Raw genomic sequence first — 59,230 nt, 5'->3', positions numbered from 1 at the left:
CTTAAACTGTAGTTAAAATGTAATTCAATACAACCATATTGCTAATATATACAATCCGTAACACTGTATTCATCTTAATGAAGAAAGTTCAAAGTTCTGATAAAATTGAATATATTTAAAATGAAAATTGTTTATTCTTTAAAAAACATGCTCGGTGCAATTCTCGTTTCCAACCACATGAGGGCGGCAATAGTATACACATTTCTTCAAAGGATTATAAAACAATAGACAGAGAGGACATACTATCGAAGCTTTTCAGACCGTCCTGGACCGTTTTTGTGTCGTGGTTTGAACTGTCCGACTGTTTTTTCGTGTTCCGAGCAAAAATCTAACAGGGACAGGAAGGGTGAGAATAGTCACAAAACCCTAATTCCGTCAGTATGAGGAATGCTATGCAAATTACGTACCTAATTAACATAACCGCCGTGCAAAAATCAAAAGGGTTGATGTGGTCGAGTAAAATGATTCTCCGTCTAAAATGGTTCCACCTGCTTCAGAGAGTTCTAATGAAGGTGGGAACCTCAATAAAACGGGTCTGCTGTGGGTGGGGTGGCGCTGTGACTATACTAGTGATGGAGCCCAATGTGCTGCTAGAGATTGCTGCGATTTTAGAGAATGAAAGGGATAATGTAGCTGCAGTGTTTAATTTTATGATGGAAACAACGTTCGGGATAAGAAATACTTAAGATACTCAGGTCAGAATGCGGGGTATTTTGTAATTGTGTTAAGAGCAGTTTAAGTAAACTTGCTTTCTAATAAATAAATAAATAAATAAATAAAGCAATACAAATCAGTCTGTAACTGCGTTTTGGCCGAATATGTAACTTATATTGTTTTAATTAATTTTGCGCAATATGTGATTTGACAGTAAAATCGTTTTTAGAACTTAATTCTGTAAATGATCCAGCGCTGTATTGCAGGTCAGTCCGTGGGAGAGAGCTAGCGAGGAATCGGGGTATTGTCATGGAAATGAAGGTTTTGAAAAGCTGACGGAAAAATAAATACAATCCTATTTACTGAATGTCAAGCTGAACCCTGCGGGGTTAATGTCATGTTTGAAAGTCACGACCTTTTAAACCCCAGCGACGCGCCGTGGTCTCAGGAGAATTCCCCGAGAGGATTACACACCGTGAACACTTTCCATCACCCACGGACACGGGCTTGTGGGGCCGCGGGCGAGCGGTTCATTAATAATACATCACAATGAGAATGTGCAAAGGGCTTTCGTTATTTCTTAAAATGTTTTGCTGGGGAGAGCACAGAGCAGAGAGAAAATGGGGAAGAGGGAGAGAGAGGGAGAGAGAGAGAGAGAGCATGAGAAGGAGGGAGAGAACGGCAGACAGAGGGAGGGGGTGAGGCTGTCCCTTGTACAAATAATGGATTTCCTATAGGAAAAAAAAAAAAAAGAATTTCCTTTGGTTAAAGAAATATCCAGTCTCAGATTTTTGAGAGAGAGAGAGAGAGAAGGGAGGACTACAGAGAGAAGGAGAGAGTGGGGAGAGAGAGGGAGATGGGAGGGGGAGAAAGGGTGCTTGAGGAGTGTAAAGAAAATCCCAATTTCTTTAGGATTTACTTCTCTGGTGGTCGGAAGGGCGGTCGGTCGACGTTACTTTGCTAAACTCTGCTCTTAGTAGTTTAGTCAGAGACAAAGCAGACACTCGTGAAAACTTTTTTTTTTTTTTAATAGAAATAACAATTATAACAATAATAATTTATTTTAAGTTTTATTATTACGTCGCCCAAGACAGCTCCGTGCCGGGTTTTTATTTATTTATTTTTTTGTTTTAATTGAAATTGTTCGTTCGTTTATCATTGAGATTAAATTTACTGTAATTTTTTATAGCTGTTAAAAAAACCCGATTATAATTAATTATTTAATTAGTTAAAAAAATAAAATAAAATAAAAAATAAACACAACCAGCTAAATACAATAAAGTTCGTTTATCATTGAGATTAAATTTACTGTAACTTTTATAGCATTTAAAAAAACCCGATTATAATTAATTATTAAAATAAAAATATAAAATAAACACAACCAGCTAAATACAATAAAGTTCTGTGAGGCACAAAAAAGACGTGAGGATTGTGAACTTATTATTATTATTATTATTATTATTATTATTATTATTATTATTATTATTATTATTATTATTATTATTATTATCGTAGTTGTTGTTTATGAAGTTAAATATAATATTTTGAAGAGGATACATTTTTGAACCATTGAAAACGTTTGTCAATTAATTTATTTTTATAGTTTCTTTTAGTATTTGTAAGAATAAAGAGTGGTTTTTTCATGATTTTTTGAAGCTGCGGGTGTCCTTCTGAACACCGTCACTGCAGAAGCACCTCCGCGTGTCCTCGTTTGGAAGTACTGCCGGTATCGCTTACTTCAGAAAGGTAAGACCGCTGCCCTGTGGGGTTGACATGTCCAGTCGACCCTGTCTCTATATCGGTTAATATATCCAGCGGATTCTGTCTCATATCAGTTAATCTGTTCCGCTGACTCTCTTATATGACGGTCATACCGATCGACAGAGAGACTGACACAGAGACAGACATAGATATGCACAAATTCCAAACGGAGACAGACACAAAACAGACTGAAATACACACAGTATAATATAGATATATACAGACAGATAGACACGTAGATAGATAGACAGACGGACAATAGATACGCTCAATATAATCCTACTTGACCATGTGGCTGTGCTGCACAAGTCTCCCTGTAAGCAAGAACAAGCAAACAATCATAAGGGAAAGATCCCTCTTTTCTTCCCAAAGGCTGTATTATATCAGTGGTAATACAGCCAACACTCAGAAGGGTGTCTGTCTGTTTGACTCAGTTTCTTCTAGTTTCTGTAACACTGATGGAGGCTCTAGCTGAAACGCTTGTCTGCTTGACTCAGTTTCTTCTAGTTTCAGTCACACTGATGAAGGCACTAGCTGAAACGCTTGTCTGTTTGACTCAGTTTCTTCTAGTTTCAGTCACACTGATGAAGGCTCTAGCTGAAACGCTTGTCTGCTTGACTCAGTTTCTTCTAGTTTCAGTCACACTGATGATGGCACTAGCTGAAACGCTTGTCTGCTTGACTCAGTTTCTTCTAGTTTCAGTCACACTGATGAAGGCACTAGCTGAAACGCTTGTCTGCTTGACTCAGTTTCTTCTAGTTTCAGTCACACTGATGAAGGCACTAGCTGAAACGCTTGTCTGCTTGACTCAGTTTCTTGTATGTTTGAGTTCAGCACTACAGCAAGCCAATGTATAATATTTTTGTTTTGTTATTTCAGAGAGAGCCTGTACTGTCGGACAGGCGCACAGACAGACAGTCAGACAGACGAACCTACTTTTCCATTTTAGCCGAGCAATGCTAAGCCTCTTGGGAGTATTTCTGTGGGCACCCCTTTGTGTAAGCCTCGGGGTCAAAGGTCATCTGCCTAAAACAGGAAGGTAAGTTTAACCAGGGTTACTAAAGGTTGTTGTTTTTTTCCAAAAAAAACAAAATGGTGCTATGGCAAGTGAATCAGTCCCGTGGTGTACAGTCTATTGACACTGCTATGGCAGGTGAATCAGTCCCATGGTGTACACCCTATTGGCAGTACTATGGCAGGTGAATCAGTCCTGCGGTGTACAGTCTATAGACAGTGCTATGGCAGGTGAATCAGTCCTGTGGTGTACAGTCTATTGACACTGCTATGGCAGGTGAATCAGTCCTGTGGTGTACAGTCTATAGACAGTGCTATGGCAGGTGAATCAGTCCCGTGGTGTACAGTCTATTGACACTGCTATGGCAGGTGAATCAGTCCCATGGTGTACACCCTATTGGCAGTACTATGGCAGGTGAATCAGTCCTGTGGTGTACAGTCTATAGACAGTGCTATGGCAGGTGAATCAGTCCTGTGGTGTACAGTCTATTGACACTGCTATGGCAGGTGAATCAGTCCCATGGTGTACACCCTATTGACAGTGCTATGGCAGGTGAATCAGTCCTGTGGTGTACAGTCTATAGACAGTGCTATGGCAGGTGAATCAGTCCTGTGGTGTACAGTATTGACACTGCTATGGCAGGTGAATCAGTCCTGTGGCGTACACTCTATTGACAGTGCTATGGCAAGTGAATCAGTCCTGTAGTGAAAAGTCTATTGACACTGCTATGGCAGGTGAATCAGTCCCATGGCGTACACTCTATTGACAGTGCTATGGCAAGTGAATCAGTCCTGTGGTGTACACTCTATTGACAGTGCTATGGCAGATGAATCAGTCCCGTGGTGTACACTGTATTGACAGTGCTATGGCAGGTGGTTCAGTCCCGTGGTGTACACTCTATTGACAGTGCTATGGCAGATGAATCAGTCCCGTGGTGTACACCCTATTGACAGTGCTATGGCAGGTGAATCAGTCCTGTGGCGTACACTCTATTGACAGTGCTATGGCAGGTGAATCAGTCCTGTGGCGTACACCCTATTGACAGTGCTATGGCAGGTGAATCAGTCCTGTGGCGTACACTCTATTGACAGTGCTATGGCAGGTGAATCAGTCCTGTGGCGTACACCCTATTGACAGTGCTATGGCAGGTGAATCAGTCCTGTGGCGTACACACTACTGACACTGTATGTTCACATTTGTATTCTCTGAGTTTAACACATGCAGTCACTCTGTCGCCCCACAGATATCTCGGCTGGCTTCCTGGGACACACATGTTGAGGTTTTGAAGTTTCCAGTCACTGGGACTGATTAGAGCAGCTCGCTCTTCTCTCTGGGCATTCAGTTGAAACTGAGAGGCCCACGTTTAGTTATTTTCATTTCCAAAAGATGTTGGTATTTTAACAAGCCTGATCTGTGTGTGTGTTTAATTGTGTGTGTGCATTTCTCTCTCTCACTCCCTCTCCCTGTGTCTGTTATCCTCAGGGTGTGCTCTCAACAGACTGTCAGGGAGGGTGCCTGTCTGACTGTGTCTCTCTCCGTTTCTCTCTCGGTCTCTCTCTCAGTCTCTCTCTGTGTCTGTGTTATCCTCAGGGTGTGCTCTCAGAAGACTGTCAGGGAGGGTGCCTGTCTGACTGTCTCTCTGTTTCTCTCTCGGTCTCTCTCTCAGTCTCTCTCTGTGTCTGTGTTATCCTCAGGGTGTGCTCTCAGAAGACTGTCAGGGAGGGTGCCTGTCTAACTCTCTCTCAGTCTCTCTCTGTGTCTGTGTTATCCTCAGGGTGTGCTCTCAGAAGACTGTCAGGGAGGGTGCCTGTCTGACTGTCTCTCCGTTTCTCTGTCGGTCTCTCTCTCAGTCTCTCTCTGTGTCTGTGTTATCCTCAGGGTGTGCTCTCAGAAGACTGTCAGGGTGCCCCTGGTTTACAATGAGAGCTCCGTTCAGCCCGTGTACAGGCCCTACCTGACCAGCTGCCCGGGACACAGGATCTGCAGCTCCTACCGGTCAGTGCTGCGGAGAGTCATCCTCATCATCATCACAACAATCATTAATATCAACAATTTGAATCAGCTGCTCCAAGTTACAGCTTGTTATCAGAAAAAGACATGCAGCTGTTAGACTTTAAGCTGCAATGTTTTCTGATTAAAGCAATTCAAAATTTAATTTAAAGATGTTCCTTTCTCTGCTTTTAACTGCGCTGTACTTGTCCACTCGTACTTCTCCCACGCTGTCGCCTCACTCCAGCTGATGTCATCCCCACCTGTTTCTCTCTGACCTCTGACCCTTGCTGTGTCTTGCAGGACGTCCTACAGAGTGTCTTTCCGTCAGGTTCACAAAGAGGTTCTGCAGACTAGTGCCATCTGCTGTCCTGGCTGGAGAAAGCGCTCCCCTCACTCACTCAGCTGTGATATAGGCAAGTACCACATAGCCACAAGAACGCCCTAATAAAGACTTACCATAGTAAAAGAAGTATGATAAAGCAGTGAGAGCATGGTAAAGCATAGCAAAGTGTAATAAAGCACAGCACAGTGTAGTAAAATATAGTAAAGCACAGTGAAAGCATGGTAAAGTGTAGTAAAGCACAGTGAAAGCATGGTAAAGTGTAATGAAGCACAGTGAAAGCATGGTAAAGTGTAGTAAAGCACAGTGAAAGCATGGTAAAGTGTAATGAAACGCAGTGAAAGCATGGTAAAGTCTAATGAAGCACAGTGAAAGCATGGTAAAGCTCGTCCCTGTACCAGGGGAGACGCTCAGGACCTTGTCAATCAGGTATTCTAACTCCTGCCCTCGCTTCCCAGCTCAGTGTCCCAGGCCATGTCTCAATGCAGGGGTGTGTGGCAGGCAGCCGGGGCTCTGCTCCTGTAAACCGGGCTGGACTGGGAACTACTGCCAAACTGGTGAGCTCCTACCAACCAGCTGGCTGTCATTTCACATACATCTATCTGTGCATCTCCCTGTGTCTCTGTGTCTGTCCATCTCCCTGTGTGTCCATATGTCTTTGTATAGTTTTGCATATATCTCAAGAACAGTATGAAACATGCTCAGGACATTTTTAGCATGTTATTGAGAGTATCAGAACGTGTGTGTGTGTGGAGGCTCTCTGACCACCTGTCTGTCCGTCTGTCACACTTACATTTTTACAACATTATTATTATTATTATTATTATTTGTTTATTTAGCAGACGCCTTTATCTAAGGCGACTTACAGAGACTAGGGTGTGTGAACTATGCATCAGCTGCAGAGTCACTTACAATTACGTCTCACCCGAAAGATGGAGCACAAGGAGGTGAAGTGACTTGCTCAGGGTCACACAGTGAGTCAGGAGTGAGCCGGGATTTGAACTGGGGACCTCCTGGTTACAAGCCCTTTTCTTTAACCACTGGATCCCAAAGTGTCTTCTACATGTATCTAGAGAACTGTTTATGCAATTGTGAGAAATTCTCCCCCCTCTCACACTGCCCTTTTTTTCCCTTTCAATCCCCCATCCCCTTTCTTAGATGTGAACTAGTGCTTCTCTCCTCTCTCAGATGTGAACAAGTGTCTCTCTCTTCTCTCAGATGTGAACGAGATCTGTGTCGCTCCCCTCTCTCCGATGTGAACGAGTGCCTCTCTCCTCTAGATGTGAACGAGTGCCTCTCTCCCCTCTCTCAGATGTGAACGAGTGCCTCTCTCCTCTCCTCTCAGATGTGAACGAGTGCCTCTCTCCTCTCAGATGTGAATGAGTGCCTCTCTCCTCAGATGTGAACGAGTGCCTCTCTCCCCTCTCTCCGATGTGAACGAGTGCCTCTCCCCTCTCTCAGATGTGAACGAGTGCCTCTCTCCTCTCCTCTCAGATGTGAACGAGTGCCTCTCTCCTCTCCTCTCAGATGCGAACGAGTGTCTCTCTCCTCTCTGCTCCTGCGTTCAGATCTGTCGCTCCCCTCTCTCCTTTCCTCTCAGATGTGAACGAGTGCCTCTCTCCTCAGATGTGAACGAGTGCCTCTCTCCCCTCTCTCCGATGTGAACGAGTGCCTCTCCCCTCTCTCAGATGTGAACGAGTGCCTCTCTCCTCTCCTCTCAGATGTGAACGAGTGCCTCTGTCCTCTCCTCTCAGATGCGAACGAGTGCCTCTCTCCTCTCCTCTCAGATGTGAACGAGTGCCTCTCACCCCTCTCCTCTTTCTCAGATGTGAACGAGTGCCTCTCTCCCCTCTCTCAGATGGGAACGAGTGCCTCTCTCAGATGTGAACGAGTGCCTCTCTCCCCTCTCAGATGTGAACGAGTGTCTCTCGCCTCCTGCGTTCAGATCTGTGTTGCTCCCCTCTCTCCTCTCCTCTCAGATGTGAACGAGTGCCTCTCTCCCCTCTCTCAGATGTGAACGAGTGCCTCTCCTCTCAGATGTGAACGAGTGCCTCTCTCCTCTCAGATTTGAACGAGTGCCTCTCTCCTCTCAGATGTGAACAAGTGTCTCTTTCCTCTCCTCTCAGATGTGAACGAGTGCCTCTCTCCTCTCAGATGTGAACGAGTGTCTCTCTCCTCTCTGCTCCTGCGTTCAGATCTGTGTCGCTCCCCTCTCTCCTCTCCTCTCAGATGTGAACGAGTGCCTCTCTCCCCTCTCTCAGATGTGAACGAGTGCCTCTCTCCTCTCCGCTCCTGCGCTCAGATCTGTGTCAACACTCCCGGAAGCTTTGTCTGCTTTTGTCACCATGGTTACCACCTGAGGCCTGATGGGAAATCATGTGAAAGAGTGGAGGCCGCGGGTAAGAGACGAGGGCGAGCAAGAGAACGATCGCGAGCGAGTCGAGGCCATTCGAGACCTCACTGCTCGCCCAGGTCATAGCGGCTGACTGATGAATTTGAAATGAAAAGAGAAGGGAATTTGAATTACACTGATCTAGTATGAAGTGAATTTGAATTGCACTGATAATGTCTGAAATGAAATTGAATTCTGTTTTCTGACTTTTGATTTGTTGAAGACCCTGTGTCTGGAGAGCTGAGAGAAGAGGTGAAGACTCTGAGGAGTAAAATAGAGAATCTGGAGAGGGTGAGAGCAGAGCTCATTGTAACATACACTGCACTGAACTGCACACCAACACCAAGTCAAACTCATCTCCTTCTCCACCTTTCTCTCTCCATCTCCATCTCCCCTCTCCTCCTCCCATCTCATCCATAACTATAAAACACTCACTTGTGATGAATTCAGAACTACTAAAATAGACTTTTCAATGACAAACACACTCATACCCACCCCTCTCCCCCCTCTCCATGGACTCTATTTTACTCTCTCCTCTCCCTCTCTCCAGCGTGTGGAGCGAGCTGTCTCTCTGGTCTCTCGTCTCGTGCCGGTCAGCTTGGAGGAGCTGAGAGACGATGACATCACTGCGTTCTGGGAGAGGCTGCAGGAGCTGGACCGCATCGAGTCTCTGAGTGAACAGATCCTGCTGCTGGAGGAGAGGCTGCCCAGCTGTGAGTGAGAGACTGAGACTGCAGCACAATATGCACTGAGACACACATACTGACACACACTAACACACACTGAGACACTGATACACACTAACATACACTGAGACACTGACACACGAGACTGAGACACATACTGACACTGAGACACGCACACAAACGTCTCTCTTTGCTGTGTGATTGTGGTGTCACTTGGTACGGACGTTCTTCCTGGCAGCGCTTTATTTTGTTTTTCAGGTTCCTGCAAAGAGAATCGATGACACACCCAAGATTTCAGCCGTGCACTTTGACCTCTGCACAGACACAACTGGGACAAAACTGGATGTCAAATACACACACAGACATGCAGACAGTCTACACTACACACACTACACTGCACACGCAGAAACACACTGACACACACTACACTGCACGCAGAAACACACAGACTACACTACACATGCAGAAACACACTGACAGTCTACACTACACATGCAGAAACACACAGACTACACTGCACACGCAGAAACACACTGACACACAGTCTACACTACACATGCATAAACACACTGACAATCTTATACATGCAGAAACACACTGACACAATGAGACACACACTGTGTTCTCCGAGGATTTCAATCGGTGCTACTGTATTTAAATTTGCATGCAGCTAAACCATGCTGGAAAACAATGTGTACCAACAATAATGATTTTAAAAAAATGTAAATATATATTTGTGTCTATTTATATTTCATATGATAATAAAGTAATTTTAAATCCTTTTCTTCATTGTAACTTTTTTACATTCTGGCATTGTTTTAAAACTGCCCCTACAGGATAGACTGTGTCTTTACACGCTGGGGGAGGGTGTCATGTCCATACAGCCCAGTTAGACAGGGGCTGCAGGGCAGGATTTAAACTGCGTTACACTGCCTTTACAAGCAGGGATGTGACTAGAACCCTGAAATTCTTAAATGGCAACATACGTGGTTTGTAGGATGTCTCTTATATACACTAATCCGTGGGGTGTCAGGTGTGTGTTATATACACTAATCTGCAGTGTGTCGGGGGTGTGTGTTATATACAGTAATCCGTGGGGTGTCAGGTGTGTGTTATATACACTAATCCGCGGGGTGTCAGGTGTGTGTTATATACACTAATCCGCGGGGTGTCGGGTGTGTGTTATTTACACTAATCTGTGGGGTGTCAGGTGTGTGTATACACTAATCCGCGGGGTGTCAGGTGTGTGTTATATACACTAATCCGCGGGGTGTCAGGTGTGTGTTATATACACTAATCTGCAGTGTGTCGGGGGTGTGTGTTATATACAGTAATCCGCGGGGTGTCAGGTGTGTGTTATATACACTAATCTGCAGTGTGTCGGGGGTGTGTGTTATATACACTAATCCGCGGGGTGTCAGGTGTGTGTTATATACACTAATCTGCAGTGTGTCGGGTGTGTGTTATATACACTAATCCGCGGGGTGTCGGGTGTGTGTTATATACACTAATCCACGGTGTGTCGCGTGTGTGTTATATACACTAATCCGCGGGGTGTCGGGTGTGTGTATACACTAATCCGCGGGGTGTCGGGTGTGTGTATATTATTATTATTATTATTATTTATTTCTTAGCAGACGCCCTTATCCAGGGCGACTTACAATTGTTACAAGATATCACATTATACATTATACAGATATCACATTATTTTTACATACAATTACCCATTTATACAGTTGGGTTTTTACTGGAGCAATCTAGGTAAAGTACCTTGCTCAAGGGTACAACAGCAGTGTCCCCCACTGGGGATTGAACCCACAACCTTCCGGTCAAGAGTCCAGATCCCTAACCACTACTCCACACTGCTGCCCTGTATACACTAATCCGTGTGGTGTCGGGTGTGTTATATACACTAATCCGCGGGGTGTCGGGTGTGTGTTATTTACACTAATCCGCGGGGTGTCGGGTGTGTGTTATTTACACTAATCCGCGGGGTGTCGGGTGTGTGTTCTTTACACTAATCCGCAGTGTGTCGGGTGTGTGTTCTTTACACTAATCCGCGGGGTGTCGGGTGTGTGTTCTTTACACTAATCCGCGGGGTGTCGGGTGTGTGTTATATACACTAATCCGCGGGGTGTCGGGTGTGTGTTATTTACACTAATCCGCGGGGTGTCGGGTGCGTGTTCTTTACACTAATCCGTGGGGTGTCGGGTGTGTGTTATTTACACTAATCCGCGGGGTGTCGGGTGTGTGTTATTTACACTAATCCGCGGGGTGTCGGGTGTGTGTTCTTTACACTAATCCGTGGGGTGTCGGGTGTGTGTTATTTACACTAATCCGCGGGGTGTCGGGTGTGTGTTCTTTACACTAATCCGCGGGGTGTCGGGTGTGTGTTATTTACACTAATCCGCGGGGTGTCGGGTGTGTGTTATATACACTAATCCGCGGGGTGTCGGGTGCGTGTTATTTACACTAATCCGCGGGGTGTCGGGTGCGTGTTCTTTACACTAATCCGCGGGGTGTCGGGTGTGTGTTATTTACACTAATCCGCAGTGTGTCGGGTGTGTGTTCTTTACACTAATCCGCGGGGTGTCGGGTGTGTGTTATTTACACTAATCCGCGGGGTGTCGGGTGTGTGTTATATACACTAATCCGCGGGGTGTCGGGTGTGTGTTCTTTACACTAATCCGTGGGGTGTCAGGTGCGTGTTCTTTACACTAATCCGCGGGGTGTCGGGTGTGTGTTATTTACACTAATCCGCGGGTGTCGGGTGTGTGTTCTATACACTAATCCGCGGGGTGTCGGGTGCAGTTAAATATAAAACTCTTGCGCTGGAACGTTAACAAATCCTCACTGGTTAATTTCTCAATACCTATAAAATAAAACAACAAACACGCAGGTCCCTTTCAACAGAGTTTATAAAACATATACAGTATATCATTTGTATACAGGACGTCCCTAGACAAGTATATACACACAAAGTCTATATGCAGACAGCAGGCACAATCTACAGCAGAAACCTGTCAAGACAATACTGCACAATGCAATAGAGACGCACACTGCATTCTGCAAAACCAACCGCCGGACCACAGGGGCAGCAGAGCCAGCAGGAGCCTTCATTAATCCATCTTCCTCCCAGTCTCACTACCCCTATAAATGTCTCCCACAGTAAAAGCACAGCAAGGTGTAATAACATATAGTAAAAGCATGGTAAAGCACAGACAAGTACAGTAAGGCATATTCATAAACATAGTAAACCATGGTAAGCTGTGATAAACGCATAGTATAACTTATAAGGGTTTCGAGGTCTCACGTGCAGTTAAGAAACACACAGGGCAGTATCTTGTACTACACCAAATTCTGCATGCCTTACTTTCCGGAAGCCTGTTTCTGTTTCACTTCCTAGTGTCCTTGGGGTTGCAATGGAGGAAGCAGCAGCAGCTGGCTGGTTAATGTAAGAAGGCGTGGATGATTTCACTCTGCAGGTGACCAAGGAAGCGTGGGACTATAGCACGTGTCTCTTTCAAAACTGTGTGTTGAGACTGCGTAGCACATGGAAGGGAGATTTAGGGAAGCTGGTTGCTGTGCTGTAGGTCACACAGTCTGATTGCAGTGAGACCCTCTGAGGGAGTTTGACCTCCAGCACAACAGGAAGTGATTAGGTACCAGGAAGCAGCAGTACCTTTTTATCTATAGCGTTGTTGGTGAAATATCTGTGTATTTCAAACTGAAGTATATAAATACAAGCAAAGAAACGGAGATCATCAGCATAATGGGGGCAGTCATAATATTACTGGTGCTGATAAGAATGTATCATTTTAGTAATACTTCTTCAGCTACCTGTATAAAGAACTACAGCTCCCATCATCCCTCTGTTCCCGCTAGTGCAGAGGCATGCTAGGAGCTGTAGTTTTCATTCTGATTACTGACTGTTCAGATTGCGACTGGCAATCTCCTGATTATTTCAGTAGCAATTCTTCAGCAACCATCAGTCCTCACTGTTACGATGAGGATAGATGCATGCTGGTAGGTGTAGTTTTTAGTTTTATAGGTTACACTTTTTAAAATTGCATTCACTGGCTCTTCCACCCCCTAAATGCTAATTACCTGGTCCCAAACACCCAATCAAAAGAGCTTGTAATATTTACAGTTCAATCTTATTGGAGGGTTGCAGTGACGGAATGGTGGCAGCATCCTATGGGGGTTGGATGAGGGAGGAGTTAGGTCCTTTGTCCAGTGCAAAGATAATTCTGAACTGAATGGATTATCTTTCAAGTTTATTTTAAAATGTTTTTTTAAATCGTCCAAATCCACTGAAAAAAAAGTTCCAAGGTGGAGGACAAAAAAGGCATTTCCACTTAATGCAGTCTTTAGAAGTCTTCATGTTTTTTTTTGTCCAGAGCAACAAGCATACTTACACTGATCAAAAAGTAATTTACAAAAAAAAAAAAAAGACAAAATCCATTAAACAGCAACCCAGGGTTAGTTTTCGATTGCCCAACATCAAACTTAAATAGTTGATCCCACAAGTAGGTAACAGCGACAGCAGGGTTATACCACATTGGCCAACCATGAGCTGCAGGTGTCTGTACATCGATTGTTTAGCTTGGACTTCACAAGCGAAGGAAACAAAGAAAAACTGGAACAGAGGAAGCTGTCCGGTTAGTTTTTGTCTTGTATTATTTATGTTCTGGCTGTCCAAACACTTGCATTACTTCCCACCTACCCTAGCTCTCTCTGTCCGTGTCTAAATACTAGAAAATCAAAGTTAAAAAAGGCAGTTTACATTTTTAATGCAAGCACCATATAAAAAGCACAATCATGTGACAATAGGACTCAATCTAACCCAGAGCCTTCTCCACATGGATCTAACCCAGACCCTTCTCTACATGGATACAGAGAGCAGATAGGCAGAGCAGAGTTTAAAGGTCACACTGTCATGTGACTTGAATGGAATGAGGAAGGCTGTTCAGTGCCTGGCACTTGGGGTTCTCCAGGCAAGCTCAAAGCAGCTCAAAGCAGCTCAAAGCCAGGTAAAGGCAGATCTAGAGAAGTGAGAAGGATTCCATTGAGGAGCAACAGAAGAAGTCAGAATGACTGCAAACACCAGTAAGGGGATTGTTAAAAAGAAATGGAAAGTACTCCTGAAGCTACTTAAAGATAAAAATCAACCTTCCTCCCCGCCTCTCTATTTCCAAAACAGAAAAGTATATCAAAACAAAAACAAAAAAGTTATACAAGAACACACATTTTTTTGGCAAATAATAATAAATACAAGCAATGAACAACAACAAAAGAAAGAAAGAAACGTGAGCACATCCCCATAATCACAAGATAAAAACACAATAAAAAAAAAAGAAACACAAATACATTTACCAGACATGATGGATCTCAGTTAGGAGTTTCCATTTAATATCCTAAGCATTTAAACTTCAGGGTTAAACTGTTTGACATGTCTATAACCCCAATGAGAAGAGCCATCCTGAGAAGCCCTCCGTCCCGCTGTGTGAATGACTGCAGCATGTATCTGTGTGGAAGACAGCACAGCACTCAACTAAGTATGAAACAAACTGGCCAACTCTGTACACCTGCTGCTGTGTGAACACGGAGGCTGACAGCCAGATTGCAACTGCATACTTGAGAATTTACAGGAAGTGGCCTTCCTATTAAACACTGAAAATTCCTTGTTATAAATAAACATTTAATTAGTAAAGTTCTAGATAAGAAATGGCTATGCAAAGGTAGTCTTGTCTCCATCCTGGTTATCTCATTTATTTGACTAGACTTCAATGGATAATCGAGCAGGTGTTTTTGCTGCAAGGCGGCTGGTAGTTTTACAGCATGTTGGTCTCAGAGGGAATTTAAGAGATGCGTGGGGGAGGGGCTTAATATTCAATTTACACTGAAGTAGATTTTACACAATTTACACAACAGGAGCAGATCAGGACTGGTAAAAAAGTTGCCTTAATTGGGAGGTATAAATATAGATATAAATATAAATATTATATATTTTACATTATTTTATTTACAATTTTAAGTCACCCAGGATTTTCAGACCTCGCTCAGTTTTTACTGATTTTTTTTCATGCATAATTTTGGCACGCTGCAGTGTAAATAAATACTAAAACTAAAACATAAAACACCAAATAAACAGCACAGCGCCGGCACAGGCCTGACTGATGAATCTAGTTAAAAACGGTACTGCAGCAGCCCTGCCCGCTCTCCAGGCTAGAACACAGTCTCTAGGAATAGGGAGAGGTTCTGTCAGCATGGCATTCTGGAGCCACTGCTAGACTGCAACACACCCACCCTCTCATGCACTCAAGATACAAACCAGCGCCCATTCAATGAAGTAGGGTTATGGTCAATGTTCAATAAAGCTGGGACTAGACTGCATTGAATTAGCAGGCTTTCAGAGTTACTAGTACAGTACCGTGCTGTTAGTTGTGTAGACTAGACTGTATTGCATTAGCTGTCTCTCAGATCCACAGTAGTGCTGTTAGTTGTGTAGACTAGACTGTATTGGATTAGCTGTCTCTTAGATCCCCAGTACAGTACTGAGTTCCCTGTACTTTAATGTATTAGCTAGTTCCTAGTACAGTACTTTTAGTTCCGGAGGTTTAAACATACTTTTCCCACATATTGTACTTGTTATATAAACAGACTGCCCCAGGGGCATTCAGAGCACTGACAGTGCTGCTGTGTTTGTATTTCACTTTCAGGTTATTTAGCCTCATGCTCATTCCTGGAATAATAACTACAGCGCTCTGCGATGAATCACAGTGCTGGCTCCGTACATCTAGAGAACTACACACACAAATGTGTAAACAAAATTGAAAATATTCAAAACAAAACACCACATGGTACACGCCATATTTTTAAAAAATACGAATAAATATATATTAAAAACACACCGAGACAAAACAGAAAATAGGAAGGCAAATAAAAATGTAAAAAAATATAAAATATACAGATGTAAAGAAAGATCAGTTGTTGGAGCTCTGAGCTGCTCTGCTGAAGTGGCTCATCTAGCTTGTATTCCCAGTCTCACTGGGAGTGCTCGGTGCCATTCTGTCTGCTAAGACCACTATCAGAATGAATTTGCCGTGTGTAGGGTGGAAGGATGTGGAAGGGGTGCCATCTCGTGCAGTTAATTGGACGATCCATTTTACAAAAGGTACCTTGATGTGCATTTAGTTTTGATTTTTGAACGCTGGCAGCAGGTGTGGTGTTGTATGCTCGGGATGACACCTGCACACAGGATAAGATGGACTGGAATTTTGACAAACACTTCACTGTGATTGGTTCATTTCTGACATGCGAGTTATAATTAGGGCTTCTGATTTTCGGATTTAACCGATAAAATACCCCCGATACAAAAAAAATAATGAAATCGGTGGCTAGCCAATAAACACCTGTGGAAATGGTTAATCGAGTCACGTTGACTTTACCCTTTTCCCATTAAAAAATAAAACCTACTACAAAAATAATAATAAACATATTTTCCAGTGCTGCTAGACTATGTCCCGCCTTCCTGACTTGTATCTATCATTGATTCGTTCTGAATACTTTAAACACACCCCAACTACTGAGTAACAGAACATTCCTACATTTCTATTGGAGACTCCGCTTGCGAGATTTAAAACGAGATTACAATCAGGATGGAGGCTTGCTAGCGGGATTTAAAGCTGTATTACAGTTAAAATACGGGAGGATTTAAAACAGAATTGTGGCGAAATGTACAAAAATGCCTACACACAAAAACCCCAGAAGAATGTGCCCGTGACCATAGGGATTTCATTGTGGAAGACAGCAAAGGAAAGAAGGTACAACTTAAGTGTGCAAGTACTGTCCAGTTACTATACGTATTTTGACACAAAAAAAGCATTTTGGAAAGTAACCGAAAACACTAATTTCATACAGTATATCAAAAACGAAAGCCCCGAAAAAAAACGATTTACATAAAACTCAAATAGCTAAAAATAAGCACCGGAAAATACAATTAATAAAACCCCAAAAACAGAAGCCCTAGTTATAATAACTGTTACACATCTAATTCTGGGCTATCAGAGCTATACGTGTGATTCATTCCCATCCCTGCACCCCCCTCAGCTCCACCCTGCTGCTCTCTGTCCCGAGGTCTGTGCCGTGGGAGGGGGAGGTCTGTCCTGCCTCCTGAACTAGCTTGTTTACTATTACTGCTTCCAAAAAGACTGCTTTTCCAAGCTGGGGCGGGGAAGCATATTAGCCTTGCTAATATTCTTCCCCCCAACCTCACTTCCCAACAATCAGCCCAGAGGAGTCTTTGCAGAAGCAGTTTTTCCCGGAGCAGTCAGCAAGCCTGTTAAATAAAGAACTTAGCAGAAATAGGTCCTTCTAGAGAACACACACTCAGTAAGAGCTTCAAGGAAAGAAATTCTACATTTCAGGAACATTCAGATGATGCATTTAACCATCTAACCATTTAACTATTAAGGCAAAACTATTGTACTTGATTTTTGGCTCACAGAGTGACAGACATGTAGTGGCAAGCAGGTTTCAAAGGGGGGAGGAAGATTGTGTCCTTACAGCTAAAAAAAAATTAAAAAAAAAACACAACCTTTCTTTGGGAGAATGTAAACAAACTGGGTGATCAACCAGCCCCGTGTCCCTTCCATCCTTTTCTCTCTCGTGTTCTCTCTCTTGTACCTGAAACATTACCCATGCTGTCTTGTGTCTGTGTACAAAGGGGAGTATTTGTGGGTTTTGAAGAGACTGATCACAACACCCTTCTGGTAATGCACATCAAAAAAGATTCAAGCACTTCATAAACACACATCAAAAAACTCAGAGAAACAAAGACAAGCAGACACAGCTAGTGCCTTCATCAGTGTTACAGAAACTAGAAGAAACTGAGTCAAGCAGACAAGCGTTTCAGCTAGAGCCTTCATCAGTGTTACTGATACTAGAAGAAACTGAGTCAAGCAGACAAGCGTTTCAGCTAGAGCCTTCATCAGTGTTACTGATACTAGAAGAAACTGAGTCAAGCAGACAAGCGTTTCAGCTAGAGCCTTCATCAGTGTTACTGAAACTGAGTCAAGCAGACAAGTGTTTCAGCTAGTGCCTTCATCAGTGTTACTGAAACTAGTGAAACTGAGTCAAGCAGACAAGCGTTTCAGCTAGTGCCTTCATCAGTGTTACAGAAACTAGAAGAAACTGAGTCAAGCAGACAAGCGTTTCAGCTAGTGCCTTCATCAGTGTGACTGAAACTAGAAGAAACTGAGTCAAGCAGACAAGCGTTTCAGCTAGTGCCTTCATCAGTGTTACTGAAACTAGAAGAAACTGAATCAAGCAGACAAGCGTTTCAGCTAGTGCCTTCATCAGTGTTACTGAAACTAGAAGAAACTGAGTCAAGCAGACAAGCGTTTCAGCTAGTGCCTCCATCAGTGTTACTGAGGTGAAACTGTAAGAGCAAACGTTTAATGCCTTCATCAGTGTAATGTGTAGGAGAGATACTGGAAAACGGAGTGTTTGAAGTTCTGGATAAACTGCCTATAATAACAACAATAATCGCAGTACGATACGTATCAGGACGTATGTTTGGCTGCTTGTACGATGTGTAGAAGATCAAATGATTATTTAACGACAGACCATTTTGTTTAAAAAAAAAAAAAGATACTTTCTCTTCATTCAGGACCCATTTGGTAAACTACAATGAGCTATGTTGTGGTGCTTTTGGTTTCGTATCACGACACAAACAGTATATCTCTATTGCCGTACAGTACATTGTGTAAAGGAAGAATCACAATTCATTGATACACCCCTAGAAGGCACTAGCCGGAAATGCTTGTCCGCACTGAATTTTCTCCAGTTTCACAGATTTATGATACAGTTACAGATAAACATCTAATGAAGGCATTGCCTGAAACGTTTGTCTGCTTGACTCCTTTCTCAATTTTAAGATCGGCCACCCTTATCCCTCTCTCCCTCTCCTCTCTCACGCACTGTAGAAGCTGTCTCCCGTGGAAAGGCGGGATGGGGTTGCATGTTGGTGTGTCTGAGCGTCTCCTCACTGCACGTCGTGGGTCTCTCTCTCTGCGCTGCAGGGCGTGTGTCCCGCATGTTCCCCGCTGGCAGGGCAGGGGGTGCTGGAGAGCTGCAGGAAGGTGGACAGCATGGTTTGCCGGGTGCGGTCCGCAAGATCTGCAACGTCGTCCGGAGTCAGGCCTTTAGTATCGATCCTGGGGAGGATCCGCACCACGCAGGTCCCTGAGAGAGAGAGGGATACAGTGAGGAGAGATCGGAATACCATCGGAGCAAAACTAGAATAGTGGAAGAACACTGGGACAGCTGTAAAACACTGGAATCATTTTGATATATTGGTAGAAAAAATGGAAAAGTGGAATATCAATGAAAACTGTTCTACTGTAATATCAGAATAACTTCAGACAATCTGAACAATGCTGGGTAAGACTGTTATTGAATCAGAAAGATATCAGATTAGTAAAACAAGGGAATAATAACGCAGGAAGGACGGGAATATCAGATCAGGAATTTGCAAGTCTGCAGAGCTGCATTTTCAAACCCGCGCACAGGGAAACAGGCGAGAGGGGTTACCTGTGGTGAACTCGTTCAGGGAGACAGGCGAGAGGGGTTACCTGTGGTGAACTCGTTCAGGGAGACAGGCGAGAGGGGTTACCTGTGGTGAACTCGTTCAGGGAGACAGGCGAGAGGGGTTACCTGTGGTGAACTCGTTCAGGGAGACAGGCGAGAGGGGTTACCTGTGGTGAACTTGTTCTCCTTTATATTGTAGAACTCTTTATAGGACGACATCACAACTGGAATTATGGGAACCTGGAGGAACAGAGAGGGGTCAATAAGCTTTGTAACAGAGATGAAAGTGAGGAGAAGTAAAAAAAAAAAAAAAAGTGACAGGAATCTGGGATCCATGGCTGTGTTGGATTTTTTGCTCAGGAACCCAAATTGAATGAAGTTAAGAGATTCAGCTTACACCTGAAATTAGAATGTACACCAAATAAGTGAACTTTAACTACTGGTTTTACAAACCCAGAGATGTCAATACTTGAGAATGAACAAAACAGCGCCTGCCAAGCAAAATTAGGTAAAAATTTATTAATTTATTTTTATTTTTTTATTGATTTACAAGTCAGGACAGTAAAATAGGGTCTGTGAAACTTGATCCAAGTATCCAGTCAAATAAAGTGGAGGTACAATATATATTTAGCAAGTTGCGTGTTGTTTTTGTTCACGAACCTATTTATGGATGTGTAATGCTTTTTCTATAGATGTTTGCAAATCTGACTCTCACATATCTGTCTACACCCCATTCCACAGGGGGTCAGATATGAGACGTTGTACTGTAATAATAATAATAAACATTGAACCTACAAAAGAAGCCACACAGAATACTTTCAGTGCAGCACACACAAGGCAACAGCTCCTGAACTTGAGCTAATCATCCACTGGTTTGGGCTTATTTGCAATACTAAGAATTTAACATTGTAAATGTTTATTTTAAGCACAAAGTTCACATTTTCTGCTTCATTTTATGTTACCATGGGGAAAAAAATGTAAGAAAATACAGTGCTAATAAAAACAAACACCAATTGCTTATGTCATGTAAGTTTACTAAAAAAATATTTAAACTTAAAAAGGGTCCGTGCACAACTTAAAAAAATAATAAATAAATAAAGTTTAAAATGACATCTTGATTTTTCACTCTCGTCTACGTTTTTCAAAAAATGCTTGTTTAAACATGGGGTGTATTTTATACAAGTGAAACAGAAAATAAATAAAAATGTATCTTAATTTCTCGCCAGCACCTTCCTTCCGTTCCATTATTTTCACCGTTTTCTGCAATGTGAACTTCAGAACTGCACCATAACTGTTTCATTCACAGTACTTGTTTGAATGCAATAGCAACTTGCCAAGACAGCCGTCTGCAAGCTCCAATGGGGTACATAATGTAAAAACAACCGCCTTCATGAAACTGGGCCCCTTTTTTTTTCAGGTTTGTTTTGTTCAGTTTTATGTATATTAAAAAAAATAATAATAAAAAAAAAAAATAAAAAAAAAAAATCAGGAAAACATTTTCCCCCCAGATCTGCATTGATCACATTACAGCCCTGGAAAACCACCACTCTCAGTTTCTCAGTTGAATGGTTGAATTTGTTTTTGGTATTTGGTAGAGTACTGTACATCTAGATCGCATGGATACATCAAAATGGATACATTTCTTATTTGCAAAACAAAAAATGCTGGAAGAAAACACAAAGAGTCTACAGAGTGCCAAGCCACGGGAAATTACACGAGTCCCTTCGGATCATTTTTAAGTTGGCTTCAATAAAAAGTTTATAATAGGAGGCTGTGTGGCCTGGTGGTTAAAGAAAGGCGCTTGTAACCAGGAGGTCCTCAGATCAAATCCCGGCTCACTCACCGACTCACTGTGTGACCCTGAGCAAGTCACTTCACCTCCTTGTGCTCCGTCTTTCGGGTGAGACGTTGTTGTAAGTGATGCAAAGTTTACACACCCTAATCTCTGCAAGTCGCCTTGGATAAAGGCGTCTGATAAAAACTAAATCTTTTTTTTCGTGAGGTTAATGTTTTGATATTGTAAAACTTTTAAGTTGCACATTGATTATGTGGCGATGGGAAGTAAATGGCAATGTGATAAACACTTACACTGCAGACTCTTTTAAAAGCAAATCCGAGTGTTTCTGAAGAGAGTCCCAAATACTGTCTTTTGATTCTGTGCATCCAGTTTGAAGAATTACTGTTTGCTATTCTGTCCTAAACCAGCAGTTCTTCAGTCAGCTGTTGTGACTGCGGTACCATTCAGTATAGCGAACATTGTAAAGGCGTTCTTGAGCTGAAGTCTCCAGACAGAAGGGGTAGTTTTAAAAATTAAATTAACTGGGATATCTCAAACACTCAATGCATTGAAAAAGTTTCCTTTTAGAACTATTTTTTATGTTCAAATATATATTGTTAAACATTATGGGGTAGGTTTAGTCAGGTTTCCCTGCCTTGTAGGGAGTTTTTTGCCCCCCGAGGGATCTATACACACCCCAACACATGGAACAAACTGCAAATTCATTTCAAACAGTGCTTCTTCTGCTCTAATTCCTTTATCAAAGAGGGTGTGTCAGATCAGGATATCCCAAGGAAATCAAATTATGTATATATTGATAGACAGATAAATAAGTTAAACAATCCTTTTGTCAGGCCTTGCGGTCTCCATAGCAACGCAACACAACACTAAGCAGCACTGCATAGCACGGTGTTGCCGGGCAGGGGCTGCAGTACACACCAATAGAGAGAGTCTCTTCCTGCCATTGTCTCGGAGCTGGAGTTCGGTTTCCTGAGAATTCCGTTCAAGAAAGGTGACACGTTGAGTGTGTCTCAATGTGTGTGTGTGTGGGGGGGGGGGGGGGGTCTCTGTGTGTGTCTGTGTCTCAGTGTGTGTGTGTGTCTGTGTCTCAGTGTGTGTGTGTGTCCTGGAAGGCTAATAGAACCACAGTAAATGGAAAATATATTATGGAAAATTTAAAGGATTTCAAACAAAATAAAGTAATAAGGAAGGTCAATAGAAAATAAGGAAGCACTGAGACTAAATGAAGACATCCTGAAATCACATAAATCAGTAATAAATAAATAAGAATAACTAATATTAACTAAATTAATACCCTGGTCCACCTGAACCAAACACTGATGTTTTTCATACCAAAGAAAGCTCCACTCTATAAGATATAAATAAGACCCGATATAAACTAGCAGTGATGTGGCAAGTTCTAAGTACTGATTATGAAAATCATTCTGAAATTCCTCCAGACCCAGAGAGGACACCTTTAACACTGAGGAATGTCAACCCTGATATGAACCAGCCAATCAGAATCTTCCTCTAGCCTCCTTCGTTCCCAAATCACATAAAACAAGAGCTCTAGCCGCTACAATGGGTCTTCAAAATGACTTCCAAGCTGTTACTACACCACAGCTTTCAAACTGCTCCTCGGAGGAACCCAGTCTTGCTGCCTTAAGAAGTCCTGACTGCTTTACCCGAGAGGATGAGAAACCTCATGCCAGTATTACACACGGTTAAGAACAGAGGGGAGCCATGATCTCACTGTAGAAATGTTAGTCCAAAAGCTGTTCTAAAAATAATGAAGGCACTTCTTTTGTTAAACGATTGTAATTGAATTCAGTAACTTCCTTTGTCAATGACGACACTGAGAAAGACTTCAAGTCAAAACTTCTGCCATTGAATTGATTAGGTTTATTTTCATATTTAACTCATTTTAAAGTGAACTTTCCAGGCAGTAATGAGTGTTCCCTGCAGCCCCTGTAATTGTGGGTCTCTTTCATTATTGTGCTCCCCCCCAGGCCCCTCTGCAGTTTAGAATAGGAATCTGCGCTGTGTGGCAGTCAGGGGCACATGTGCTGATTTTGCTGGTACCAATTAGAGGCATAGACTTTTAAATGAGGACCAGCGTTTAAAAAGCATTACAAGTCCCATCCCCACTGGAACCTATTAGCAGCAACTCCACTTAGAATCACGCTGAATGACAAAGCATTCAAAACGTTTACATCACAACAGGGTCTACAGAAGAAGCACATGAGTATCAGGGGGTCATGTGGTTTTTATTTAGATTGAATTACTTCTATGTTTCTAAGTATAGGTCTGCGCGGAACTAAATTTAAAACCCAGAGGTTTTAAATTTAGAGAGCCACCCAACACTGAAACGCACAGGAGTGAGGTCACACACCCAACACTGAAACACACAGGAGTGAGGTCACACACCCAACACTGAAACACACAGGAGTGAGGTTACACACCCAACACTGAAACACACAGGAGTGAGGTTACACACCCAACACTGAAACACACAGGAGTGAGGTCACACACCCACCACTGAAACGCACAGTAGTGAGGTCACACACCCAACACAAACACACAGGAGTGAGGTTACACACCCAACACTGAAACACACAGGAGTGAGGTCACACACCCAACACTGAAACACACAGGAGTGAGGTTACACACCCAACACTGAAACACACAGGAGTGAGGTTACACACCCAACACTGAAACACACAGGAGTGAGGTTACACACCCAACACTGAAACACACAGGAGTGAGGTCACACACCCACCACTGAAACGCACAGTAGTGAGGTCACACACCCAACACTGAAACACACAGGAGTGAGGTTACACACCCAACACTGAAACACACAGGAGTGAGGTCACACACCCAACACTGAAACGCACAGGAGTGAGGTTACACACCCAACACTGAAACACACAGGAGTGAGGTTACACACCCAACACTGAAACACACAGGAGTGAGGTTACACACCCAACACTGAAACACACAGGAGTGAGGTCACACACCCAACACTGAAACACACAGGAGTGAGGTCACACACCCAACACTTTTTTTAGAAGACCATTACTGTTTTTATCATTTATGCTACAGTTGCAATATAGCAGGTTCTTTTCAAAAAGTGAATCCAAGACTGGTTTATTTGTTACACATGTGTTAAATACTCATGACTGAAGTGTAGACAGGAACACCGAATGAGTTCACACAAGCTGAAAAGCAAAAAATATGAACAGAAATGAACAAAAAAACATGGGCGTTCTGAAGAGAGTCCCCAGGGGTCCTTTCAGAGGAAGCGTAGAGCTCTTTTGAGATAACAGCCCGAGAACAATGGAGGGGAAAGGCAGGAAGAGGAGGAGGAGGAGGAGGAGGTGTGAGCACAGATATCCGATATAGAAGAACAGAGAGCCACTGAGAGTGTGAAGTATCACCCAACTGAAACAGTCTTCTTGTTGTTGGAGTCTCACTTTGTGCATCTCGCCGTCTCTCTCATCACATCCTGGTGACTTTTTAAACAGTTTAATGCAAACGCAGTGGCCTCAAGAGCTCTCAGAATCATGTCAAACCTCCAAGTGCACCCCCTATTAATCTGCCCCCTAGTGGATCTAGGAAACGCCACCGTCATTAGAAGAGTCGGGTGTTAGTATGGCATTTCAATGGCACCTGTAGCTTCATGGCCACTAAGTTAGATTAATAAGACACCCCCCCCCCCCACACACGTTCGCCAAAGAAAAATAAAAAATAAACTCAATTTCCGTCTGAGCCTCCCCCTGGTTGTTTAAAAGAGCTCCATATCCCAGGGTACCCCTTGATTGTATAACAGAACTCAATTTCCCAAGATACCCTTTCAATGTATAACTAAACTCAATTTCCCAGTTTGCCTTCAGATTGTTTAAAGGGTACATCAGCACTACATGAAAGATAAAACAGACTATCCCACCGTGCTGTTCCCAGTGTATTTGGTCATTGTATAAATCTGTATGCGCCCAAACATCTGCATAATGCCACACTGCTATGTCCAAAATCATTATTCTCAAACATCTCTTCTGAGCCCAAAAAACAAGACTTCCATGCCCAATGAAGCATTGTGTAAGCTATATTACCTCCGTGTGGAAACGCACTTGTCTGTGTGATAAACATGGCCCGTCTAATTTTCCATAAGTAATGAACTTGTACCTGCTTTTGTTTTGTGCTTATCCATTATTATAATGGAACATTACACCGTATAACAAATTATGCATCATGTGCGCTTTCGTTCGTAAATATCGAAGTTGTGTCATTAACAGTTTAAATTCAAATTTTCCTCCGCAACACAGTGTGACTTTACACAGTGAACGTCCGAAATAATGCCAGACAGTATTTCAACATCAGATTGTTCAGAAACCGATAGGGAGATGGAATTTGTGGCTGAATTCGACTCTTACTCAATGTCGTGTGGATGATTGTGCATGTGTTGTGTCAGGAAATGCAAATGAAAACCAAATACAAGGATGAAACCATTTTTATTTTTTTAGGTCGAATCAGCCTCAAAGAGCTCATTCTGAAAGGAAACACATAGTTTCCAGAATCTCATTTGCTAGTTTATTTGATACGTGTCCATTCTGCAAACATTCCGAATCAGCTGGAGCTGTATCTAAGACTTTGGGGACGTATATTGAAGTAACACAGTGCTTCTATAATTGTGGGCAGGTCCCTTCATTAGCTGGAAATGAGAACAACTCCGTCTTGGGTTTTTTTTTTCCCTGCAATCACTTACACAGCACAGATTTTTTTTTTTTTTTGCTTTTGTTTTTTTTTTTTATTAAATGCAACATTAAATCATAATACATCAAAATCCAACATGTGAAGGAAACATGTACAGTGTGAAAGATGTCTACTGCACAAAACAAAACCAGGCACAAGTGCCATCCTTATCTAAAATTAGACAGGCCATGTTTGTCACACAGACTACAGCTTATACAATGCTTCATGGGCATGCGCCGGCACGTTTCAGAGCACATGTGAGGGTACATGCGGAAGTCATGTTTTTTGGCTCAGAAGAGATGCTCGAGAACAGTGATTTTGGACATAGCAGTGTGGCACTATGCAGATGTTTGGGAGCATAGGGATTATTATACAATGACTAAATACATTGGGAACAGCAAGGTGGGATCATTGATGTTTTATCTTTCATGCAATGCTGATGTACCCTTTAACAGAACTCAATTTCCCAGGATTGTTGAACAACAAGCACAGGCCAGACTCTTCATGAGCTACCCTGAGAGAGGATATAGAATTCAATTAAGAGATGGAAATAAGGCTCCCATTGCATAGCAGTTTGATCCATTCCGAGTTTTACTACGAGTTTAATAAGACACACCTGAGCTTGTATACACTGGGGCTAATCAAGCTCGTAGTGAAAACTGGAATGGGTGAAACTGCTATGCAATTACAGTCTTATTTCCATCCCTGGAGTCCCCCTCCCATGGTTGTTTGTAGCACCCCCCAACCACACCCCGCCCATGCAGTGGCTCACCCGTGCCTGCACTGCCAGGTGGAAGGCTCCTCTCTTGAACGGCAGCATCGACCCATCCTGATTCCGAGTGCCTTCAGGGAACACCCACACACGCACCTGCACAGGACCAAACGGACAGCGCATCACGCCAACGCTTTACAACACGCTGCCTCGCCCCTTAAACATATCAGCACCACTTGCATTAACTCTGGCCTCCCTTTAAAGGAGTGCTAACCAAGGCTTCTTTAAAATCCATTCTATTACCTCTTATTAGCCTTATTAACATTATCACTGGTAGTGCTAACCATCTTTAAAATAAATTATATTACCTCTTTTTATTATATATCTGGAAGAATACTTTTCCAATTGTGGGGGTTCCGTGCACTGTGCAGGGTTCAGTGCTCAGTGCAGGGTCATGTAGAGTTCAGTGCTCTGTGCAGGGTTCAGTGCTCAGTGCAGGGTCATGTAGAGTTCAGTGCTCTGTGCAGGGGTTCAGTGCTCTGTGCAGGGTCATGCAGGGGTTCAGTGCTCTGTGCAGGGGTCAGTGATCTGTGCAGGGGTCAGTGCTCTGTGCAGGGGTTCAGTGCTCTGTGCAGGGGTTCAGTGCTCTGTGCAGGGGTTCAGTGCTCTGTGCAGGGTCATGCAGGGGTTCAGTGCTCTATGCAGGGGTTCAGTGCTCTGTGCAGGGGTCAGTGCTCTGTGCAGGGGGTCAGTGCTCTGTGCAGGGGGTCAGTGCTCTGTGCAGGGGGTCAGTGCTCTGTGCAGGGGGTCAGTGCTCTGTGCAGGATCATGCAGGGGGTCAGTGCTCTGTGCAGGGTCATGCAGGGGTTCAGTGCTCTGTGCAGGACCATGTCGTTTGCTCTCTTTAAGGACTCACGTCTTCCTTGAGCATGGTCTGCGCTGTCTCTGACATCACGCTGATGGCATCGTCCGTCTTCTTGCGGTTTATGAAGATCACGCCGGCGAGCCAACATGCCAGACCAACCGTGCCGGCGTACATGAGCTCCCGCTTCGCAATGGGGACACAGCGTGAGGGCAGCACCTCCATCATACCTGAGAGACAGAGAGGCAATCACACACACAACAGCATTACAAACACACAATACAGCAGAACCTGTCATATCCAATGGCCATCGGATATGTGAAAATATCCTAGCAGAGGGAGGTGTTATACTACATTACAGCTGCTTTAGTAACGTTGGGGTATTATACAATAACAATGTGTGGTACATCAGTGTCTGAAACACCACAGTACAGTACTGCACGTGCACTACACAAAGCACAATCTGTGAATATTATTGCAAAACAAAGCACTGTAATACAGCAATTGGCAATTTACAAAACAGCATTCCAAAAGCAGTTCTTACCGTGCTCTCTGTGTCTATGCCAAAGTAATCCGACAGGTTTTCTTTTTTTTTTTTTGCACCGTGTAACCCGAGACAGAAATGGGTTTAAGAAAAATAACACCAACAAAAGAACAGCACACACAAAAACAAACTGTCTCTGGAAGTCATGAAAAAAATCTTGTTTCAGATTTTTAACAGTACAGTAATTATATCAATTCCTTGCTTTGTTAATTTTTATTGAAAATGGTTAAACTGGGCAGTTTACGTGAAGTGACACCGTGTACAAAATGAAACTGAATTCCCAAACACTTTTTTTTTCTTAATCCATTCTGTACTAATATGAGTTGAATGTATTGTGCTAGCCAAATAATGAAATGTGCATTGATCAGTTCCCATCAGTAGCGTTCAGTTGGTATTAGCCTGTGTAAATGACACATGCTAGAGGTCCATTGGTTAACAGAGGGGATCGGATCTTACAGGATTGGATAGGACAGGCTCTGCTGGATCTGCATGCTCTATCTGCTGTGCTGCAGGCAAGTTACAAGCATAGAAACTGGCACTAGCCGTGCCGCACTCAGTCCTGTGGTTCAGAACTCCCCTCAATGATGTCTACTATTATTGAAATGATCAGGAGCCAGGAGTTTGAGCAGGGTTAGTCACTAGCTCTGCTGTACCCAGACAAGAAGAAACTATTCTGGCTAATATATATGGAAGAATGCAGTAAACCAACACAAAGATGGAATTGCACATTGTGACAAACTGAACATATTAATTGTGGGAGTGCTGCAGCTTTAAACACGTTTTCATTTCAATAAGGAGGCCAGCTGCGACTGTGTATTGGATACAAATGCTGGTGATTAATTGCACTGTCAGAGATCAGGTTTCTCTGTATAGAAGTGGTAGGAGGCAGGGAGCATGGCGGCATGGAGGCTTTTGGAAATTACTCTGTCTGCGTCGGGCTGAAATTACTGGAAATTGAATAGAAAGAAAAATAAATAAATAACTCCCGCCTCTCAGATCACGCTCCAAAAAGCAGTGCCAGTTTAATTTAATCTAATTAAAAATAATAATACAAACATAGATATTTATATATTTTCTGATACAGTGAACTTCTGGGTCAATCTACCTATAATATTGCAAGAGCCACTCAAAAAACAAACAAGACTTCTAATCGCTCTCACACACATTACACTGATGAAAGCACTAGCTGAAACGCTTGTCTGCTTGACTCAGTTTTCTTTTAAGTTTGAGTCAGCACTAGAGCCTTGTTACCCGAGCCGAGCCTGACTGGACCTGATAGAAAGTGTCGGGCTCGGGTCGGGTCGGGTGTAGTTTGTATGTTATAGTTCGGGCTCCGGTCGGTCGGGTCAGTGTGTTATCAGTGAGTTGATTATGGCGTTTTTAATTTGAAGTGAGTATTTTTTTCTTGCACTGTGCCAGCGCTTCCTAAAACTCACTTTCTGGTTCTTTTTTTGCCTGCCTAAAGTGAGTGAAGCGCTGTGCGAGTGGCGAGGACGTGCACGTCAGTTAACCAAAACAATGTACGAAGGAGACATTTTCTATATTAAAAATACAGGTGAGCCTGTTCTATATCACCTCGCTTAATATCATGCCCTGTTTATTATCACATTTTTTCAAAAACCACTCACCATGCACCATAGGTTCTCTCAATATCTCACAAACCCACTTATTGTCACGTTTTGTACAGCCTGTCAAATGCTGCGTGGCCGGGCTTTATTAAGTAACCACAGGATACAATTAATTTCCAATGTAACTAACAACCAATAATCATCTCGGCTGATAAACTGACATTTTGTGCCGCCTGTCAAATGCTGCGTGGGCGGTCTTAATGGGATACAGTTCAGTTACAAAACACCAACGCCACCGAATTTGAACAGTCAGTCTTATACAAATGCACACACACAAAAAAAAGTGCAGCGCCCGATTGATAGCTCACAATCGGTTTTGTTCCAACTAATGATACAAAACGTATTTGTCCTGTAAAACTATATGCATTTGCTTAAATGTAAAGAGTGACTAAATGCTGAGTTATAAAACACTGCTATCCACATGAGAATGTGCAGCAGTGGAGCGTTCCGGTGCTGAAGGGTGCGTCTAAATCTACTGTTTGGAAAAATTACGACACTGTTGTATTCAGCAATAGTAACAGTCCATGTGGCTGTACAATGCAAATATTGCAAAATACTACTGAAATATGACAGGAAATTCATCTCTGCAGCGGCACACAAAGGGATGTGTTTGTCCTGTAGCTGTTTTAAAAGCCCTAGCCATGGTGTAATACTTGTTGAACGTTAATTTTGCGGTTTGATACGATATTGGCTTGTCCAAAATGAGTATGAGAATTTGCAAGAGCATCTTAATGTGCAGCTGCTTATGGTAAAGTTTTGAAGAAGCCTGTTGTTGTCTTCTTTTTAAATCACGCAGTGTTGGATTACTAGGAAAGGAAGTAAATGAGATCTGATTAATTGAGAGGGATTCTTTCTTTATTTCCGCTTTAACTGGAAATCGGGAATAGACTCTACACGGAAGGTATTTGGTTTCAATAGCGCATGTTTGGAATTATGATATTTGTGGAGAGGGTCGGGTATGTAAATATTTCAAAGTTCTCGGGCTCGGGTCGGGTTCAGATTTGTTTGGTCGGGTTCGGAGCGGCTTTTAAATGTAGGCCCACGCAGACCTCTACTCAGCACCACTGCAAGCCAATGTATAATCTTTTTGTTTTGTTATTTCAGAGGATCCTGTGCTATCAGATAGACCCACCCTATTGACAGTGTTCTGGCAGGTGTTTCTAATTTTGCATCCAGCCCAGTGTAATCAGACTGGTATTTGGACAATGTCAGTGGGAAGCCTCACATTCCAGTACAACCCCCTCTGAAGTGGTTCTTTTCCATTGCAAGCAGATGAAACGGATTAAAGACTTTTTTCATTTTCGTTTTTTAACTTCACTACAGAAGAGCCCATTTGAGCTGTGTTAGGAGGTGCTAGTGAGGTAATGCTGATGCACTTGTGTGGTCTGTTTCAACTGTTACTCTGCAAGCCCAACCGCCCCCCCCCCCCTTTTCCTTTCCCCTCTCTCTTACCCAATACATTAATGGAGCTCTGGTGGGTAGCCACCACTCTCTCCTCCTCCTCCCACCCTCTTTCTCCCTCTCCCCTCTCTTCCCCATCTCCCTCTCTCCTACCCCCTTCCCCATACCCCTCTTCCCCAAGTCTGCCTCTCTCCTCCCCCTCTTCTCCTTCCCCCTCTCTCCTCTTCCCCCTCCCTCCTTCTCCCTCTCCTCCTTCCCCCTCTCTCCTCCCGCCTCTTCCCCCACTCCACATCTCTCCTCTCCCCCCAGTCCCCCTCTCCTCCCCCTCTTACCCTTCCCCCTCTCTCCTCCCGCCTCTTCCCCAAGTCCGCCTCTCTCTTCCCCCACTCCGCATCTCTCCTCTCCCCCCAGTCCCCCTCTCCCCCCGTCTTACCCAGCAGGTCGATGGAGCTCTGATGGTTGGACACGACCACGTAGGGCTCCTTCAGAGGGAAGTTCTCCCAGCCCTTCACATCAATCTTTATCCCGTACAGGTACTTGATGTGGAGCAACATGAACTGGAGCACCCTGAGAGAGAGGCGGGAGAGAGGGGGGTTAATAAGGCAATATAACTCCAATTAAAGGGCATTACCTACTAGAAATTTGACTGCACCTGAAAAGGCGAGGGAAGGGCAGTGAGAGTGAGGGAGAGGTAGAGAGAGAGAGAGGCAGAGAGAGACAGGGAGAGGCAGAGAGTCAAGTTTCACTATTTAGTCTGATTAGGAATGTAGAGGAAAGGGAGGGATAGGAAAAGAGAGGGGAGTCCTGTAGATACGAAGTGTATTTTTTTTCTAAATACAATGGCGACCCCTGCTGTTCACGGAGTGCAGGTGTTTCACGTGTCCTCTCTGATACTGTGGAACACACAGGTTCCATACACATTCATTACAGTGCAACCTGCGGACTCCCTGCGGAAACACTTTTTTTCGGTTCTCAGCATGTTCCATTTTGTTTTTTTGTTATTTGGTGATGTCTGCAGCCCTTCTGAGTGGTTCTGGGTTCTGTTGCTCCTCCAATATTGAATTCTTATTTCAAAATCAGAGTCAAAACCCAGAATTCGAGTTGCTAAAGTTGAGAGTTCTGTGGCCATATTTTCCAAACGTTTCCTCTGGTCTTTAATTAACCACCTGTTAATTATACCATTATACCCCGGGCTCTCCAAAATGCTTTCCAGTTGAGGGTCCAGGACTCAGCTCAAACTTTGAAACGTTGGGTCTCCCAGTGAAGTACACAGTCTTAATGTTAAGGTACACACTTTTTTTTTTTCTTCCTTTATTGAGGTTTTGACAATTGTTTTAAAAATAAGAAACAGACACTAAAATCCACAAACAAAAAGGCAATAATAGAATCCACAAATGCAAAATTCTATTAAAGATCAAATGATCAACCAACCATTCTACTGACCAAGGCATCCCCACTGCTCTCAATCTTAAACACAAGCATTCTACTGACCCAGGCATCCCCGCTGCTCTCAATATTAAACACAAGCATTCTACTGACCCAGGCATCCCCGCTGCTCTCAATATTAAACACAAGCATTCTACTGACCCAGGCATCCCCGCTGCTCTCAATATTAAACACAAGCATTCTACTGACCCAGGCATCCCCACTGCTCTCAATATTAAACACAAGCATTCTACTGACCCAGGCATCCCCACTGCTCTCAATATTAAACACAAGCATTCTACTGACCCAGGTATCCCCCCTGCTCTCAATATTTAACACACTATAAATTCATAAATCATAATACATTTTTTGGTCTCACTTAAAAGACTGCCTCTATTTTTCTACTGAGTTCCCCCAAACTAAATTACTTGCTATTCAATATTGCACACTATGCGTGCTCTGCTCTGCCGGCCACAACACAAAGCTCTAGGAAAGTATTAAGTGAAGTCCTGCTTTCACTGCATTTCTTAACTGCACCAGCATAATGCAATATCAAAGTTACCTGGCGTGGAGCTCTTTAACATATTTAATATTATCTGCTAGTAGTCAGGAGATTTAAAACAACTGCATTTCTATCTTTATCTCTATATATAGTAACTTGGAGAAACAGCGTTGGGCTATTGCAGGGAGGTCACGTGATCACAAAAAATACTGACATAACCTTAAAGATTAGGGCTTCTGATTTTCGATTTTAACCGATAAAACACCCGATACAAAAATGTAAACACTGGAAAGGGTTACTCAATTCACGTGGACTTCACCCCTTTAACATAAAAAACACTACTGCAGTACAAAAAAACTAAAACAGAACTACCTTTCCCAGTGCAGCTTAGCAATGCCCCTCCTTCCTGACTTGTAACGAACATGGATTCATTCTGAATACTTTAAACCCACCACAACTACTGAGTGGCAGCACATTCCTACATTTCTATTGGACTCCGCTTGCAAGATTCCTCACAACAATGTGCCTGTTACGTGACCATAAGGATTTTGTTGTGGAAGACAGCAAAGGAAAGAAGGTACAACTAAACGTGCAAGTACTGTCTGTCGAGTTACTGTACTGTGACATAAAAAAAACACCCAAGCATGTTTTAAACGAACAGAAAACAATAATTTCATACAGTATATACAAAGCGAAAGCCCCCCCAAAAAACGATTGACATAAAACTCAAAAATAGATCAATAAGCACCAAAAAAAAACACAAAAAAAACAGAAGCCCTCCTAAAGATCCTTAGCATTGCACTACAGCGCATATAGACTTAATCCTTAACAGTACATGGTGTAATGTGAAGCCAGACCTCCTGCCATGTTTACTACGTGTCCAGATGTTTGTTTGTTTGTGTATATAGTTGTGTATAAAGTGCTAGTGCCAGTCAAAAAAACTTAAAAAAAAAAAAAAAAAACTTAAAAAAAAAAAAATGTTGAGGTTTTTTTGTGTTTCACCCGGTTTCTCAATTTGCCCCAGTCCTTGTACAATGTTATGATTGCTACATTCACTGGTGAAATCATGCGTTTGCAAATACTGTACTTCCAGCTCCCAGAACTGCCTGTTGGCTGCAAAAGTTTGGGTGCAAATTTATCAGACAGTAACACGTGTTTAAATGTCTACATACCCCTGAAGAAGAGACTCTGAAAGTGGAACGTTAAGAAGCAGGTGTTACTTACAAATCAGAGGAGTCTACGCAGTGGCGCTGTGTTTACAGTGGGGGTGCTGAAAGCCATTGAACAAAACTGTAAGCCCTGTATATGATGGAAGCCAAAAGTAGACAAATCTAAATCTAAAACAAAATGGCCCAAATGGTTTAATACAGCGGTGGCCAATACGTGGATCGCGATCAGAACAAGCACTAGCATAGAAGCATACAACAGTTTTTGTTTCGGCTGATGGGGAAAGCCTTCTGTGTCGTCCAGTAGCACAGATGTAAATATCCCAACAGTTTCTGCATATGAAACAAAAAAATGCGTGTGCAAACATACATTTTAATTTAGGCGCACGTATGCGACTAGAAATTCCTAAAGGTTGACTATAAACAATAAACGTGATTTATATTTTAAGTTGAAAAGTATAAAACAAAAGAGACAACATTACTCCCCAGTAATGTTGTTGAAGCCGACACCCTGGGATCCTTCAAGAAGCTACCTGATGAGATTCTGGGATCAATAAGCTACTAACAACCAAACGAGCAAGATGGGCTGAATGGCCTCCACTTGTTTGTAAACTTTCTTATGTTCTTATGTTATGTGTTAAACATGTTGATAAAATGAAGCAGCACCATCACCTGTTTATCTATTTAAGTAAAAAAATGTTTAACCCCTGTCCTTGCTACAATGTTTACAACATGGAGGCTGTGTGGTCCAGTGGTTAAAGAAAGGGGCTTGTAACCAGCAGGTCCCCAGTTCAAATCCCACCACAGCCACTGACTCATTGTGTGACCCTGAGCAAGTCACTTAACCTCCTTGTGCTCCGTCTTTCGGGTGAGATGTGATTGTAAGTGACTCTGCAGCTGATGCACAGTTCACACACCCTAGTCTCTGTAAGTCGCCTTGGATAAAGGCGTCTGATAAATAAACTAATAATAATAATAAATAATAACATGCTTACCATAAAACGTGTAGCGCAAACAAATCGGAAAGTAGCATACACTGTTATGAGCCACTTAAATACTGCAATTTAGAAACATTTACTTGTAAAAACACGCTGAACAGTTCTCTTATTTACAGTAGTCGTTGAAGACAAGGATGGTCAGAAGACTTCAAAGGCTGATTTGTGCTCCGGTGTCATGCTGGGTTTTTCATTAGAGAATGGACACCTGGCGCATCCACAATGCCACCGAGCCGGTATTCAGTATTGCTCCACAAACCAGCAACCCCAGTTAGCGGCATTCGTGATGAGCTGATTTTAGCAGGTGGGGCCACTGAAGAATTCACAAAAAAATACGATATTCTTTTTTGGGGACATTTTCATTAAGCGTTCTACTGTACACACCTGCTTATAATGCGTTCCAACTCTCACGAGATTACCACCGCGTGATTTACAGTATAAAGTATCCCGCCACTGTTGTGACAGTCAACTCTGATTGGTCTATTATCGTCTGTGTTCCAAAGCAATGTGAAGAGGGCGCAGTGCAGTGCACACACACAGCTCATAAGAGTCACAGCACCCCTGTACTTCAAGCTACCGCACCATTTGAACCAATGGTCAAAGGTGCTTTGGACTGTTGATGGATGGACAACGACACCTGTGCCTTGTAGGTCATATAGACGTTGTCATCGCAAATATATTGCAAATGTTGTGGATATTGTATATTTTAACAGAAAGCGAAATTGAATTAACTTTAATCTAATGTGTCTAGCTTTGCCTAGCGATAACGATCAATCTAACACCTTGAATGCATCAGGCACCCAGGAAACAAAAGGATAATCAAACCCGTCTCTGTGATTGAATTACCCAGTCTATGAGAGAGAGGTGGTTTAACACAGAGCCTGAAAGAAAGAGAAAAATGACCACTTTAAATTAGCGCAAAGAAAACAAGAGATTTAAGACAAAATTCACATCATATTGACTTAATACCACTACGAGTACAAGATGCAAGTGTTTTTATTCTTAAATTGCCTAACAAGCATAGAATAACCCAGGTATTAAATCCCAAAGCGAATTAAACTATTTGCAATGTCTAACCAAAGTCGCAACCCGACATATTTGGTGCCTAAAGAAATGAAATTTCTTATTCTAAAAATAACAGGAATTCAGAATAAAATCAGAATTATTTAGCTAAATTATGCACGTTTTAAAAGTTTCCCTTTTCCAGATTATGATAATGAACTAATCAGACAGAGGAAGGGGGGGAGGGATCAATCAAGGTTTCGAGCCCATTCAGCCACAAACTAGCCAATCGGAGCATGCAGTGGGAAATTCAAATAATCTTTGCTTGAAAAGTATAAAAGCCGACTGTAAACATTAGCTCCTTGCCCTGACTGGACACCTGCTCCCCTCTGACGCCCTGACTGGACACCTGCTCCCCTCTGATGCCCTGACTGGATACCTGCTCCCCTCTGATGCCCTGACTGGACACCTGCTCCCCTCTGATGCCCTGACTGGACACCTGAGACTGCTCCCCTCTGATGCCCTGACTGGACACCTGCTCCCCTCTGATGCCCTGACTGGACACCTGCTCAACTCTGATGCCTTCTGATGCCCTGACTGGACACCTGCTCCCCTCTGATGCCCTGACTGGACACCTGCTCCCCTCTGATGCCCTGACTGGACACCTGAGGCTGCTCCCCTCTGATGCCCTGACTGGACACCTGCTCCCCTCTGATGCCCTGACTGGACACCTGCTCCCCTCTGATGCCCTGACTGGACACCTGCTCCCCTCTGATGCCCTGACTGGACACCTGCTCAACTCTGATGCCTTCTGATGCCCTGACTGGACACCTGCTCCCCTCTGATGCCCTGACTGGACACCTGCTCCCCTCTGATGCCCTGACTGGACACCTGCTCCCCTCTGATGCCCTGACCTCCCCGCTGAGCTCCTCTGATCCCCTGACCGCTCCGCTGAGCCCCTCTGATCCCGACTGCCCCGCTGGGCCCCTCTGATCCCCTGACCGCTCCGCTGAGCCCCTCTGATCCCCTGACTGCTCCGCTGAGCCCCTCTGATCCCATGACCGCTCTGCTGTGCCCCTCTGATCGCTGGATACTGGCCTCCCTGATCTCCTAACCGCATTTCTGATCGCTGGATACCTGCTCCTCTGATCCCTGCTTGCTCAGATTCAAAGAAACTACAAGACTGCACCTGTAGCCCTCAGCTCTCCGTATCTATCCATCTAGGTCAGGGGCCCCGACACTCGGAGAAACACAAGGTAACAGAACGCTGAAAGTGACGGCTTTCCACGCCAGGTAACAATACTCTTAAACATCTATTCAGGTATTTTGCGATCCCTTGTTGTTGTGTCAGTATGTACTAATATTTCTTTGGTAAATTGTTGTTTAAAACCTTAGTTCTTATTGTAATGCTTTTAATGTGATATTATGTAACTGTTTTGTGTGATTTTCAAACTTATTTTGTTGCATGCTTAATAAATACCATCTTTCTAAGATTTCCAGTATTGAGTCATTCGCTCACGTTGAACAAACTCGATTTATGAACTTCGAACAGTCTGGAATGTGGTCTATTTTTGGCTTGTTGTAATGTGTAAATCCACCATCGTTTTCAGAGAGCGACATTGAAAACGGGTTTATACATTATAATAGGACGCCATTTATTGCGCTGGTACCATGGCAACAACAGACTGTTCTCTGACCTAACACGTGCACACAGTGCTTAATTTTCAAAGAAAGAGGTGGCGGGGCGCGAGCAATGACAATAATACCGACCCTAAGAAGCGCATATTCAAAATCATATCACGTTTATTTGAAAGAGTATTGTACGTACTTGTGTTAGATGTTTACAATCACGTATTCTACATCATATACAAAGTAGTGCGTGCAGAGAAATTAATTAAAGGCAACCGCAAGGCAAATAATAAAAAAATAAAGCCTGTATACAAGTTTTGTTATGGTTTTGCACTTAAATGGTTTAAAAAACAAACAAATTAAAAAGCATTCAGAGGCACTCCAGAAGGACAGCATTATTATCAGCGATGTGACTGCAACAGAAGCCGCTGGTAGATTACAAAAACAATTAATTAAACTTAGGCTAGGTAGTTGTTAACTTGGTATGTTTTTATTCTCTATTAATTAAATTATATTCATTGAAAAAGGCAAGAGAACCAGATTGTTATTATTATATATATATATATATATATATATATATATATATATATATATATATATATAGATAGATAGATAGATAGATAGATAGATAGATAGATAGATAGATAGATAGATAGATAGATAAATAGATAGATAGATAGAGATAGATAGATATTATAACGTACCTGTAATTGTTCTTTTCATTATTAACAACCTTATAAAACTTTAAAGTCTGTTTCAAAGCTCTTTTCAAAATGTCCACTTATTGCACTGGGGTTTGAGATCTGTCCTCTAAATCACTGCAGAAAGCGATTGAAAAAAAAAAACATACGCGTACCACATCATGGACCGTTATTGCTGTGTTCCCCATTTGACAATGTGGGCAATAATCCTTACATGATCAGTGCACTAGAGCTGACATTTTGAAAAGAACGTTGAAACAGAACTTAAAGGGTAAAAGGTTGTCAGGATGTTAATAATGAAAAGAAATGACAGGTTGGTTACTTAAACGGTTGTAGCAACACGTGGGGGCGTGCCACGCTGCATCTTTATGGAACCCCATTACTTACTCTCTAAACACGGCTCTTACAACTAAATTAACTTCCTCTGCAACAAGTATTAGGCCCCCACCTGTGCCTCACTCCAATTCTATGTAACACAGACTAGGGGCCCTAATACCAGCTGTATGGGAGGCTGTGTGTTCTGGTGGTTAAAGAAAAAGGGGCTTGTAACCAGGAGGTCCCTGGATCAAATCCCGGCTCACTCACCGACTCATTGTGTGGCCCTGAGCAAGTCACTTAACTTCCTTGTGCTCTGTCTTTCAGGTGAGACGTTGTTGTAAGTGACTCTGCAGCTGATGCACAGTTCACACACCCTAGTCTCTAAGTTGCCTTAGATAACTGTCTGCTAAATAAACAAATAATAATCTTATCATGTTGTTGCACTTAAAATTAATTTTAGGTCTGGAGAAATTCTATAGAAATCAGTGATCGCAGCTACAGGCATGATGTCACAGCACATCCGACCATATTAGTAAAGGAAGGACTTGCACATTATCAATAAATCCTAGGGAAAAGATGTTTTCAGACAGAAAAAAAATACCTTTACAAAATCCTCTCATTAAAAATGTACCTCTACCCATTCCTACAAAACTGATCTGGAGGCAAAACCTCTGATCTGGAGGCAAAACCTCTGATCTGGAGGCAAAACCTCTGATCTGGAGGCAAAACCTCTGATCTGGAGGCAAAACCTCTGATCTGGCAATACTGACCGCTAACGACATCTTTCAAACACAGTTGCTTCTGCTTGGGAAGCAGTCACCAAGAAAACCTGAAATGGATTTCAGCAAAACATGCACCAGGAGGCTCTGATCCAAGATGTACCCGTGTCCATGGGGGTACACACAGATGTCTTACCGCTCAATGTATAGTTGTTTATTTGAAAACTGGAGTGCTCCTTGGAGTGAGCTGAAGTTTAAACTTTTAGTAAAGTAAATGGTCACTGCCACTCATACTAAAAGAAATAAAACTCCCATTGCATAGCAGTTTGCTCCATTCCTGGTTTTACTATGAGTTTAGTAAGACACACCTGAGCTTGTTACCAGACACACTGTGGCTAATCAAGCCAACAGTAAAACCAGGAATGGAGCAAACTGCTATGCAACAGGAGTCTTATTTCCATCCGCGTCTTGTATTATATATGTCTATTCCGATACATCACGTAAAGAAAGCATCGGCACTCCGTACTCACTTCATGTTCTCGACGTTGCGCCCCCTCACTGCGCAGATGGGTATTGCGAGCACGGCCAGGGCGAGGATCCAGCTGTAGAAGAACGCCATCTTGCAGAAGAACTTGAAGGAGGGGATCCACTCGTACAGCAGCGGGACCAGGATGAGAAGACAAATCAGCAAGCCCTGAGCCACCGAGAGATCCATACTCAGCAGCACTGCCACACACACAGGACAAGAGCAGAGACAACAGCCATCACAATCACCCACCGAAATCACTGGGATCACAACTGACATGCCTTCATTTTAATAAAGCTCACAGAGAGAAAAGAATGCATTTTAAATGTGGTTAGTATTCCTTTAAGGGGGAGGGGCAGTGATCATGTTAATAAAGCTAAAAATGAGATAAGAGATTGGATTTGAAATCATGGGCTATTGTATTGAGAGTATCAGTCTGGGGTATATGGAGGTTATTTGACTTCATGTATTCTGTCTGTTAGTCATTATTACAGTGTTACATTCACCTATAAGAGAGCTTGTGCAATTGAGATGCAACTTGTTCAGGTGCTTCTCCAGCACAGTCACTCAGAGTATCACAATCAGCGGGGTGGAGAGGCTGTCTGTACAGATATAATGGACTTGCATCTCGAGGACTGCTGGTTCCATTGTCAAGGATCTTCTTTAGCACAACTTGTACTTGCGTGCTGTACAGTTATGTGACATACAGACAGACTGCTATACGAACAGACAGACAGATGTCTGATATTATCAATAACTTCTCTTAGATAATTTGAATAACAACCTTCATGCCACTTGGAGACCAGCTCTCCAGATATATGGAAACATGAAGTGTGACGTGATGTACGGATGAACAGACAGACCCCCCCCCCCCCCCCCCCATATCTCCAACATCTGATATTATCAACAGCTTATGCTAAATAATTTAAATAACAAGTCTCTTAGCAACTGAATAAGTGATTCCAGATGCATGTACAATGTGACGCGTGATAGACGTAGTTATGATCGCCTCCACAGGGGCTTTCATTAGAAAGAGTCTCGCCATTGCAGGCTCCAGACCGCGGTTCATGTGACTGTGTTGGTTGCTTTTAGCACAGTCTTAAAGTGTGTAATTGTAGCTCGAGGTCTCTGTTTCCATGTGTATCTGTTTGCACAGTAATTACAGTAAGAGGAGGCTACAGTCTGGAGAATCATGGATCCAATCAGAGCTTGTATCCAAAAAACAGGTTCTTATGAACTTCTATTGCTTTTAAAGTAGAACATTCTTCAAATTCAGAAGGAGTGTTTAAGGGACATTTACTGTTCCATATTTCTGAGGTATATTTAAATAGTTTGAATCAGGCAACTAAAAAACGTAAGTATATTGTCCACCAGCGTACCTAATCCAGGTATATTGTTTCCGTAATAAATTAACAACAGACAAGTCAATGAAATAATACGATTACGTCAAGACAAAAATGTAAATATAATATGAAACAACGAAACAGCTTTCACTTACCTGTTTTTCGCAATTCCTTTTTAATAAAAGACTTCAAAGTTGGTCGGTGTTTTTCCTTGTACTTTGAAACTGGCAGTAGTTACCACAAACTTGAGGTGGTTGTTTTATGTTTTCGTATTTTCGTTATAAATTTGCCACATCAAATGAAGTCAAATGAAATATAAAATGTGCGCCAGCTTCTGTTTACCGGTTCTTCGTTTGGCTGTACTACAGTAAAAGTCAGTTGTGTGTAATATTTTTTTACAGAAATTGTATTATTATTAATATAACATCCAAGGATGGAATGTGGTCGAATTGTACTAGGCCGCAGTCCTCGCTATCCTGCTTCATTGAGCACAAATACAAAAAACGTAATATACAAAATTATGAAACGAAACTTAGGTTTTTAAAACATAATGGAAGAAGGCATACAATTATTATATGAATTCGAGATTGTGAAAGAAGGGGGTCAAATAAATACACTGTGTGGGAGTGGGTCATATCAAAATATATTTCACAAATATTAAAAATATACAACCCCACTCCCGAAATAATAATAATAATAATAATAATAATAATAATAATAATAATAAATACAGAAAATGTAATACAAAACGTGCAGAAATTCGGTTAAAAAGAAAAAGGTTTTCGATATTCCTGTCGGGTAAAAAAAAAAAAAAAAACGCCTCTCCTAATGATGTCTAATATTGTGAAGCATCTTCGTTTTTTGTTTGTTTATTTGAACATTTTAAAAAGTCCCGTATTTTGTCTTAAATTTCAATCAAAGCAGCAAGTGTCGAAAATAACTGAACCGTCCCCGTTTCTTTCCCGTGGTCCTCTGCATGTTCTTGGAAGATTTGTGAATGATGCTGGAATCGCCGTGTTTCGTTAATATATATATATATATATATATCAAAATATGTGCAATATTAAAAAGAGGATGGAATTGTTTTCAAAATCAAAATTAATAATAATAGTAATAAAGCTGGCGCTGTTGCTTGGTTTTGGTAATAAAATATAATCCGTTCGGGTTGACAGCCGCACGATTTCCAGTCCCGTTGCCTGTTATTTCGTTATTTTGTTGCTTAATAAACTACACGGCTACCCGAGAAATGGGGAAATTGAAATAAATGGGCAGGGCCTGCTATTGAAAATGCTGCTAAAACCCCGCGGGGGGACAGGATGCAGTAACGGACCGGAGTTGTGGTTCACATTTCACACGACAGGAACTCGCCCTGCGGGCACTTAGCTTCTTTTTTGTCACTGGCCAAGCAGTTCACAGATTCTAGGGCGGGACCCAGAAAGCATCCAATAAACGTTACAGATTGATCCAAGGACCGCCCTCCTTCTGCAGCCAGTCTACACCCGCCTTCTGCAAGGGATTTGACCAATCACTTCGCTCGCAGATTATCGCGAGAGAGAGGGAGGGAGGCCACCTCGATTGCTTGTCTGACAGATGGAGCTACGGCCAATCATCTTGCCTGTCGTCAGCGAGTCCCGCTGTCACTGTCCAATCCTGGCTGGGGTCGGCAGTCCTCGTCTTGTTATGGCAAGGATTGAGTAAGTGTGATGGCGACCGAGGCGGCTCAGAGGGGCTCGGTAAACGACAACAGTGGCGGAGCCGGAGGCGGGGGGTTCGGGAAAGAGTCGGACCGGGACCGAACTACCTTCGAGTGCAATATTTGCCTGGATACAGCCAGGGACGCTGTTATTAGTCTATGCGGTCATCTATTCTGGTAAAGATTATAACACTAATACTGTTAACTTGAAGAAAAATAATAGCTATCACTCGAAAACATACAATGCTATGGATACACCAACAGTAATGTGCTTATGTTTGCAAAGTGTCAGTTATAGACGTACATATAAAACAAGCCATAATATCATATGTAAATACATACTTTGGAATGTCATCTGTACACCAATATTCAAAACATGAAATGAACGACAGGGCACGCTTATGTTGTGTAACAATATTTATAAAGTGAATGCATCAACGTCATTACACGTGTGTACTTAAGCGTTACAAAAACAAAACAAAAAATAAATCATAAATCATAAATCAACATTACTTGACATGGAGACAAACACAGCTCTTCCGTTTAACAGCTGTTTACCCTGCGGTGCACAGGTGATGCATTGGATAATGGAGTGCTGGAAGGCATGGGGGGTGATACGCATGTTGTGGTCATGTCTGTTTTGATGCAGGATAGCTACATACACAGAAATAACAACATTATAATTATTACTAAAACAGCGTGGTTGTATGCCAGTAATTTTTAAATTCCCGTCCACCAATAATGTACACAGAGGCACTTTGAGTAATGGATGTGCAGTGTGATTAAAGGCACTAATAAATGCCACACCCCCGAGTCTGCCTATAGACAACGCGAAGACTGAAACCCTGGTACTGCACATCATTCTTTGCAATGCTCTCCTTGGCAAAGTCCGAAGTTACAGTAACATAGTGGTAGTTGCCTCAAGGAGTACTTATAATCTTTAGATCTCAGACTGTTCTGTTTCTCAGTTCTAAAGTTGTAGCTGAGATGTTTTTGTTTTGGCCGGCGCTCCTAAATAGTTGTTTGTACTTTGATGAACTTGTTTTGTATTGATTGTGTTGATTTGAATTTGTGTTACTCTTTATTATATGCCATCTTCTTCATTAGGTCACCCTTGAAAAAATATTTTACTCTCAATGGGACTTTCCTGGTTAAGTAAAGGTTAAATACATAATGTGTTGGGGTACTGCTGACTGGAGGAGTTGCACCTTGCTCAGAAAATGGTTTGCATGTATTTAGTGATAGACGATTATCTATTTGTGAACACTATTGGCAAGTTTCACAGCCCCTGATTAACACTAATCTACTTACTGTTGCCTTAGTCAAAGTGTAAGGAGCTTATATATATATAATTCATTAGTGTGTGTTACTGTCTCTGTTGTTCTGCATTCTGTTTTCTCTGAATCGGCGTTTCATCTGTGTAGAGCAGCTTTGTGCTTGTCTGGAGAATCTTAAGGGCCTGGCACTGAACAGCCTTTCTTCTTTCATTCAAATGATATGACGATGTGACTTCAACTAGCCCCACCTACTCTACATTTAAACAAACAGAGTAGGTGGGGCTGGCAGAGTTGATAGGTCACTTTGAAGGCAGAGCTCTGCATGTCACACTTACATTTCTCCATCAAGTGCTTACAGTGGCTGGAGGTCCCAATGGTCACTTCTTTACTGACCGCTCTGTTATACAGCCTTGGCACAGGTGGGTGAATGTCAACATGAATTTTAAGGAATTGGTTATTATCAACTCCAGTTTTTTGTTTTTTGTAGAAATGTAATCTCTCTCTCTCTCTCTCTCTCTCTCTCAAAAAACCAGCTGGCCATGCCTGCATCAAGTAAGTGATTTATATAATTTAGCTTCATTTTCTAGTGCAATATGTGTTTCTTCAGTGCTGCGGCATATATTTAAATAAATGAATCCATAAAGAACAAGTAGCTTTACATCTATTTTTTTATAGTCCTTTTTTAACCTTAGTATCTTCTAGTTATCTTTGTTTTTACACTGCTGTGCACTAGATGGCGCTGGTGCTTACTAATATAAAAACACATTGGCTGATCGATCCTTGGTTACATCAATAAAAAAATAGCTACAAATTGACCTACATTTAAGGTCTTATAGTGAGATTTTACAAAACTAACATGTCTGTCTGTGTGTGTTTTGTTTGTTGCTATCTCTTCCCCAGTGTGTGTGCTGTGTCTTGTCTGATAGTTCTTGTGTTTCACGGATGGAAATAAGACTCCAACTGCATAGCGGGTTTTTGAGTTCCTCGCTCTTTCTTCTCCACAGTGTGTGTGTCTTGTGTGATAGTTTTTGTGTTTCTTCCTCTCTCCCCAGTGTGTGTCTCTTGTCTGTGTGTATTGGTTTTCCTGATGGTTTATATCCTGGTCTCTTTCCTTGCAGTGGTTGGAAACCCAACCAAACAGACAGGAGTGCCCTGTGTGCAAGGCAGGAATCAGCAGAGACAAAGTCATTCCTCTGTACGGGAGGGGGAGCACCAGCCAAGAGGACCCCAGGTCAGACCCCCAGAACAGCAGCATCCACAGTCCAGGGCAGGAAATAATACTCTTATTGCACAGCACTTTCACCCATTTCAGGTTTTTCTACAAGCTTGGTTAGCTACAGTGTATAGGTAACAAACTCAGGGGTGTCTTAAACTCATAGTAAAGCCAGGGGGGATCAAACTGGTTAGGGCTCTGGACTCTTGACCGGAGGGTCGTGGGTTCAATCCCTGGTAGGGGACACTGCTGCTGTACCCTTGAGCAAGGTACTTTACCTAGATTGCTCCAGTAAAAACCCAACTGTATAAATGGGTAATTGTATGTAAAAAATAATGTGATATCTTGTAACAATTGTAAGTCGCCCTGGATAAGGGCGCCTGCTAAGAAATAAATAATAATAATAATAATAATAATAATAACTGCTCTGCAATGGGAGTCTTATATCCATCCTTACAGTTAATTGCTCTAAAACATCCTCTGTTACAATCCTCAAAGTAGGAATGCACCTGCTGTTTTCAACATATTACTGCAGGGGGCAGAGTGCTGCAGGAAGGGGGACTGGGTAGTGGTTACACTCTGGTGTGCCTGACTCACCTAAAATAATTACAGCAGTCACCCTTTATAATGCTGCAGTCGGGAGATAAGAGACTGGGCAATTTGTATTCGGACAGAGAATACATGGCATTATAGGGCAAATGGGAGCTATTACCATACAGCAGTGTAAAGAATCTGCATTATAACGAGGAGCAGTTTAATACTGAATTAAATCTATCAGGCCAAAAGCTGCATTTACTAGCACCAGGGAATCTCCTGGATTGCATCAGCCACTCGGAGGATAGATGGTAGATGGCTGATGCAATGCAGGGTGCTTCCCTCAGGTATATCATGCTCCAATGTAAATCATGTATTTCATATCTGCCCATCTAATTCTGAACGTACTGTTTTGTAATCATTTTCATTTTGTACTGCTTGTAATTTTCACTGTTTAATAATGTTCTCAAATGTCATTTTGTATGTTAATCCACCTGAAACTGCACGCTTTACGATTTCTTCACAGTCATGCGACGTGTGATTAGTGCACTGCCACTTTCTGAAGCTGACTGTGCGGTGTCTGTGTGTTTTACTGCACATGTTGGTTTTATGTATTTATTTTTTCCCCTTGTCTTCTCCAGGTTAAAAACGCCACCAAGACCCCAGGGACAGAGGACAGAGCCTGAGAGTCGAGGGGTAAGCATGGTAGGGGGGAACATGCCTGCCTGCCTGCCTGCCTGTCTGTCTGCCACATTTCTTCCACGTGCGTGCTGTAGACCAGTTTGCTGTAGATTCTCTTTCAATCCATTCCTATCCAGCACATTGTGCTGGGGGCCGGGAGATAAGTGTATGTGACACAGAGACAGACACATGCTTCCTGTCATTTTTCTTTATTGGATTTTGTTTTCTCTGCAGCCCTTCCAGGGTTTCGGAGATGCTGGGTTCCACATGTCCTTTGGGATCGGCGCCTTCCCCTTCGGCGGCTTCACAACAGTATTCAACAGCAACATGCACAACCACAGAGCAGGTGACTGCCCTCCCCCTGTCCCGCCTTCTTGCCCGCATCCCCCCCCCCCCCCCCCCCCCACCCCTGATCTCAATAATCGATTAGTGAAGCATGATTGTGGCTGCACACAGAGTCCGTTCTCCAGCAGGGAAGGCAATAAGACTCCCATTGCATAGCAGTTGGATCCATTACTGGTTTTACTGGGAGTTTAATAAGACACACTGAGCTTGTTAGCTCTGCACTGTGGCTAATCAAGCTTGTATTAAAACCTGGAATGGGTGAGCTGCTATGCTGTAGGAGTCTTACTTCTATCCCTGACCTGTTTGCACGAGCCCTGCTGCTTTCAGGTAGTGTCGCACTTCCTTGGCCACCTGGAGAGTGAGGACCCCACCCCAGGCATTAAAGCTTTGGTCTTACTGTGTAATAATTCTGATTTGTTTTCTTTCTTGTTCTCAGATCACAACGTGGGTAACCCTGGCAACGGAAACCCTAACAGCTGGCAGGATTCTCTCTTCCTGTTCGTCGCCATTTTCTTTTTCTTCTGGCTGCTGAGTGTGTGAGGAAGGCCAGGCAGGAAGTGAGGTCATCAGACACCAACCACACAGTGCAATGTGGGTACAGAGCCCACCTCAAACCCCAATTTAGGGGAGAGAATCAAAGGAATGGGGGTATGGGAGCCAGTTATAATAGTGTGGGGGAGAGAAATACAGATTTTTAAAAAAAAAATTTTTGAAACATTCCCTTTTAGAAACTGCACAATTTCTATTATTATTATTATTATTATTATTATTATTATTATTATTATTATTATTAGTTATTATTAAAGTTAAGTGGCTCAGATCTATGGAAGAAGGTTCATGAAGTTCTGTGGTTACTCCAGGGATGAGGCTGAGTAACCCAAGCGAGCCCCTGAAGGTGAAATAAACACAGCAGTAACACATTAAACTGCTGAATTCAGAGATTTCCTTTCTTAGATCCAGCTCTGCATCTGCTTTAAGCGAGGCGATGGCGTGATTTGAAACAGTGCGATTCTCCTGCTCACTCTGTCATAGGGTTAGAATGAATGCGAGATTCCAAAATGAGATCAAGTAAAGAAAAACACACTGTAGCAGTTGAAGTTATTCAATGCTAGAACTCAACACTTATATAATATAGCGTTATAGGGCTGCAAACATTGAGTTCATTTTGGCACGAGTAGAAGTGAATGGCACGGGGAGTCTCGATGTAATCCACACACAACAATCCAGCAGTATACACAGACCTAGAACTGTATTATACACTGCTTTATATAAGTATTGAGAATAAAGCACTGTAAAAACTCAATATGGTACAGTTGATGTCACAAATTGGGTTTCTCTGTGATGTGTCATGGAATGCAAGGCGAAAAATGTGCTCTGATTGGCTGAAAGGTCCTCAGCAGTCTTAAAGTATTGTGTTTAGCTACTGATAACTTTGGCGAGTGTGTGTGTGTTTATATATATATATATATATATATATATATATATATATAGATATCTATATATATCTATATATATCTATATATATATATATATATATATATATATATATATATATATATATATATATATATAATTGCCTCTACAGCATAAACCCAAACAGTATGAAAATCTTACATTTTTTAAATGTGTAAAACCACACCCCCTTCCAAAAAATAAATAAAATTACCAATCCCACTTTTGTAAATTTAGATAAATATGCACTTTTTTTACTTTTTTTTTTAACTATACGTATATTATATTGTCCATTCTGATTTACTTAATGAAAAAATAAGAGAAAATCAATTGTATGGTATTGTTTAATAATAATGGTGATTTTTACAAACGCAGTAATTCTATAAATCCTACCTGTTGTTCTCTTCCAACTGTTATACAGGTCTCAGATATGTTCTGGCATGCAGGTGTTTGATTTAGAAACACCTAGTACTACACTAGGCTGCAAGCCATGCTTTCAGATAGTGCTGCACTTCCTTGGTCACCTATAGAGTGAAATTATCCCCACCCTTAAGGGTTTCCTTTCATTAACCAACCAGCTGCTGCTTCCCCTATTGACTGACATGCTTTCAGCCAGTAACATCACATGACACTGGTGATGTAAAATGACCCAGGAAGTGCATATTAAAATGTCCATGTCTGCTATAACTCTCAGAGCTGCCTGTGCAGCTCATGGGCGTGCACAGCAGGTAAAGTCTGTGGAATTATTTTGTGATCTGCAATCCCTTTTTAATTCATTTTGGCTGCGGTGGGGATAGGGGGGGTTATGGGGGATATGTTGTCTTTTTCCAATGTCTTTGTTGTACTAATGTAATGACATTCTTTCAGATTGCACTGTCCGCTTTCTCCCTGCCTCTATTACAGATTACACAGGTGAAGGTCGATTGGTGTGGATTGGGCTCATTTAACATTCCAAGCGGAACAAGCAAATGTAACCGGGCAAAATAATCTGTAACGGCAGCGTATCGCACGATGCTGCCCGTCTCACAGAGAAACAGCTGCCTGGGTTTGCGATGATTGCTGCTTTTCTGAGACTCTGTGGAGGACTGCAATCCACACAAACCCAAGCAGCTGCTTCCTCACTTGTTTTACTTTGAAATGAAATCAGCCAGATCGACACCCCTGACCCTCTCCTGATTTGTCAGCACCTGATTTCTGTGAATAGCTGTGAATAATCACATAATTGATTTCTGTGGAGAGCTGTGAGTAATCAGATAATTGGTTTGTGCAGCGCTAATACTGAGAATCAGTAGGCAACTTTTTATTATTAACAGCTCTGGGACAAATATCTGAACATTTGAATAGATGATCCTTGAAATGAATTCAGTGGCAAAAATGACCACGTTTGTATTCATTCATAAAACAGAATTTATAAGAGACTATATGAAAAAGATGCCAAACCAATATAACATTGAGGTCTGTAAGATATAACGCCCATTCCACGTTATAGCAAAGTGTTGAACTCTCCTTTCTTTCATAGGTGAGGGGGGAGAGATGGCTTTTTATGCAATGTGGTACAAATTATACTCTTTGTTTTCCCAGCTAATTTAAAATGAAGGAATATCTGAAAAACACATTTTTGCCCCAGCCATCAAATCACAAACTCAATTGAACTGAACTTCCATGAGGGGATGGGAATGTAAACAAACTGGACAGTGCACTTTGAAGGCATGTTTAATGTTTTGAGTGTAATGCTGTTTTCTGTCATGTTTTGGGATTTGAACAGGGGCTTATCAGTGACACAGCCCCCCTCTTATTGTGTGGGGAGGGTCATTTCATGTAAGGTGCTTTGCCAAAATTCAGTCCATCTGTATTACTCACAAACTCACTCTTTTTCTGCATATAAGCTGAATGAATGGATTGGTAATACTTTAGTCTATATCTGTTACAATGATTAATAGAAAATACAGTGAAACCTTTTAATAGCAACTGATCTCAAAAACAGCGGCAATATCAGGAGTTCACCAATAACCTGACAAAACAAGCCTTTAATAACTAGCGTTGAAACAAGAAATGTTCCTGTTTTGCTGTGGGACTTATATATAGTACAAAGGAACTGCATGGAGTACAACAGTATTCTTTTATAACATTTTCATTCAATTTCTTTTACTATACTGTACAACTTGTAATTTGAAAACAATGTGAAAGCTGTAAACATATTTTTTCAGTGCTGTGTTCTGTATTCCAGATTCATTGTATGTAACATTTCAATACTGTGCACAGCAATTTATTGAGCGCTACACTTTCAAATGCATTTATTTCCCAAAGTGATTTTAAGTGGGGTGGAAATCCGTTGTGAATGACTGATATATAAATGTGATTGCTATTACAACTGGAGTGTGACTGTAATAATGTTATTATTATATCAGGAGCTTGTTCCCCATTATACATTTCAATGTGGTAAGAGTTGGGAAAGGGAGGGTGACAATAACAGCAGTGCTATTGAATCGCTTCCATTCCCTCTTATTAGCACAGCAACATTATCACTGGTCCTCCTTTAAATAAAGTGCTAGCCAAGGCTTTACAATCCACTCTCTTCCCTCATGTTAGCACAGCGCCATGATCACTAGTGCTCCTTTAGAACATGCTAGCCAAGGCTTCTTTAAAATCCATCCTCTTGCCTCATATTTGCAGGAGCGATGTTATCACTGCCCCCTCTTTAAAATAATGCTAGTCAAGGCTTTTTTTTTTTCATTTCTCTATTTGCGCAACCAGCATTCTCCACCTATCGGTTATTTGACAGTTTGTTTTGTTTTTTTAAACAAAAATGAAAGCCTCGGAACTTGTGTTGGGTTGTATTATATTAGTACAGTACACTCTCGCTCGAACAAACCTGTTCAGGTCCAAGCCTTTTGTTCGTTATATCGAGGGGTTTGTTATAGAGAAAGGAGAATCAAAATATACTGTTGGAGTGAATTAATGAGATGAGATTGTGAATACAAGCAGAATTACATGTACCTGATCGTCTCATGTATGCAGTGTTCTGCCTTTGCTGTGTCCGATTCGGTAAAGAATTAAAACGCAGTACAAAAAGCAAAAATCCCAAATCGAAGCTGAACTTTCATTCAAAATCAATCTGTATCAAATCTTAATCCAACATTCAAGAATCCTAAACTGAGTTTTTATTCCAAATCAACCCCATTTTTTATTTTATTGTTTAATCAATTTTGCTTTGCCGCGTGGTTACTGGACAAGTAAACAAAACTGCTTTTTGACAACCTCTATTCACGACAGAGATATGTCTGCGTTACTCCTTTTTTCAAACGATCAATATAGGTTCCAGCTTTGTTACAACATAAAATAATTTTATTTTCAGAGGCAGTTACACAGTGTGTATTATTTATTAAGTGCGTAGAGACCGGGATGTTGTGTGTGTGTCTATATTAATATTATTATTATTATTATTATTATTATTATTATTATTCTTATTCTTATTCTTATTCTTATTCTTATTCTATCCACTGGCCATGTTTGTTATAATGAAGGGCATTATAGTGAGGGTGTACTGTATTATTATTATTATTATTATTATTACAAAATGAATACCTGACCCTAAATCACAGGTTTGGCAGAGAAGGAGAAATTAGGGGGAAAAAATGCAAGTTGGGAAATTATTGCCAAAAGAATTTTACTGCAAGGAGAAAAAAATCATGTAAATTCACACACAAAAGAAGAAGCAAACACATTGAGAGTGCTGCAGAGAACTCTGATCACATCACTGAGCTGTGGTTCTAGTTCTGTTGAGTGCTGCGGAATTAAACTGGGCATCGGAGCACTAGCTGAACTCAGAAGTACTGGGGCTTCATTATAAAAAACCAGGAGGAGGACAACTCACAGAACAGAAAGAAAGTGTGGGGGAGAGGGACAGACGAGAAAGTCCCAATTAATGAGTTCAGACATCACTTACAGTGAGATGCTAGTTATTATCATTATAACAGGACTAATCTTTGACAATGTTAGTAAAACCGCAACTTGGTATGGTTCTGAAATATCACAGCTGGTGACTAATTTCTTTTAAAGCAAATCCTGTGGCCTCTAGAGCTCTCAGAATCATATCTAAACTACATCAGAGTCTAACCATTAACCTGCCCCACCCTGCAACACACAGAAAATGTTGATATAAGACAAATATACACACTTAATTGTACACAAATCTTATTTCTGTATGGATAATTTATTTCTTGAATTTGATATACAATTAAAACATTTTTTTTTAATTTTATTTTTGTAAATTCAATTTTATAATACATTGGGATTATGTTGTTTGTTAGATAAAGCAATGCTGCATATGTTGTACTGTTGTGTGAAACAGCTGCATGATGGCAATCCAATAATGGTGTGTTAAATTGTTTGTAGTTTTAACAGGGAGGCTGGTTCTTAAATACACATTCAAATTGAAGTTCATTCATTTTCCAAGGGGGCATTTTCCTAAAAAAATATAATAAACAAAAAATAATATTCAGTTAGTACATACTCTCCTAAAATCATTTAAAATAAATAAATACATTTAAACTATGTGTTCTATAAATGTGTGTATCCATGTCTGCTACTCCTCCATCCATCTATCCTTCATGTCTATCAATCTGTTGTGTTCTTTATCTGCCCCTCTATCCATCCATCTCAGTCTTTCTACCTATCAAATAATTATCCATCTACCCTTTCTATCACTCAGTCTCTGTTTCCCCCTCTATCTATCTACTGGATCCCTCTACCTCCATCCACATTTCTATCCATTCATCCATATATCAATCTATATTCCTCCATGTCTCCCTCTTCCTCAGAAGTGCTATACAGTGTTGATCAAACAGGCGCCCCTTGATCTATTACTCGATCACAGTGGACAAGGGAATGCATAAAGTCATGTGGACTCTATATTACAAGATCCATTGTCAGTGCTGGATCTGAACTGAGTCTAGAAGGATCCCTGCACTCCACTCCCTCCCTCTCTATTCCCTCCTCTCCCTTTCACCTCCCTCTCCCTATTCCGTCCTCTCTCACTCCTTCCTATTCTCTCCTTTTCACCTCCCTCTCCCTCTCCCCATTCCCTCCTCTGCCTTTCACCTAGGCAGAGGAGGGAATAGGGAGAGGGAGGTGAAAGAAATGAAATGAAAGAAGTTATTTACAAATCGCTAACAAAGATCATGCAACAGTCTCTTGACACGGGTTGTACTGACAGACTGGAAAATTGCAAATGTAATACCGATCCATAAAAAGGGAGACAAAACCGAATCAGGTAACTACAGTACCAATAAGCCTGACTAAACTTATGGAAACTATAATAAGATCCAAAATGGAAAATTACCTATATGGTAACAGGATCCTGGGATACAGCGTGGATAGGGTTTAACCCCCATCCCTCTAAACTCGTGTGTAATGTGGTCATCGCCAAACTCATTAAGTGAGTACCAATTTGGAGATGGCCACATATATAAAAGCATTGCAGTCGCTCATAGGGATGGAGATAAGAGGACCGAGAGAGAGTGGAAGAGAGATCAACGTCAAGGTGAAACGCTGCTACCCGGCTGGCTACTCTCAGGCCAGTATTTGTTTTATGTTTAGTGTTTTGTTTAAATGTTTGTTTTGACCAACAAGCCTTTTGTGTTTTGTTTGTTGTTTTTGGATATTTAATAAATACGAGCGTGTTGGTGATTCACTCTGCAGTACTTTGCCTGTGTGTCTTCCTGATCTGACGTCACCTCCAAGCTGTCCTGTCACAGAGCCCCTTATAAAGGTATCTCATTGTAAAAGCACAGCAAAGTGGAATACAGCACAATGAAATCATGGCAAAGCATAGCAGAGTGTAATGAAGCACAGTGAAAGCATGGTAACGTTTCCCATAGTGGAAGAAATAAATAATAATACATTACAGTGAAAGCAGAGGTAAGGATTGTAAAACTCAGAGAGGTAAGGCAAAGCATATCAATATACATGACAAACCAGGGTAAACATAACCATGGGGAATCTGAAAAACACCACGGTAAACTTTTATAAAGGTCATTTTAGTGATAAAACGAAACCACAGCTTTTTGGGCATTTCTTTGTTTTTTTTTCCCACCTACCTGCTGTAACCCTGCAGACCCGGGCAGAGGCGAGGAGGAGGAGGAGAGTCAGCTATAAATCCATTAAAATCCATTCGCTTACCTCTTGGTATTATTATTAATTGTTTATTTATTTATCAGATGCCTTTATCCAAGGCAACTTACAGAGACTAGGTTGTGTGAACTATGCAACAGCTGCAGAGTCACTTACAATTACGTCTCACCCGAAAGACAGAGCACAAGGAGGTTAAGTGACTTGCTCAGGGTCACACAGTGAGTGAGCTGGGATTTGAACCAGGGACCTCTTGGTTACAAGCCCTTTTCTTAGTAGCTTTATTAACATGATCACTACCCCCTTTAAAGAAGTGCAATACTATCAGAGCCCCTTTAAGACTGTTAACCAAGGTTTTAAAATCTATTTCATTGGTAGCTTAGAGGTGAAGGAACAGATTTTAAAGTGGGTCGTGATTATTGCACTGTTAAAACATGAGAGGATTGGAGTGCCTTGGTGAGCACTCTTTTAAGGAGGGCGATTATTGCACTGTTCAAACATGAGAGGACTGGAGTGCCTTGGTGAGCACTCTTTAAGGGGGTCAGTGATAAGATTGTTTGCAATAAGAGGGAAGGTCAGTTAAACTCCACACCACACAGAAACGAGCGCTGAATCACTGGGTCCGTCTACAGCAGGCTGATCCACAGTCCTACCACCACACAGCACTGAGGAGCTCCACACTGTCCCCCCATCACACAGCACTGAGGAGCTCCACACTGTCCCCCCCCACCACATAGCACTGAGGAGCTCCACACTGTCCCACCATCACACAGCACTGAGGAGCTCCACACTGTCCCCCCCCACCACACAGCACTGAGGAGCTCCACACTGTCCCACCATCACACAGCACTGAGGAGCTCCACACTGTCCCCCACCACACAGCACTGAGGAGCTCCACACTGTCCCCCCACCACACAGCACTGAGGAGCTCCACACTGTCCCACCACCACACAGCACTGCCGAGCTCCACACTGTCCCCCCCACCACATAGCACTGAGGAGCTCCACACTGTCCTACCACCACACAGCACTGAGGAGCTCCACACTGTCCCACCACCACACAGCACTGCAGAGCTCCACACTGTCCCCCCACCTCACAGCACTGAGGAGCTCCACACTGTCCCCCCACCACACAGCACTGAGGAGCTCCACACTGTCCCACCACCACACAGCACTGCGGAGCTCCACACTGTCCCCCCACCACACAGCACTGAGGAGCTCCACACTGTCCCCCCACCACACAGCACTGAGGAGCTCCACACTGTCCCCAGAAGAGAATCCCCTCAGCAAACTGGTACTGAAGCTCAGCCAATTGAGCCACATTAACACCAGAGAGCTTCAGAACAACTCCAACAAAAAACTCCCAGCATCAAAAATGAGAAAAATCAATTTAAAACTTGGACAACAAATATAAACTCCATTGAAAAAATGAAATTAAATCACGTAAGAGACTAGAATGCTATATTGCCCTAAAAAAAGAGTTTACCCTGGCAGAATATCTTGTCAGGGTCAAAAATACAAAACAAAGTACCGACTCAGTGACCACAGCCTGGCCCTTGAAACTGGTCTGCACAAAACGATTCTGTGATCTGAGGTCGAGACAGTGCAGCACTTCCTGTTACACTGCCCCCAATACAAACCAACCAGGGACATGTTCTCCCCCTGATTGGCCAATCAGGCCACAGGATTCCCTTTACTCTGACACAGAGAAAATAATATGAGTCATGTTGGGAGAAGAGCAGCAGACAGCAGAGCTCGCTGTCCAGTGTGGAGCCTCTCGCCAGTCATTAAGAGCTCACTGCCCAGCGCGGAGCCTCTCGCCAGTCATTAAGAGTTCGCTGCCCAGCGCGGAGCCTCTCGCCAGTCATTAAGAGTTCGCTGCCCAGCGCGGAGCCTCTCGCCAGTCATTAAGAGCTCACTGCCCAGCGAGGAGCCTCTCGCCACTCATTAAGAGCTCGCTGCCCAGTGTGGAGCCTCTCACCAGTCATTAAGAGCTCGCTGCCCAGTGTGGAGCCTCTCGCCAGTCATTAAGAGCTCGCTGCCCAGTGTGGAGCATCTCACCAGTCATTAAGAGCTCGCTGCCCAGTGTGGAGCATCTCACCAGTCATTAAGAGCTCGCTGCTCAGCATGGAGCCTCTCGCCAGTCATTAAGAGCTCACTGCTTAGCATGGAGCCTCTCGCCAGTCATTAAGAGCTCGCTGCCCAGCGCGGAGCCTCTCGCCAGTCATTAAGAGCTCACTGCCCAGCAAGGAGCCTCTCGCCACTCATTAAGAGCTCGCTGCCCAGTGTGGAGCATCTCACCAGTCATTAAGAGCTCGCTGCCCAGTGTGGAGCATCTCACCAGTCATTAAGAGCTCGCTGCCCAGTGTGGAGCATCTCACCAGTCATTAAGAGCTCGCTGCTCAGCATGGAGCCTCTCGCCAGTCATTAAGAGCTCACTGCTTAGCATGGAGCCTCTCGCCAGTCATTAAGAGCTCGCTGCCCAGTGTGGAGCATCTCACTAGTCATTAAGAGCTCGCTGCCCAGTGTGGAGCATCTCACCAGTCATTAAGAGTTCACTGCCCAGTGTGGAGCATCTCACGAGTCATTAAGAGCTCACTGCCCAGTGTGGAGTCTCTCGCCAGTCATTAAGAGCTCGCTGCCCAGTGTGGAGCATCTCACCAGTCATTAAGAGCTCGCTGCCCAGCGCGGAGCCTCTCACCAGTCATTAAGAGCTCGCTGCCCAGTGTGGAGCCTCTCGCCAGTCATTAAGAGCTCGCTGCCCAGTGTGGAGCCTCTCACCAGTCATTAAGAGCTCACTGCCCAGCGCGGAGCCTCTCGCTAGTCATTAAGAGCTCACTGCCCAGTGTGGAGCATCTCACCAGTCATTAAGAGCTCGCTGCCCAGTGTGGAGCATCTCACCAGTCATTAAGAGCTCGCTGCTCAGCATGGAGCCTCTCGCCAGTCATTAAGAGCTCACTGCTTAGCATGGAGCCTCTCACCAGTCATTAAGAGCTCGCTGCCCAGCGTGGAGCCTCTCGCCAGTCATTAAGAGCTCGCTGCCCAGCGCGGAGCCTCTCGCCAGTCATTAAGAGCTCGCTGCCCAGCGCGGAGCCTCTCGCCAGTCATTAAGAGCTCGCTGCCCAGCGTGGAGCCTCTCGCCAGTCATTAAGAGCTCTCTGCCCAGCGTGGAGCCTCTCGCCAGTCATTATGAGCTCGCTGCCCAGCGCGGAGCCTCTCGCCAGTCATTAAGAGCCCGCTGCCCAGCGCGGAGCCTCTCGCCAGTCACTAAGAGCTCGCTGCCCAGTGTGGAGCCTCTCGCCAGTCATTATTGTTCAGGGTTAATAGTGTAAATATGTAGAGGGGCGGGGTGTATAGGGAGGCAGGTGTATAGGGGGAGGGGGAGGGTGGTAATGAAGGCAGGTGTATAGGGGAGGGTGGGTGGTGGTAATGAAGGCAGGTGTACAGGGGGAGGGGGAGGGTGGTAATGAAGGCAGGTGTATAGGGGGAGGGTGGAGGGTGGTAATGAAGGCAGGTGTACAGGGGAGGGTGGAGGGTGGTAATGAAGGCAGGTGTACAGGGGAGGGTGGGTGGTGGTAATGAAGGCAGGTGTACAGGGGAGGGTGGTAATGAAGGCAGGTGTATAGGGGAGGGGGAGGGTGGTAATGAAGGCAGGTGTATAGGGGAGGGGGAGGGTGGTAATGAAGGCAGGTGTATAGGGGAGGGTGGGTGGTGGTAATGAAGGCAGGTGTATAGGAGGAGGGGGAGGGTGGTAATGAAGGCAGGTGTATAGGGGAGGGTGGGTGGTGGTAATGAAGGCAGGTGTATAGGGGGAGGGGGAGGGTGGTAATGAAGGCAGGTGTATAGGGGGAGGGGGAGGGTGGTAATGAAGGCAGGTGTATAGGGGGAGGGTGGAGGGTGGTAATGAAGGCAGGTGTACAGGGGAGGGTGGAGGGTAGTAATGAAGGCAGGTGTACAGGGGAGGGTGGAGGGTGGTAATGAAGGCAGGTGTACAGGGGAGGGTGGGGGGTGGTAATGAAGGCAGGTGTACAGGGGAGGGTGGAGGGTGGTAATGAAGGCAGGTGTACAGGGGAGGGTGGGGGGTGGTAATGAAGGCAGGTGTACAGGGGAGGGTGGGGGTGGTAATGAAGGCAGGTGTATAGGGGAGGGTGGGTGGTGGTAATGAAGGCAGGTGTACAGGGGAGGGTGGGGGTGGTAATGAAGGCAGGTGTATAGGGGGAGGGTGGAGAGTGGCAATGAAGGCAGGTGTACAGGGGAGGGTGGAGGGTGGTAATGAAGGCAGGTGTACAGGGGAGGGTGGAGGGTGGTAATGAAGGCAGGTGTACAGGGGAGGGTGGGGGGTGGTAATGAAGGCAGGTGTACAGGGGAGGGTGGGGGTGGTAATGAAGGCAGGTGTACAGGGGAGGGTGGGGGTGGTAATGAAGGCAGGTGTATAGGGGGAGGGTGGGTGGTTGTAATGAAGGAAGGTGTAT

At 43.0% G+C, this 59,230-nt stretch overlaps 3 protein-coding genes across 3 annotated transcripts; 2 read left to right on the top strand and 1 right to left on the bottom strand.

Moving 5' to 3' along the window:
* Positions 1–228: 228 nt before the first annotated feature.
* On the top strand, positions 229–9,623 carry LOC117964892 (epidermal growth factor-like protein 8). The gene is made up of 10 exons (XM_059010866.1): positions 229–346; positions 2,311–2,400; positions 3,295–3,454; positions 5,309–5,425; positions 5,723–5,835; positions 6,221–6,319; positions 8,024–8,161; positions 8,378–8,445; positions 8,705–8,867; positions 9,099–9,623. The coding sequence occupies exons 3-10, from the start codon at positions 3,372–3,374 to the stop codon at positions 9,119–9,121; spliced, it is 804 nt and encodes a 267-aa protein (XP_058866849.1). The 5' UTR covers positions 229–346; positions 2,311–2,400; positions 3,295–3,371; the 3' UTR covers positions 9,122–9,623.
* Positions 9,624–11,740: 2,117 nt separating this feature from the next.
* LOC117962695 (1-acyl-sn-glycerol-3-phosphate acyltransferase alpha-like) lies at positions 11,741–42,798 on the bottom strand. The gene is made up of 7 exons (XM_059011011.1): positions 41,591–42,798; positions 40,097–40,292; positions 31,543–31,676; positions 27,591–27,766; positions 26,735–26,830; positions 19,601–19,673; positions 11,741–19,088 (listed from the first exon to the last, which is right to left on the bottom strand). The coding sequence occupies exons 2-7, from the start codon at positions 40,279–40,281 to the stop codon at positions 18,889–18,891; spliced, it is 864 nt and encodes a 287-aa protein (XP_058866994.1). The 5' UTR covers positions 40,282–40,292; positions 41,591–42,798; the 3' UTR covers positions 11,741–18,888.
* A 250-nt stretch (positions 42,799–43,048) lies between these two features.
* LOC117972085 (E3 ubiquitin-protein ligase RNF5-like) lies at positions 43,049–48,662 on the top strand. Its single transcript, XM_034920336.2, has 6 exons — positions 43,049–43,305; positions 44,939–44,957; positions 45,524–45,636; positions 46,794–46,848; positions 47,068–47,179; positions 47,615–48,662. The coding sequence occupies exons 1-6, from the start codon at positions 43,139–43,141 to the stop codon at positions 47,716–47,718; spliced, it is 570 nt and encodes a 189-aa protein (XP_034776227.2). The 5' UTR covers positions 43,049–43,138; the 3' UTR covers positions 47,719–48,662.
* The last annotated feature ends 10,568 nt before the right edge of the window (positions 48,663–59,230 follow it).

The sequence above is a fragment of the Acipenser ruthenus genome, chromosome 41 (genome assembly GCF_902713425.1).
Source record: "Acipenser ruthenus chromosome 41, fAciRut3.2 maternal haplotype, whole genome shotgun sequence".
NCBI lineage: Eukaryota > Metazoa > Chordata > Actinopteri > Acipenseriformes > Acipenseridae > Acipenser > Acipenser ruthenus.
This window is presented reverse-complemented; position numbering and strand designations above follow the sequence as displayed.

Excerpts from the sequence above, each read along its gene's own strand:
- LOC117962695 (XM_059011011.1), bottom strand. The coding sequence starts at position 40,281 with ATGGATCTCTCGGTGGCTCAGGGCTTGCTGATTTGTCTTCTCATCCTG. Across the intron at positions 31,677-40,096 it reads CGCAACGTCGAGAACATGAA|GGTGCTCCAGTTCATGTTGC; the intron begins GTGAGTACGGAG and ends CCTCTCTCTCAG. Across the intron at positions 19,674-26,734 it reads ACCTGGCAGTGCAGGCACGG|GTTCCCATAATTCCAGTTGT; the intron begins GTGAGCCACTGC and ends CTGTTCCTCCAG.
- LOC117972085 (XM_034920336.2), top strand. The coding sequence starts at position 43,139 with ATGGCGACCGAGGCGGCTCAGAGGGGCTCGGTAAACGACAACAGTGGC. Across the intron at positions 45,637-46,793 it reads ACCAGCCAAGAGGACCCCAG|GTTAAAAACGCCACCAAGAC; the intron begins GTCAGACCCCCA and ends TGTCTTCTCCAG. Across the intron at positions 47,180-47,614 it reads CATGCACAACCACAGAGCAG|ATCACAACGTGGGTAACCCT; the intron begins GTGACTGCCCTC and ends TCTTGTTCTCAG.
- LOC117964892 (XM_059010866.1), top strand. The coding sequence starts at position 3,372 with ATGCTAAGCCTCTTGGGAGTATTTCTGTGGGCACCCCTTTGTGTAAGC. Across the intron at positions 6,320-8,023 it reads TGGGAACTACTGCCAAACTG|ATGTGAACGAGTGCCTCTCT; the intron begins GTGAGCTCCTAC and ends CCCCTCTCTCAG. Across the intron at positions 8,446-8,704 it reads AAATAGAGAATCTGGAGAGG|CGTGTGGAGCGAGCTGTCTC; the intron begins GTGAGAGCAGAG and ends CCCTCTCTCCAG.